General features: G+C 36.6%; 2 protein-coding genes across 4 annotated transcripts; both read right to left on the reverse strand.

Moving 5' to 3' along the window:
• Positions 1–13,812: 13,812 nt before the first annotated feature.
• pdgfra (platelet-derived growth factor receptor, alpha polypeptide) lies at positions 13,813–42,160 on the reverse strand. Of its 3 annotated transcripts, none has more exons than XM_051875287.1 (29): positions 41,957–42,160; positions 39,264–39,342; positions 38,051–38,311; positions 37,713–37,958; positions 36,829–36,953; positions 34,848–35,010; positions 34,506–34,692; positions 33,772–33,887; positions 33,355–33,645; positions 32,943–33,209; positions 31,327–31,457; positions 31,019–31,187; positions 30,706–30,895; positions 30,394–30,509; positions 29,296–29,422; positions 28,893–29,089; positions 27,340–27,434; positions 26,168–26,300; positions 25,719–25,823; positions 24,774–24,884; positions 24,371–24,524; positions 22,439–22,599; positions 21,448–21,566; positions 20,278–20,400; positions 20,017–20,128; positions 19,827–19,926; positions 19,635–19,740; positions 16,598–16,839; positions 13,813–16,136 (listed from the first exon to the last, which is right to left on the reverse strand). In XM_051875287.1, the coding sequence occupies exons 2-29, from the start codon at positions 39,319–39,321 to the stop codon at positions 15,992–15,994; spliced, it is 4,350 nt and encodes a 1,449-aa protein (XP_051731247.1). In that variant the 5' UTR covers positions 39,322–39,342; positions 41,957–42,160; the 3' UTR covers positions 13,813–15,991. The 3 variants fall into 3 exon arrangements, with proteins under 3 accessions (XP_051731247.1, XP_051731246.1, XP_051731245.1); XM_051875286.1 differs by having other exon boundaries at positions 21,448–21,563; positions 36,829–36,956; positions 41,957–42,159; XM_051875285.1 differs by having other exon boundaries at positions 36,829–36,956; positions 41,957–42,159.
• A 7,831-nt stretch (positions 42,161–49,991) lies between these two features.
• gsx2 (GS homeobox 2) lies at positions 49,992–51,930 on the reverse strand. The gene is made up of 2 exons (XM_051875252.1): positions 51,140–51,930; positions 49,992–50,861 (listed from the first exon to the last, which is right to left on the reverse strand). The coding sequence occupies exons 1-2, from the start codon at positions 51,525–51,527 to the stop codon at positions 50,521–50,523; spliced, it is 729 nt and encodes a 242-aa protein (XP_051731212.1). The 5' UTR covers positions 51,528–51,930; the 3' UTR covers positions 49,992–50,520.
• Positions 51,931–72,089: the final 20,159 nt, after the last annotated feature.

Consider the following 72,089-nt stretch of genomic DNA (forward strand, 5'->3'; position numbering starts at 1 on the left):
AAAACTGTCATGGTGATCTTTATGAGAAATGGCGTTCTCTCAACACCATGCTGAGTTTCTTTATCTGGCTTCAGTCAGACAGGGATGTCATTTCAAAACATGTCTACAAGCTACATATGTGTAAATCTCACACGCATTCCTCAAAATGATATGTCTACGCTAAATGTTTTGATGTTGAATTGGCCAAACCTAAAATGAATTAGCAAATCAGATTTTCTCCTTATTTAATTAAGGATGTGAAGAGAATATAAAAAAGCACTTTCCTTCATAATACATCTGAAATATTGTTTCACAGGGTGGAGATTCTATCTGCAACTAAGAAATATAGTTATATCTGGCTAGTGACAGCATGTAGTTTCAGATGAGCAAAACGTATAATTGCTAAAACCAGACTGAAAGTTTTGAAGTTGGAATACGAAGAGAAGCAGTTTTGCTAAGAGAAATAATGAGTTGAAAGGCCTCAAAATATTTTGCAAAGAAGTTAAAAGGCCTCAAAAAGAAGTAAAAGGCCAAAAGGGGGAAACAAATGTCAACAGTTTGAAAAGTGAGAAATAGTTTAAAAAAACTCCAGCTTTGCCTGATTATATCCCACTTTCACTGTATAATATTTCATGGAAAGACAGAACGGATGAAGATCTCAGGGTAAGAACTTGCTCATCTCAGCACAGGAAAATGCTAAAGCACAGGCAGTGAGGCAGCAGCAGCATTATTGCTTGGCTCTGAGCATAGAAAGTACTGAATCTCTAAGCTTTAGATGCCATTCTGTCTAATGCTAAACAATTTAAATTTGATGAAAAATGAATTTGAGCAACATTAACCAGAAAAGTTTTTTGGAGTGCTTTCAATAGGACATTTAGGCCTATAATCTAGATAGTTTTCCTGATGTTGGAGATCAGCCAATACAGAGCAAATATTGTTTAGACAGCAATGTGAAAGATAGAAAAGAATACATATTCTTGATACATTTCAAATATATTGGTCCATACTGACACTATAGCATCATGCAGTTGCTGCAGATCCATGATGCAAATCTCCCATTCCACCACATCCCAAAAGGTGCTCTATTGGATTGAGATCTGGTGACTGTGGAAGCAGTTAGTGAATTCATTATCATGTTCAAGAAACCAGTTTGAGATGATTTGAGCTTTGTGACATGTCATTTGAGCTTTGTGATCATGCTGGAAGTAACCATCAGAAGATGTCATAAATGGATGAACGTGGTCAACAACAATACTCTGGAAGGCAGTGGCGTTTAAACGATTCTCAGTTGGTACTAAGAGGCCCAAAGTGAAATATCGTATTTTTACGAGTACGAGTGCAAGAGCTTGGTATCGAGCCGATACCGATAGTGGCATCGGTATAGGCTCGATACCAAGCTGCACTCGTACTCGTAAAAATACCCCCGATACCAAAGACCGATACCTCACGTGACGTAACTGACAGAATTTCCCGTGCACAGAGACACCAACGGCAGCAGCAGAAACAACGGCAGCCTTAGGAGTGTGGAAATACTTCAAAATTATTGATGACAACCCACACATTGGCGGGATCGGCGGAATCGCGCTGAATGACACAGACCAGAAGCGCGCTCTCTCTCTTTCTTGCGCGCGTTTCCAGTTCTCTCAGACAGCGCGCGATCAGTTCTCCTCGCGCCTGAATGGTCAAATGCACACATAGTTGTCAAAATGTCCATCGTTTGGAGTATCTCACGTAAATACAGTCGGTTATGGCTTAAGTGGACGTAAACATTTGGATGAAAACAGGACGTGTCAGTATCCATGGATTCGGTCTTAAAGGGACCATAGCCTAATTAAATATTTGTCATTTATGTTAATAAAACAACAAAATATGTTAAACGTATACATGGTAAATAAACCTACTGTATCTGAAAAACAAGTTTATTTAATTTGTATCTTTATAGTATTTGTTGTATTGTTTGTAATTTGTTTGTAAATTTATTTTTATATAACAACAATTATATATATTGGTAATTATGCCCTTTGAAGGTTATTTGACACTGTGAAATTTTTGTTCTTTAAGCACATAAAAAATATTATTTTTCATTAGAGTAATAATAAAGAAGCTGTCCTACATTCATTAGTCTCACCGTGTTGTGCTTGGAAAACTGCAACATCACCAAAAAAAAAAAAAAAAGAAAAGAAAAAAAGAGAGAAATTAATAAATGTATAGGCATTGGTATCGGTGAGTACCAGACAAAAAATATCGGTACTTGTACTTGATCCTTAAAAAATGGTATCAGTGCATAGTTCCATGTGTTGTGTGTTCAGAGATGCTCTTCTGCAGACCTCAGTTGTAACGAGTGGTTATTTGTGTTACTGTTGCCTTTCAATCAGCTCAAACCAGTCTGGCCTTTCTCTTCTGACCTCTGGGATCAACAAGGCATTCTCACCCACAGAACTTCCTCACACTGGATATTTTCTCTTTTTCAGTCCATTCTCTGTATGGTTGTGTGTAAAAATCCCAGTAGATCAGCAGTTTCTAAAATACTCAGACCAGCCCATCTGGCACCAACAAGCAGTTAAACAGGCGTAAGTGACCGGTGAGTGTATATTATCGCACAGCTCTAATCTGCGAAATGCGACTATAAGGTGTGAAGATTTTAAGATATTATAAACATTAACATCATGACTGGACTTGACTCGGGCCACCCTTACCGCTTACATGCCATATGATTCAGCTACATCAAAAGAAACTAAAGAGTCACTGTCTCAGTAATATGGTTAACATATATTGACAAAATTCAGACCACAAAAGGCGGTTGGTGGTTGACACACACACCAGAACACACACACACAGGTTTGTTTTGCTATCAAAGTACCAGTGTAATACCCATGTCATTATACAAATTTGTGTCCTCATAAATCACAAAAACGCGTGCACGCACAAACACACACACACACACACACACACACACACACACACACACACACACACACACACACACACACACACACACAGAGAAACAAACAGTCCTACAGTACAGTCCTCCACTAAGACTCAAGGGCTGGCATCCTCTGCCTTCAGCTTCAATCTGTGAGAACTCACATGATATTCATGCACGCAAACACACACATATAAACCATTCAGAATGGGAGGGGCCTCAGGTCAATGTCCCAGAATGCAACAATAAGCAGCAGTGTTTGTGCGGCCCAAGCACAGACTCCAGCTATTGCAAAAAGCCTGACTTCTGTGTTGTACTGAGAATACCTACAAGCTCTCTAAATTAAAAGCCTTTCTCATTTCCCTGAAACCACACAGATGCTAGATGGATGTGAAAGGATTATTTATTGTTGTTTTCTGTGATTACTGTATTTCTTTTACAGTGGATTTACAGGGCATGATTTCACTCCCATGTTCTGCTTGGGGTCTGAGAGACCCCCAAGGCCATTGTCACTGATATTTTATGACTTCTCTGAATGTTATGAGAACTGATTATGAACAAAATGATAACATGCTTCAACTGTCATAATTACCTGATGTTAATATGAAACACAAAACATGAATTTTCTGTCAGATTCTCTGACTGCATACCATGCCAGTTGTTTGTTTTCATTTTGTTTGAAGGGAAAATAATAAATGCTCATTGGTAACACTTTACAATATGGTTCTGTATGGTAACATTTTGGAATGCAAAAGCTATATGAAATTACAGTGAAAAATACTTTTATAGCATTTATTAATCTTATTTAAGGTCAATTCCAAAATATAGTTAGTATATACACATGAACATAAATTATCAATGAGCAATCGGATATATTTTTAAATTAACTTTACTCTAGATTAATAAATGCTCTAAGAAAATTGTTGTTAGTTTATGATAATTAATGCGATAATTTTTGAATAATGCTGATGTTAACGAATTGAACCTTGTTGGACATTGTTATCCATACATCAGTGGGGTCTCTAGGACCCCAAAACATAATAAAGTTAATCTCATTAGAACATTAGGGTTCGCGTAAGCACATCTTTGTGTATGTGTACAATACAGTTCAAAAGTTCGGGGTCAGTAAGGTTTTTGAAGTAAGTCTCTTATGCTCACCAGGGCTGCATTTATTGATGAAAAATACAGTAAACAGTTATATTTTGAAAATCTGTTAACATCTGGTTGTCAGTGAGGGTCAGTTTTGATCCTTGACCTCACACAGTATGTACAGTGCAGAACAAAGGATGGGAAGAAAAGCAGGGAAGTGCTAATAGGACCTTTCCAAGCCAAGTACTTAACTGTTATATGTGCTGATTTGTATTTGCTGTATTTGAATGAAGGCATCTACAAAACAAATGCTGAGAGTAACAATCTCCTTCATTTCATTGTCAGCATTAAAACATGAGAATGATGCTGGTTTGAAAGAAAAAATGTCTCATGGGGCTTTTTCATGGATTATGTGGGAGTTGGCTTAAAGAAGAGACAAGGTTACACAGGGACAATATGTTTGAGTAAAATTGAGAGGGACAGAAAGGGACATAGATAAATAAAAAGAGAAAAATGAGGAAACATGACAAAATTTGATTAAAATCTCTAGGAACTAAACTCTGTTTTGACTTCATAACCTTTGGCCTGACTTTGGCATGAGGAATTCTTGCAATTTACCGCTCTTGCAAAAAGAAAAGGGTTTGTTCTTCACGATGTCACTGTTGATCAGATGTTGACCTCATCAAACGCAGCCAGCTGGTGGTAGACAATTGACCCCTTGACATTAAATATTTGTTGGATAATATGCCTTGACCTTCATAGCTGTCCCACTGGGGAGGTCCACTAGTTTTTCCAGTGTGGAAAGTGTTCTTAACTTGTGAGGACACTTAGAGAAAGGTTAAGATCACTTCTTGTGTAAAATGATTGGCTGGTTTGATGCATTGCCATACATACTGCGCTTTTGGAAATACTGTATTTTTGTAAATAAAAGCTGTTTTATTTACATGAAGTGGGTAGCTTCCTGGGGGTAACATTAACAATGTGCTTTTTCTCTGTAACTCCTTTATTATGATATAAAACAAAGAAAAAAAAAGAAAAAAAAAAAAAAATCCCCAATCTATTTTGAACAAAACCAAAGAAATGATTAACCTGAGTGAACTTGACTGTTGTTTACTGTGTTGTCCAGCTGTCACCATGGCCAAATGTTGTCAATGTATGTATATCACTACATTTTAATCCAAAATACCTTGTGAGATTCAAAAGTGAATTATTTTACTGTCTCCCTGCATGTGTGAGAAAGAGAGAGGATGTTTGTTTCTCAGCTTACACTTTGCCTGTAGCACATATTCACATGATAGAGAAAAGCTTGATCTTTGGTCATAAGACCCAATAGTCCCTTTATTAGTCTCTCTACCTACTTTATTTTTTTTGTTGCTAAATTACAGCACAAAAAGAGAAAACAGCAGGGTATTTGTGTGTAGATAAATATGTTTTGTACTCATTGTATGTGTACATAATGCCTGCCCCCAAGTTGTTTTACTTGTACTTAAGGCAGTTGATTTGTTAACTTAACCAGGATGTCTAAAGCTATAGACCAGATGACAACCTGCTGAAAACAGGACAAACATTTCTTACCTGCCAACACATCATATTGTGGCTGGATTGGTGTTGAAAAAAAAGGTTAATAATATTTACTGAGCAATTATGGATTAATAGTATCAAGCAGCCGTAAAGTATGCTGTGAAAACAAGTCTGACACATAATGGCTCATTTCAGTCATTTACTGGCAAATACCTCCAATAATAAAGTATGAATAAAAAGTATGTATGCCTATGGAAAAGATATGTGAATGATAATGAAATGTAAAATGTAAAAATGTACCGTGGTAACCAGTTTCTGTCAAAATGCCAGTTATTTAGTAGGCTACAGTTATTGTTAATCTGTTATTATCTGTTAACATAATCTGTTAATCTGTTTTATAATAACACTAAGAAAAAAGTAATAAAATATCTCACGGGACATGGTGTAATGGTAATAGCTACTATGTTTTTTGGAAATGTTCAATATAAAAACTAGTTTTTTTAACCTTGGCATTTTTAAAGTAGGCTTGGAGAACCATTTAAATACTAAAATAGACTACATGAATATCCATTCAACCATTTTGTCGTTTTATAGGCCTACAATACTTTTTTTCTGAGGGTTTTTCTGATATTTATAGATAGGCCTACCATGGTAAATTCTTAGGCCTGAAGCATATGCACTCAGATAATACAGAACCAAGGGAAGGGCCATTTTTCCCGCTTAGCTTTTGTCAGTTTTCAATTTGTATTTTGTTGCGGCTGTTATTGTCTGAGTGATAAATCAATCAAGGTATCACTTACAGAAATGGCGTTTTAATCTAGATGCGATACCCTGTTCAAACAACAAGAGCGGTCTGAGCACCGGGCCATGGAGACGGGCTGGTAACGAGAGACGGGCTCCGGGGAGGTTGCGGGGTCCAAAGACGACACAGCACAAAAGCTCGTCCGAACTCTCTCTGAGCGATATTCTCTCGACCGAGCCAAGCGATGAGAGGTGATGAGAGAGCAGCGCTATTAAAGCGGGGATTCAGTTACACCTGAAAGACTGAGAGATTACTAATGTGATTATCCTTCACATGCATCTCCAGCCAAATACATCATAAATCCAATTCTACCCCGCTGCTTTCGCATAAAGCACAACAAACCAATATCTTATTTCACTTCATTGCTCTCCACGGATTGAGTTAAATCGCACACTCTTTGATACGCCTTACGCTTGCACGCCTTGTTCTATTTGAATCGCTTGGTCCAAAATGTTCCTGCTGAGATTGTTTCTTTTATAGTTTTTAATCTTTACATGACAGAACATGCAAATGTCAGCTGAGCTTAGTGCCCAAAAGTACCACTGGCAGGTAAAACGTGAGGTTATGTTTACAAGACCTGTTGAACTCACTTGATCACCCATTCATACAGCCTGTTTAGCTATAGCTACACGTAGCGCAACGCTGGTAAACTAGCTTGTGCTTAATTTTCAGTGATGATGTCATCCTTAGGCAGGTCTGGGCCGGGAAGGCAGGACTATTGATGAACGATGGAGTAATTAGGTGGGAGTATTTCTCTAACTGTCATCAAGAAGATAGATTATACACACACAACCGCAATTGTCTACCCCACATTAATGAGAGGCGCATAGGTGGGGCTAATATGACTCTTTTTGAGTAAAGCTGTTAGGCCTATTTGTTGAAGTATTTTGGGGAAGTTTGACCTATAGCCTAGTTCAGTAGGTTGATTGGCATTCATATCTGTCTTTATTTAAGCGATCTAATCACCTCTTCCACCACATAAGGATAAAAAATACCATGCTTTGGTAAATCGCAATTATAACATAAAATCGCCCCCCTTAAGGACTGTGTCATTTTTTTCTGTGAATCAAAAGTTAAATGTGTCCAGAATAGCTTTAGTGACAATGACATAAATTATAAACCAAGTATGAAAAATGTCCAGAGTTTTCATGTTTTTAGATTTTTAACAAAAATTAAATTTGTACCAAGGGGGAATTTTGCCCCACAGGTGGGGTAAAATGCCTCCGGTCTGACAAAGCAAGTTGCTTTATACATTTACAGCAAAATCAGAGTACAGGCAGTTTTAGCTTTCAAATTAAAAAGAATATAATCAATAATTATGATTTGCAAAATTACAATATCTTATTTAAAAAAATATTGTTAGCTGATGCTAACTGGCTAGCTAACTAGCTACCTGATGCTAACTTGAGGTAATTTTTAATTATAAAGTCCTTTTTTTTTTCAACCACCTAGTTAGATTTGATGTTCAGAACAGAGTAACTACAGTAATTATGATAGTGGGAAGGCGTTTTACCCCACAGACTATGTTGGAACATTTTTTTTTGTCATTCTGAAAATATAATTATATTTTCCTTAAATAACATGTACTCCCTATCTACAGCCCTTACTGTTCTCATATCATATATAACTGTGATGTTCTACAAAACAACAAGCTTTAAAGGGATAGTTCACCCAAAAATGTAAATTCTGTCATCATTTCCTCACCCTTAAGTTGTTCCAAACCTGTAAAAATTTCTTTGTTCTGTTGAACACAAAGGAAGATATTTTGAAGAAAGTTTGTAACCAGGCCGCTTTGGGGCACCATTGACTTCCATAGTAGGAAAAAAAAAAAAAATACTATGGAAGTCAATGGTGCCCCAGAACTGTTCAGTTTCCCACATTCTTTCAAACATCTTCCTTTGTGATCAACAGAACAAAAAAATTTATACAAGTTTGGAACAACCTGAGGGGGAGTAAATGATGACAGAATTTTCATTTTTGGGTGAACTATCCCTTCAAAACACTTTTTTTTCTTACTGCTGAAAATTAGATAATTTACAGTGAAATCCGTTTTCTTTCAGGTACATCACCAGTGGAAGCATCATTGTAAATACTTCTACATCACTCTTGTCAATGTAGTCCATACTTGCAACAAAAATGTATCTTGACTTTATCTAATGGTTATTTTGGGAAAAACAGTAGGGGGGCGTTTTACCCCAAGGGGGCGTTTTCCCCCACTCTGACTTTGTGTCAATTGTTTTTTGTCATAATGTCAAAGTTTTATCTTAATGTGACTCAACTGAAGTCACCTTTATTTATACAGCGCTTTATAGGATACAATACAGAAGATTGTTTCTAGGCAGCTTTACAGTGATAAACAGGAAAATGATTCAATGATGCAAACTTCATCAAATATGAAACCGTAATGCAGTTCGTAAATAGCCTACGGGAACAAGGAGGCGGGAACTGGAGAACGTTCAACACACTTTAATACAAAATAAACAAATACAAAACGAAAGTAAACATAACATAATAAAAACATAACATAAATCCAGGACTGGTCCTCTCTCGTCCTTCACTGTCGTCACTCCTCCCTTTATGCTTCCTGAGCTCCTCCGTGAGAGATATTAGACCGGTGCAGTGCACAGGTGACGCTCCTTAGCAATCACGCCACCGGCCTCACGCCATTCTCTCACGGCTCTCGCCCCGCCCTGCTTGTCACAGAAACAAATTCAAATTCTGTATAGCAACTCTAAAAAGACAATAGTGTCATTATTCAGCTCAAGTCAGTTCAGTGTTGATTCAGTTCAGTGTAAAGTCTGTGTAAAAAACTGTAAAGTTCATCAATTAAGAAACAAGTTCAATTCAGCTATAATCAGCTCTACAGAAGGCAGTATACTTTATCATAATGGTCACACTTATCAAATTGTCATAATTATGATTTACCGAAGCATGATTTTTTTTTTCTTATTAAACTAATCTCCATCTCTTACTGGTTTATTGCTGCACTCTCCCTCTCACATACTATTGCTGTCCTGTTTACATGATCTTTCACTGGCTCTGCTTTTGCATAGAACTGTCAAGTGATACTATGCAGCTTTGCAATTTGCATATGTACATACGCGCACGCACGCACACACACACACACACACACACACACACACACACACACACACACACACACACACACACACACACACACACACACACACACACACACACACAGGTTTGATGGAAGCACCTCCTATTCCCTGGAAGGCAAAAGCAGCATGTTCTTTTCATATTACACCAGATAAAGACTCTGTCCTGCACTTACCCTCAGAAAACCCTCACTCCTGATGTTTCAGAAGATTTTATTGCACATACATAGCACTGGTATTGAAAATAATTTGGCATTTAAGAATGAGTGATTAAAAATAAATAGGCTAACTAAATAAGCAGTGTTGGGGGTAACACATTACAAGTAACTTGAGTTATGTAATCAGATTACTTTTTCAATCTACAACAAAATATCGAAGTTACTTTTTCAAATAAGTAACGCAAGTTACTTTTTCACATTTATTAACTGACAGCTCTCCTGTCCCCATGTTGAGAGAAATAAAGTGCAGAGGCGTTGTGTGTGTAAACATGATGCTAACTGTAGTTAAATGTGAACAGACATTTACTCATTTCACTTGCACAAAAACATTCAGTATTCCTCGAATAAAAACTGTGAAATGCAATCTCAGAATTTTACGCAAACCTGTAAAAATGAACTATATATTAAATTACACAAATATACTTTATGTATTTAATCTCACTTTATGAACCAATGTCTTTGCTGCTGACCTTCAATGATCAAATTCAACCATACTAATAAGCAAAAATTACTTTAGATTAGATTTAGAAATAAGAGTTTTTAACCTCCTTTTCCTGTATCTTATTCTTCTATGATCCAGAATGACAGAATGAAAGGTTTGTTTGAGCTGTGCCCTCTACTGTACAGGTGTAAATATACATTTCCTTCCGCTTTAAGCTTATTCATTTCACTTTTGGTGTGAAAGGGTCTTAACATTTGCCAAAAAATAGACGTTTTTTGTTGTTATTCAAAAACAAACAAGCAAGCCGAGCCCAGGTGAGAAAAAGTAACGCAAAAGTAATGTAACGCATTACTTTTCATAAAAAGTAACTAAGTAATGCAATTAGTTACTTTTTTAGGGAGTGACGCAATATTGTAATGAATTACTTTTAAAAGTAACACTGTAACTAACTAACTAAATAATGCTGCTAAATTATAAAAAAGAACAACTGAAATTAAAGGGTTAGTTCACCCAAAAATGAAAATTCTGTCATTTATTACTCACACTCATGGCATTCCACACCTGTAAGACCTTCGTTCATCTTCGGAACACAAATTAAGATATTTTTGTTGAAATCCGATGGCTCAGTGAGGCCTCCATAGCCAGCAATGACATTTCCTCTCTCAAGATCCGTTAATGTACTAAAAACATATTTAAATCAGTTCATGTGAGTACAGTGGTTCAATATTAATATTATAAAGCGACAAGAATATTTTTGGTGTGCCAAAAAAAAAAAAGAAAAAAAAAAAGACTTATATAGTGATGGCCGATTTCAAAATGCTTCAGGAAGCTTCGGAGCGTTATGAATCAGCGTATCGAATCATGATTCGGATCGTGTGTCAAACCGCCAAACTGCTGAAATCACGTGACTTTGGCGCTCCGAACCGCTGATTCAACACACTGATTCATAACGCTCCGAAGCTTCCTGAAGCAGTATTTTGAAATCGGCCATCACTATATAAGTCGTTCTTTTGTTTTTTTTTGGTGCACCAAAAATATTCTCGTTGCTTTATAATATTAATATTGAACCACTGTACTCACATGAATTGATTTAAATATGTTTTTAGTACATTTGGATCTTGAGAGGAAATGTCATTGCTGGCTATGGAGGCCTCACTGAGCCATTGGATTTCAACAAAAAATATCTTAATATGTGTTCCGAAGATTAACGAAGGTCTTACGGGTGTGGAACGCCATGAGGGTGAGTAATAAATGACATTATTTTCATTTTTGGGTGAACTAACCCTTTAAAAAAAGAACCATGCAAAAGATTTTCTGTACATTTTTTTCCCTTCATGTCTCTCATATTTCATGCGAATATTCTGGATATCGCATTTTTTGCATTTGTTTTTCTTCTGCGAGATCTGGATGTCTGTTCACATAAAATTATTTTGTGACTATACAGTTAATAAAGTCTTACACAGAACAAACTAAATATTTAACTAGCATTAGCTTTCCATTCAGTCTAAAATATGTCTTGTAGCATGAATGGAGCTATGATATTGTAATACTAAAAGTAATGCAGAATGATAACCCAGTACACAAGTCAAAATGTGAGGCAAATGTTAGGATCATAGTTGTAATGTCCTCTTCAGTGCTGAACCAAGCCAACTGATTAGGTCTGAAATCAAAATGGGAATTTTGAACACCCACACAGGGCCCTCCAGAAACTAACGTCATCAGCTATCATTTATGGCGCGTTCTAAAATGTGTGCAAGAGCTTGGTGTGAAGGGCCCTTCACAATGACCTTTACAAGAGTGCAGCCACTGGACACTTTCCACTAGACCTTCAAACACTTCCATAATGCTCCTCACAGGCTATGCACTTGAAATAAAATAATAAAGCAATAAAATATGCTTACATAATAATAACAACATTGTAAACTCTCTAATGTCATCTGCATCTTGGTTGTACATCCATATTTCCTCAGAGACATCCTTTAAAGGGATTTTCCAAAATAGGCTTAGGGATGATTACTTTAAATAATTGTGGCCTTAAATAAACAACGTTTCACAGCACCCATATCACATTTATTAACCTTCTCTCGCTCTCTTCCCTAATCCATATATTTGCATATCCTGTTGTTGTAAAACCAGAAACTCACTCAATGTTTAACTTCGGTATCACAAGGTAAGAAGAAGGCGGTACCTCTAGAATTCCAGCTGTAACAATATTTAAACAAACCAGGCAAAGGACAGACAAAAAGTTCGTTCTCACAATAATACACTCACGCACGCACACTCACAAATGATGTCATTGCGCACTCTAGTGGCTATATGGTCTCACTACAACATCATTCTTCAATAGAACACTACATAATTTACATCATATGTAGGGGAGACTGTCACACACGGGGCTAGTTGTCACACTTTTTACTCCAGTGAATATTTTTCAGAGTAGATTTATTTTATTGATAGTCAATTTCTGTGTAGACACATACCTTGAAATAGTCTAAATTTATTTTATCTTTTTATTAATTTATTTCTATAGCTCTTTATTTTATGAAATATATATTTTTAAATCTTTAAAATTTATATTGCTAAAATAAACTAACAGTTAAAGGGTTAGTTCACCCAAAAATGAAAATAATGTCATTTATTACTCACCCTCATGCCGTTCCACACCTGTAAGACCTTCGTTAATCTTCGGAACACACATTAAGATATTTTTGATTAAATCCGATGGCTCAGTGAGGCCTCCATAGCCAGCAATGACATTTCCTCTCCCAAGATCCATTAATGTACTAAAAACATATTTAAATCAGTTCATGTGAGTACAGTGGTTCAATTTTAATATTATAAAGCGACGAGAATATTTTGGTGCGCCAAAAAAAATAAAAATAAAAAAAAATAACGACTTATATAGTGATGGCCGATTTCAAAACACTGCGTCAGGAAGCTTTGGAGCATAATGAATCAGTATGTCGAATCAGCGGTTCGGAGCGCCAAAGTCACGTGATTTCAGCAGTTTGGGGGTTTGACACGCGATCCGAATCATGATTCGATACGCTGATTCATAACGCTCCGAAGCTTCCGGAAGCAGTGTTTTGAAATCGGCCATCACTATATAAGTCATTATTTAGTTTTTTGGCGCACCAAAAATATTCTCGTCGCTTTATAATATTAATATTGAACCACTGTCTCAATATCAAACCACATGAACTGATTTAAATATGTTTTTAGTACATTAATGGATCTTGAGAGAGGAAATGTCATTGCTGGCTATGGAGGCCTCACTGAGCCATCGGATTTCAACAAAAATATCTTAATTTGTGTTCCGAAGATGAACGAAGGTCTTACGGGTGTAGAACGGCATGAGTAATAAATGACATTATTTTCATTTTTGGGTGAACTAACCCTTTAAACAATTATGCAACACAAAGCTATTTATTGGGAACGACAAAAATTTAAAAAGGTAAAATTAAGTTAAAATGACAGTTTACATGTCATAGTTTACAACATGAGACAACTTGCCCCAACCTTAACTCCATTCTTTAAACAGGGGAGTCATGTCTGAATGTACGCCAGGCTTTATTGTGCTATAGCAATATTCCAGATATTGGAATTTTTGTTTATATGAGATAATCAACCAAATATCTGTCTGGTTGTATACTCTTGCATCATTTGTTTATAATCAGAAATAAAATAAAATTGAAAGATAGAAATGCACAACCACAGAGTCAATTAAATCTCATTTATTGAAATATAAATCTTTTGAATGTACATGGTCATAATGCATATTATAGCAAAAGAATAACATCTGTTAAAGGGAATAACTACCTAGAATTACACATATTGTACCATAAAATATACTTCATACCTCTCCTTTGTTTCCCCTCTTCCTGCACAAGAACATTCACTCTACTGTCTCTTTAAGAATCATTTGCTTTCCTTTTTCAGCACAGACAAATTTTGAACGTCTACACACTCACACACACAAAAAGCAGAATAAAGAAATGCTAGAATAAAAATTCAGAAGAAGAGTTTTAAAAAGTGCAACAGTTTTTTTTTTTTTTTAATATATCTCTCTCTCCTCTCGACGTGCCACAGTAGAGGGTGAAGATGGGGCAGGCAGTGATATGCTGAAGTCCTGTTATACATTGATACACATTTACAACAAACAGTGATGTATAACATCAAAGTAGAAAATCTAAATGACGTGTCTCTAAGATGCTTCAAGACTACAGGATTTGGCTATAGGTGTAAATCTACACTATGATTTTCAATTGCTTTGCTCTTGGGGGGACACACAAATCTTCACAAGCAGCAAACTAGCACTTCTGGCAGGGCATGATTATCTCTATTTCCCTTTGGTTGATATGAAATCCAATTAACAAGAAGGTACAACTTGGAGCAGAACCCGAGAAAACTGAAAATGTAACAACTTGATTTCACTGATTCACAAAGACTTTCCTAATTACTATACTGCAGTACAAGCTTCAAATCTAGGTAAAAGCCCAAAAAGATGATGTGAAACTTCACGAGATAAGCCATTTCATTTGGATAATCTTTTTCAAGAGATTAGCTTTGAATATCAGTAATGCCTCAGACTAACATACTAGTTAAGAAATCAGAAAATTCTTCACTTCAGTTAGGTAAAAACTTTGGCCACACATAAAGATGTCATAAATAGTGTCATATCAGCATCTTATAAAGGTTGATGTCACAAAAATACATGTGACTCGCAGGTCAAAACACAGTTGCCATTTTCTTCATTTAGGACTACATAATTTCCAAGCCCAGTATTCACAAATAATATATCCATACTATCCAAACAGTACAAAAATAAAATTCAAACTGCCACACTTATTGAGACAATGACGATATATGATCAGTTACATTAAACCTATGTCTTATAGGGTTTGTGCTGTTTGGTGTACTGCTCCTCAAATTACTTAAGGTCTTGTAAAACTGTGGGAAAAACAGTCCTGATTCAAAATAGTTGAATGTTGACCCAGTTATGCTGTTTTTTAAAGGTGCAGTGCGTAAATTTTAGCAACATCTAGCAGTGAGGTTGTGAATTGCAATATTGAGAAGCTATGGTGGCCAGCACAGGACAAAGATGTCGTCGTCTGAGACAGCAGAGAGTAGCCAGTCAAGCAAACGTGTTCTGTTTGCCCATTTAGGGCTACTGTAGAAACATGCCGGCGCAAAATGGCGACTTGACATGTAAGGAGACCCGCGGTGTATGTAGATAGAAATGGCTCATTCTAAGGTAATAAAAACATAACGGTTCATTATGTAAGGTCTTTATACACCACTGAAAACATAGTTATGTATATTATATTGCAATTCTGTCAATAGATCCTCCTAAAATGTACACATTGCACTTTTAAATGTTTATAGTGGTTTTTTGTAGCTCAGATGGATTCATTTGAAAGGTAGCAGTTGTGAAACCACCAGGTCACTGATATAATTTTAAATGACATGCTTATATTGCTGATCGGAATGCCCGTCAAAATAAAGATCATATAATTCACTGACACACGCACAAACAAACACAATCACATTACAAACATAAGTGAAATGATATACAGAAACAAATATCTACTCCACTTCCCCTTCTCATTGGTCTTAGCTTCATTAGAGTCACTTAACCACTTACTGAGTCTCATCAAGAGAGCTCATAAAGTCCTGTGGTGCACTGCTCATTCCTCCAGACCTGTAGAGGGCGATGTCTAATCCAAAAACATCAATGACATTCACGCATCAAAGTTATTATTTTTTTTCTTCTGAAGGCTTCAGGAGAGTGTAGTGAGGAAAATATGATGGAAGGACGCAGAGAGAGATCCATGAACTTGTAATGAATCAGAGGAATGTTTGTCTGTAGATGTCTCTCTCTCTCTTTGCATCTTTCTCTTACAGGAAACTGTCCTCCACCAGGTCTCCTGAGTCCAAGCACATCTCGTCCAGCAAGGTGATGTCCTCCAGGGTCTCTCCTTCACGCTTGGTCATGGAGCTGCTAGAGCCTGTCTCTATTGCGCTTTCCTCTGACGTCTGAGAGCTACGGAGAAAAAGAGAGGACAATTCAGTCATTCATATTGTACTGAGTAATGGAATTTTTTTTGATACCATTTATGATATGAGATTGTCAATAGTAATTTTTTTTGTGTCACATGATCTTTCAGATATTCTAATATGCTGATTTGGTTGAAAACTTAATATTATTATGGGAATGGTAATACATTTTTTTTTTTTAGGATTTTTTGATAAATAGAAAATTCAAAACAACAGTATTTATTTGAAATAGAAATCGTTTGTAACATTATAAATGTCTTTACTGTCACTTTTCATCAATTTATTGCATCCTTGTTGAATAAAAGTATTCATTTAATAAAAAAAATAAAATAAAAAAAACTTACTGACCCCAGACTTTTGAACTGTAGTGTATATGTCCAAAATTCGTAAGAATCATCATCCTAACCTAATACCCCAAAGTAGGAATATAATGTGATTGGTGGGTACCTGTGGCGGTTCCTCTTGCTGTAGTCTTCATTTGACAGTGGGTCGAGGTCTGGCAGAGGAATGATGTAACCGCTATCAGAGCTGAGTCTTTGTTCATCAAAGCCGCTCTCGCGGTCCTTCAGTTTGCCCTGGTTCTTGTAGAGCACGCCCATGTACGCATCATCATCGTTGTCAATACACTGCACCCGAGTCACAGCGGGGTGATCGCTCTTCAGGAAGTCATGATTCACGCGTTCATAACACTGCACATCAAGGGAAATATAAATACAATATAAAAAGTTATAAATAAATAATATTCAAATATGTAAAAAAACATTAAAAATATGTAATATATAAAAATAATACAAATAAAATATAAAAATAAAACTGAAAGAGTATTACAGCAATAACAAGTAGAAATATAGCTGCAAGCAGCAATTACGGGGTCAAGCTGAATAAGGGGAGAAAAGGAAATATTTGTGGACATCTGCGATCATGAGGTTAGGATAAAGCTGTTTAAATTACATCAGTTAAAGCACTTATAACATGGTTTATAACTTCTGAGCAGTAGGTGGCGCTATGATGAAACTCTGCATGCACCCTCAAGTCATGCCTGTGATGGCATGTAACAAGTTTCGTGTCAATACATAAAACTTTTGCAAAGATACAGCCACATATCCATTTTTTTTCGTGCTCGCAGTCAAATTTGTTGACGCGGTATAAAAAACTGTTGGGTCTATCAAAAATCTTTTATTAACTTTTTGTCATGAGTATCTGTAGATGCCACATACCAAATTCCGTACAAATTGGACAAATTTTGGCCTTGATGATACCGAGTTTTGTAACGATATGTTCATGCCCAAAATGGCCGACCAAAGAAAACTGGATATTCTTAAGACTTTAGGACAAGACATTCAAAAGTTATAAGCAAAAATAGCCATTTTTCCTATCTCGGCACTAGTAGATGGTGCTGTGACAATACTGTGCATGTACCCCCAAGTCATGCCTGTAATGACATATACCAAGTTTGGTGTCAATTCACCAAATTGTTGTGAAGATACAGCATCAAATCCATTTTTGCGTGCTCGCCATCAAATTCGTTGAGGAAAAACAAACATTTTGTATCAAAAGTTATGAGCATAAACATGAGTGAATCTTTGAACTGTTGGTGGCGCTAGAGGGTTTGAGGTAGAGACTCCAAAATTGCTATGGTAACATTTCAGACTGTCCTCTATCTGTGTGCCAAATTTCATAACTTGTTACCATATGGTTCTATGGGCTGCCATAGACTCATGAGCAGAATAATAATAATAAGAAAACTAATGATTTCAATAGGGGTCTTTGCCCCTTTGAGGCTTGACCCTTCAAAAGGAGCATAGAATAGAAAATAAGTTTTTCGAATAGGATTTATGTGACATAAACATTGTAGTTAATCTCAAATTAAGCCTGCCATGAAGGAAATACTGAAGGAAATGGGGGAGAAATTGAATCATTTCTGGTAGTTGTAAATAGCACTTCAACGCCACCATAAACACGGCTCAACCCCGATGTTCTGCCCCATTTCTGCAAGCGTTCTGTGGTTACTTGAGAGCTTACAGGCCTATTTACGAACCGCATTTCATACCACACCCCTGCCCAAGGTGCTATAATAGGAGCTAGTTATTCCCTGGGCCATGTGACTCTGGGAAGCAGAGTTTTGAAGTTCCACGTGTGGTGTCTGTTTAATAGAGCAATTATGGCTAGCTGGTGGACGCTAACTGTATGCTCCTGGTCATTAGCACTGCTGGGTTTTGCCTTGTTGGGGCGTTAGCCAGCTGGAGCGCTGGTGTGCTCATCTCTGTTAGCGGTCTGGTAGTGTTGCCAATGATGACATAGACATGGCCAAGGCCTCAAAGCCTAGATTGACACTGCATTTAAGCTACAGGAAATGGGAAGCCATTTCCACCATACTTTTATCTGGGCCATTTATTAGGGCATGGTGGTATATTTTACTATAGTTTAGAAAATGTCACTATTTTATTTTTTGAATTATAGTTTTCATTTTCAGGTTAGTTTTATGTAATTTTAATGGTATATAAATAAATAGCATTTATTCCTTTTCTTTCTTTCTTTGAAGATGACTATTGTAAATTGCTATGTAATTTAGTTTTAGGATAGTTTTCATACTTTATAATACTATTAATTATTGTGGTGTCATCAATTTTATATAAACTCTTTTTTTTCTCTCACAATTCTGACATTATAACTAACAATTGTGAGTTTATATCTCACAATTCTGACTTCTTTTCTCAGAATTGTGTCATATAAACTCACAATTGCGAGTTATAATGTCCAATTGTAGGGATAAAAGAGTTTATATAAACCATGCCCTAATAAATGGCCCAGATAAAAGTACGGTGGAAATGGCTTCCCACTTCCTGTGGCTTAAATGCAGTGTGTCAATCTAGGCTTTGAGGCCTTGGCCATGTCTATGTCATCATTAGCAACACTGCCAGACCGCTAACAGAGATGAGCACACCAGCGCTTCAGCTAGTGTGTTTTTTCTCAGAATTGCGAGTTTATATCTCACAATTCTGACTTTATAACTCACAATTATAAAGTCAGAATTGCGTGATAGAAACACAATTCTGAGAAAAAAAGTCACAATTGCGACTCTATATTATGCAATTCTGACTTTATAACTCGCAATTGTGACTTTATATCATGTAATTCTGAGAAAAAAAGTCAGAATTGCGACATTTAAACTTGCAATTACAAGAAAAAAAGTCAGAATTGTGAGATTGCAAAAAAAGTTGCAATTACCTTTTTTATTTTAATTCAGTGGCAGACACAAGCTTCCATAGATACCCCCTTCTTGTCTAATTTGGTGGTTCTTTTTGGCAAAATACATGGATCAGATGTCTTGGAAGAGATTAATTACTACATCAGATATTTTTGTTTTTTGTTATTCAAGTTTTTGTTCATATTTGTTCATTTTTTTCAAAATCATTTTTGAATAAAATTTTGAGAGTGATAAACAGTGAAAACTTGAAATCTAGTGTTCATGTTGCAGGCTTACCCTCTTATATCCTGAGGGCAGCAGAGAGGCCACCGTATCACTCAGGCAGTGGAAAGACGGTCTCTTCTCTGGTTCACTGTTCCAACACTTCATCATAAGCTCATAGCTGCACATCGACAAACAATAGCACATTGGTTAGATATCTGCGCCAACCAGAGTCAAGCGCAGCAAAACAGTCGAGATGGAACGTACACATCACTGGAAGCATGCTCGGGTTTCGCCATCCGGTATCCACTCTTGATCTTGTTGTAGAAGCTGGAATCCACAACCATACCTGGATAAGGCGTCCCTCCTACAGAATAGACAAAAACACATTATATACTGTGCATTTGTAAAGTTTGGAAATAAATTCTAAACAAACTTATGGTTATATTAAACATACCAAGAGAGAATATCTCCCATAATAAGATGCCATAAGACCAGACGTCACTGAGTGTAGTGTAGAGGTTATCAAAAATACTCTCTGGGGCCATCCACTTCACTGGAAGGAAGGTCTGTTGTGTGAGAGACAAAAAGGCAAAGTATTAAAAGACGATTGTTCCAGCTCTTTTTGCCAAAATAGGACATGTTAAAACACTGGAAATATCCATAATCTAAGACGAATAATCAAAAACACCACATTAGGACTAAGACAACCACTCACACTTCCTTTGGAGACGTAGTTGTTATCGTGCATGATGTCTCTGGCCAGCCCAAAGTCACAGATCTTCACTATCTTGCCTTGAGACAGCAGGACATTACGTGCAGCCAAGTCTCTGTGTACACACTGTGAGAAATAAAGGGAAAAACAGAATAAACATGTGAGCGTGTTTGGTACAGAGAGATTCAGTTCAGTTTTAGTGGGTTGTATTATATAGAAAAAATAATTTATTTGAGATGGTCAAACATATTTATTTATCTTTTCCCATTTCTCTCCATCCCATGTAGTCTAACACAGTCTTCTCCAACCTTTTCTTTTGTCATGTACCCTTACAGCCCCATCAAAAGGCTCAAAAATTTGTTTAGCACTATACTACACTGAATTTATATTTTATATAAATTAGTATTATAATTTTTAAACCACAAAAGGATAAACAGACACACCAAGTAGCACATTCATACATGAGCGCCACACAAATATCTATACAAATATTGTAAAATTGCACACATTATATTTTCTTTTTGAAAATTATTGATCAGGATTTCTTTTAATTACAAGCGGTTTTATTTGAACTATTATTTTATTTAACAGTCCTAATATTTTCTAAGTTTACCAAAGAAATATCTAGTTACCTAATATCCTTCTAGAATATTTTTAAGTAACCCCTGGTTGGGAATCAGAGCTTTATCTATCTGTTCATGCTCTATTTCCTTTCCTCAACTCTCTCCCTCAGTCCCACTCTCTGTCTTTCTTCAAGGGTGGTCTAGAAAGTCCACCTTTGTGAGATGAGATTTAGTAAACCCTCTGTTACCAAATTTTAAACAAGAGGTCTAATTAATAGTTGCTATAACATGAAATGATAGCAACATCATGTTCACTGCTGGGCCTCTCTCCTGAGAGGTTTCAGTTTACCAGGGAAGTTCTGCAAACCCTCAATCCTATGTATTTTAACTATACAGCCACAGCGCATTCAGGCGACCATTTTCTCAAATATAGAAACCTGCCATCAAGTCACCTCCTCCGCAAAGACATCCAGAATCACTTTAATGTTATGTCTGAATCAATGTTATGTCTAAACTGCATGTATAAGCAAGATCAAAAGTGTTTTGAAGCAAATGTTTACAGACTAAACTGACAAAGGCAGTTATCCTGCACAAACAGGATTTAACTTACGTTCTTAGAGGCCAAAAACTCCATCCCTCGAGCCACCTGATAGGTGAAACTGAGGAGGTCCACTGTCGTCAGGCCTTCATTGGTGTCATCTGAGAGAAGGTTCTCAACTTCACTGTCTGCTGTTCACACAAACACATTTTGAATTAGAACTGCATGCTTAAAATGATTTTGTGTGTGTAAAATCTGAGGAATGGCAGGATGTATGCATTAAGATGCTACAATTACCATCTGTAATTGCAGAGTGCACAGACTGCAGTGACATGGGTGGACCTCTCTGCTATCACTAGCTAAACATCAGTGTGTGTGTGTGTGTGTGTCCTATAAATACCAGCCAAGCCAAACCAGACCACAACATGCCAAACCAACCAGAGTACGTGCAGTAAACGAGGGATAGACCGAAAAATAAAGTGCCAAAAGAAAAAAAAACAGGAGGATTAAGAATGAGAAAACAGAACAGGAAAAGGAAAGAGGAGGAGATGTGATTTATAGTTAAAGACATAGTTCACCCAAAAATAAATACTCTGTCATTATTTATTCACCCTCATGTTCTTCCAAACCTGTATGACTTTCTTTTTTTCCAGACAACACACAGGGAGAATAGTTTTTCATGCTCTTTTCAATGCAATTTCAATGAACTAGAGCTTCTCAAACTTCTTTAAGTCATACAATAGCTTTGTAAATTTGTATAATTAATAGTCTAAAATTTAAGATGTTTTTCCACTCTTAATCTTGACATGTGCTTTAGCTCTGCTTGGTGAGAGTTCATGATTCGGGAATAAATCATTTATGGATTTAGATCTTTTCAATGAATCAGCTGATCGGACTAATTCAGTACAAACTGTTCCTCACACAAAGCTATCATACTATGATTTCAGAAGGCACTTTTATACTTTTATGATGCTTTTGCATACTTTTTTAAAGTGACTTGAGAGTAAATGATGACTGAATATTAATTTTTGAGTGAACTATTCCTTTAAAACAGTTCTTTTACCATTTAACTGTCTGTGAGAGGGAGGATGGTCGTAGTCTGATCTCTGGATGGGAGAGTATTTTGAAGCTTCACTCATTTCCAGCATGGGGACGTATTGCATGGTGTCTGCCTGCTTCATGTCCATATAATCACCTTTCCCCTCAAAAGACAGGATGACGTAGCTGCACACACACATAAATACAGAAATAATAAGTCAGGGGAGAACATCATGCTGTGTAAGGTCACTCTAGCCAAATGAAAACACTCAGACTGTCTGTATTGTCGGCCATGCTAACGAATGATTAGATCATCTTATAGTAGATCTGATGTGTACTGTAAGTGAATGTGCAGAGATTAGATCACCAATCTTCTCACAGTGGTTTACATCATACCAGTAACCCCCTGAGTGTTCTCTGAAATATGACAAATGTACCACTTTTGTTTTGTTCCAAAACCTTGTGAGTAACTCAATAATGTTGCCTCATAAGATATCTCATTTTGGCCAAATTAAGGCAGCACTTAATATATTCTGCTCATAGCTGAAATTAAATAAAATATAAATATTTTATTAAAAAAACCATAAACTAAAAAACTTTAGTTTTTGAAAATTTGAGATTTTGCCTTGGCAACTTATGTAAATAAAATGAGTTTAAGTTGATGTACTAAAATTTAAAATAAATAAAGATAATATAATACTATAATGACGTTGCCTCAGAGAAATGTTGATTATAAATAAAAAGTGTTATTTCATTTAATACAGAAAAGTGTCAATAAATAGATTATTTTGCCAATATTTGTGTGAGCGATGTATTTTTGTGTATTAGCTTAGCAACATACTAATGCTGTAATTACATGAAGTCTAACTCTATGAAGTTGAGTTTCCTGTGCTATTTTTGTGCCATGCAAGATACCGCCTATTTAGAGCATTCCAAATCTCTAGTTTATATAATAGAGGATGTGCTTTTTGACAGAAAAATGTCAATTTTTTTTTTTTTTTTTTTTTTTTTTTTTTACTTCATCGGAATGGTACAAAACTTGGTAAAGGTTTTGGGACTTGCAATGTGAAAAAAAAAAAAAAAAAAAAAAAAAAAAAAAATCATGGACATGATTCAAAAATCACCTTACAGAGAATGCTTAAACATGACCGCATTGGAAATGAATGGGAAACGAATTTCATCTAGTGGAAATTTTTTGTATTGCACCCCAAACAAAATCTTTCTCAAGATTGATCTCAATTTTTGAGATATCAAGCTCAAAATGTGTTTACATTTATGGCTTTGAATTTTCATGCAGTTTTACAGTAAAACGTCTTTTGGAAAATATATAATTCATATAAAAATTGAAAAAAGTATTTCTGTGCATTTTTTTTATAACATAAAATTCTTTAACTTTTTTTAAGTTCACTTATTTAAACTTCACTTTTCACTTCAGCAATAATCTGCCATGTGTCATCTTTAAAAAGAGACCAAACTTAAGTCTGTGCTCCAAAGCATTCAAGATTTATGACAGTTTAAGTTGGAAATTTCATTTCCAGGTCTATGCTCAAAAAGTGAATAAATAGATTATAACTACTGAATAAATATAATTTAGTACCATAAAATCCCCTAAAAATATAAAATATTAAATAAAAAACATTATCGAATTTAAATATAGTACATTCATTTCATTGAAATAATAATAAAAAAAAATCAGTCATTTTTGACCGCCACACAAAGAGCACCAGATGGTTAAGGATAGCTTCCTATGTAGGCAGTAGGAAGAGGCAGCTCACTCTACCTCTTTACTTGTCTGTTATCTCTCTCCTCTCATAAATAACTTCACTTACCCAATTAGACTGAAATCCTGACACTAGAGCTAAATCAAAAAATCCCTAACATCATGTTTTGACCTAAAAACTACATTTTTATAATGCAGCAAATCACGTCTTTTGTGTGGGTGTGTGTGTTGGCTGACCTCCTGCTACTCTCATCGGCTGGGTTGATGCCAAAGATGTCTAGATCTTTCTTGCCCTTTTCTGTGTGGCGGCTGAGAAAACCATCTCTGTTCTTATGCAGGTAATTTACCAGGTCTCCATAGAAACAATACTCTGTGATAATGTAGATTGGTCCTGAAAAGAGAAGTGGACAAAAAGAAAGAGAAAGAGAAAGAGAAAGAGAAAGAGTGAGAGCAGTGTTAATAAAACTAGTCTAATCTTATCAGAGACTTGTAAAATGTCTAAAAGCAGGAGGTTAAAGTTCTACATTGTACTTAACTCCGCCTGTTAAAATGCCACACAATAAAAACTCACAAACCACGAAGACACCACCCTAGAGACTGCCTGTTTGTCTTTGTTATCTGTGTGTTTGTGCATTTTCACCTGATTTAGTGCACGCTCCCAGAAGATTGACGATGTTTAGGTGAGGGCCCAGGTGGGTCATAATTTTCAGCTCTGACATCAAAGCCTGTTTCTCACTGGAGCGTGCTGTCGCTGAGGAAGCAATCATATTACCAGTTATATTACCATATTGCCAACAAAAATGAGCTTTCAATATCATTAATCATCATAATTCATAGATGAGGTATTGCAGTGATTATCAAATTATCTTCTTGTAAAAAAATACTCTGCCACCAGTGTTGGGGAAAGTTACTTTTAAAAGTAATGCATTACAATATTGCGTTACTCTCTAACAAAAAAGTAACTAATTGCGTTACTTAGTTACTTTTTATGAAAAGTAATGCGTTACGTTACTCTTTCTCACCTGGGCTGGGCTTGGTTGTTTTTTAATAACAACAAAATTTTTTTGGCAAATGTTAAGGCCCTTTCACACCAAATGTGAAATGAATAAGCCTCAGGCTGAAGGAAATGCATATTTACGCCTGTACAGTAGAGGGCGCAGCTCAAACAAACTTTTCAGCTGTGCTGCCTTTCTGAATTAAAGAAGAATTTGATACAGGAGAAGAAAGTTCAACACTCTTATTTCTAAATCTAATCTAAAGTAATTTTTGCTTATTATTATACTACAATAATCATCATGTTCACACAGCGCACACAACACCTCTGCACTTTATTTCTCTCAACATGGGGACAGGAGAGCTGTCAGTCAATAAATGTGAAAAAGTAACTTGCGTTACTTATTTGAAAAAGTAACTTCGATATTTTGTTGTAAATTGAAAAAGTAATTTGTTACTTTACCAGTTACTTGAAAAAGTAATCTGATTACGTAACTCAAGTTACTTGTAATGCGTTACCCCCAACACTGTCTGCCACCAAGCATTTTATATATGCAAATCAGAACTACTAGTTAAACTTCATATAACTCACGTTTAAGCATTTTTACTGCCACTTTCATCACAGGTTGAGAACGACTAAGTCCATAAGCAGTGCCCTCCACCACTTTCCCAAACGCTCCTGAGCCCAGGACACGGCCTGCAACACACACACACACACAAACTTTTAGCTCTTTTGCATAACCAGAGGATGCCACAGAAACATTATCTAGTGTAAGAGAGCATGCAAGCACAAAGCGCTTTCTGTAACTTTCAGTATTACCACAGTGGTTTCCTGTGCAAGACCATTTTAGATGTTTGAGTCAAAAACCTCAAACAGTCACCACACAGATCACCTAAATAGAATCTGTGCAGTAGATGAGCGATGAGGACGGATTACAAAACCACAATCCTATCAAGCACACGACCATAACAAAATGTCACTTAAAGATGGCTGAACCACACAAGATCATGGTGGACTGATTCACTACAACTTTGACTCACCCAGAACAAGGCTATCCCGAGAGAACTCCCAGCGGGAGTCATATGGAAGCTGCATGGGATCGACATATATGTATTCATGACCGTCCGGACTGACCGATTCAATCACACGCCATCTGATCTCGTAGCGTGGTTTCTGTAACACAGGTGCAGAAGGAGAGAGTGATTCTTATATGCTCCGTAACAGTGCTTACAGATGCTGGAGGACAGTTCCACACTCAGGCTGAGAGGTGAGCAGTGTCATTCACACACAAACAAAGTGACATATGTGCAATTTAGAATTTCATTTCACTTAATCTCACCCTCACAGAAGCTAACATGACTGTGTTGATGCATTAGGATAAGGGAAAGTTCACACAAAAATGAAAATTCTGAATATATTTTAAAGAAAATGGGTAACTAAACAGTTGATGGGTTACACTGACTTCCATAGCATGAAAAAAAAAATACTATGGGTAAACAGGTACAAAAAAGTGTGGGGTCAGTAAGATTTTTAATGTTTTTGAAAGTCTCTTACGCTCACCAATGCTGAATTTATTTGATCAAAAATACAGTAAAACAGTAATACTGTAAAATATTATTAAAATGCAAAATAACTTTTCTAATTGAATATATTTTAAAATGTAATTTATTCCTGTGATGGCAAAGCTGAATTTTTAACATCATTACTCCAGATTTCAGTGTCACATGATCCTTCAGAAAACATTCTAATTTGCTGATTTGATTATCAATGTTAAACAGATGTGCTGCTTAATATTTTTGTGTAAACTGTAGAACATATTTTCAGGATTCTTTTCTATTTGATAGATAGAAATTTAAAGGAACAGCATTTATTTGAAATATAGATCTTTTGTAACATTATACATTTTTTTTTCTGTCACTTTTGATCAAATTAATGCATCCTTGATGAATAAAAGTATTAATTTCTTAATTTTTTTTACTGACACCAATCATTTGATTGGTAGTGTAAGTAACAATTGAATAAGCGTTTCAGCGGGTGAGTGACTTAGTGAGTAAATAGTCGAGTAAGTAAGCAAATGGTTGAGTAAATGAGAGTGAATGGTTGAGTCAATGAGTCAGTGTGAATAAATGAGTAAATGAGCAAGTGATAGAGAGAATAAATGAGTGAATGAGTCAATGTGAATGAGTGAGTGAGTGGATGAATGAGTGAGTACCTGTTTCCAGATAATGACCAGCACAATGAGTGAGATGACGACAATGACCAGCAGCACCAGAACAGCAGCAGCCACAGTGAGCTCCGAGTGCGGACCTGAACACACCAGCAGCAATGAAGAAGTGGAGGGTGGAAATATGGAAGGATATGGTACAAAACTGATCTATGACAACACCTTAAGCTAAAGCTAAACTAATGTACCTAATAATGCCATCATAAAAGTATAAACATTTTAAACTGCATCACTCTCATATGCTGTGTTAAAGGGTTAGTTCACCCAAAAATGAAAATTCTGTCATTAATTACTCACCCTCATGTCGTTCCAAACTCGTAAGACCTTCGTTCATCTTCGGAACACAACTTAAGATATTTTTGATGAAATCTCGTCCATAGACAGCAATATAATCATCACTTTCAAGGTCCAGAAAGGTACTAAAGACATCGTTAAAACAGTAGGCATGACTGCAGTGGTTCAACCTTAATTTTATGAAGCAACGAGAATACTTTTTGCACGCAAAAACAAAACAAAAAAAACTTTATTCGACAATCTCTTCTCTTCTGTGTCATTCTCATACTTTGTTTACCTCCAGCGCTTCTAGGTTCTACGTCAGAACGCCGACTCATTATTGGCCGGCTCCTGTGTCAGCATCACACGCATGCGTCATGCTGCTCACATGTGCAGATTTGACCAATACTGAGCCGGCATTTTGACGTAAACACGGAAGCCTTCACTGTGCTTACTGCGTCAACTGCATAAGGATAATGACATTTTTGTTTTGTTTTTGCGCACAAAAAGTATTCTCGTCTCTTCATAAAGTTAAGGTTGAACCACTGCAGTGACGTCAACTGTTTTAATGATGTCTTTAGTACTTTTCTGGCCTTGAAAGTGGTGGTTATATTGCTGTCTATGGACGAGATTTCATCAAAAATATCTTAAGTTGTGTTCCGAAGATGGGTGTGGAACGACATGAGGGTGAGTAATTAATGACAGAATTTTCATTTTTGGGTGAACTAACCCTTTAATCAAGGTGCCCAGTGTGAGCAATTCATTTAACCTGTAACTTAGTGAAGCGAAACCCCTGCCAAAAGAAACTAGTGTAAACACATATGGATTTGTTTCTAAAAGTAGTGGATGGTCCACCTGGGAAATCTATCACAGGAAAATGACATGGAGAGCCTGACAAGACAGGCATGAAATGAGGCTAACAGATGTAAGGACTACTAAAGTACCATTTGCTGAGTTTAAAGCACCATGATGAACAAATAATCACACACAAACACATAAATGCAGAGACGTTTCATTACAATGACTGAAATTTCAACAAACAAAACATAACCTCAGTGCAAATCTACTCCCAGGAATTCACTGTACACCTGTGATTCAAATTAGTTTCAAATCAGCTTGAAACTTTGTTTACACTGTGAACGCATGGCAAACTGTGACACTGAGAGTTTTAGAGAACTTCAGATGAATGGACTGGTTTATAAAATCAACTTTGTGGCTCTTAAAATTACAAAAAGCAGTCTCTAAAGAGACAAGAACAGGCCTCTTACCATTTGACACAAGTTTAACCTCCCGTGAAATGGCACCAATGTCATTCCTGGCCAGACAGCGCACAGCAATCGTGCTCTCAAGATGGTGGAAAATGATGTGACTCTCAATGTAGTTGTCCACATTCATTTGCAATTCCACAGTGATGTCCGTAGAGTTGATCGGAAGTGGAATCCACTGGGAGGAATCATTGGCACAGCTGGTGGAAGAAAGAAAAGTGAGGTCAGCATGATGTCATTATGGTGACTTGACTTTAATCTCCAGGGATGTGACTGTGTCACCTACTTTGGACTGCTTTTATAGAAGAAAAGAAAGAGAAATTATGATTGAATGAAGGAAGACACAAACACCTGTATTTCAATAACTGTAGGGTAACAGAGCAAAACAAGAAGAAAGAATGCTTACTGTTTAATGTTTTTGCAGATATACCAGTCCACGTCAGGGGCGGGGGAGCCGCCAACAGTACACACCACTTCCTGACCTGCAGCAGAGCCATGGTGGATGTCCATCAGGTCCACAATCACAGGGGGAACTGTAAGAGGAGACAGATTTTTACTTCCCCTGGCAACATTTCCACTGGCTCCACCACAATTTTTTTTGCCAACAAAAAAAAAAAATAATATTTTTATTCAGCAAGGATGCATTAAATGAATCAAAAGTGATAGTAAAGACATTTATAACATTATAAAGTATTTATGTTTCAAGTAAATTATGTTCTTTTGAATTTTCTATTTATCAAAGAACCCTGAAAAAAACTGACCTTTTTCATAAAAAACATTATGCAGCTTTTTTCAACATTGATAATAATAATAAATGTTTCTTGAGCAGCAAATCAGCATATTAGAATGATTTCTGAAGGATCATGTGACACTGAAGACTGGAGTAAGTCAGTTTTTTTAAAACAATATAATACAAATAATTTATTACTTCTTTTTTCATTTGAAACAAAATGCATACAGATATTATATACCTTCATGGAAGCTATGACTTCATTGCCATTCATATGCCATTAGTATCCATTTATTATCTTATATATCCTTGAGCTTTATTTTTGAGCCTTGAATTGTGATTAAATGTTTATTTAACGCGAAAATCTCTTGATTTCATCAGTCAATTTCAAAAGCTAAGAAAAACATTTGTTTTTACATAATTAAGTACAATTGAATGTAGAAACTTGAGTAACATTTTGAAACAGTGCGCTTACTTTAACTTGGGGTAATTATTTTCATTGTTTTCTACGCCTCTGTTTTGAACGCAAACAGTACATAAGAAATCCAGCACTTACACACGTACACATAGCTACAGATTGCTTGACAAAGATCCTCCAGTTGACAACAAGAAAAACATAAACAAATGTATGTAAAGAGTGGTGAAGAAAGATATAGAGGTGCACCGAGATAAACCAACAGCAAGCAGAGGCAAAAGCAAACACATGTAAATGTAGGTAAACGAAAAGAGTGACAGAAACAATTTGCAGGTACAGAAAAAAAGAAAAGGTCCCACCTTTAACCTGAAGGTAGAAATTGTAGCTGGTAGTCAGGTTGCCTATTTCTGCCCTGATGGTATAGTTCCCACTGTCCTCCGCTTTAGCCCTGATCAGGGTCAACACACCCTGGTAACTGAACAAACCACACAACAGCTTTAATTTAACAATTTCAAAATAAATGTTGATGTGTTTTTTGTCTGTTTAAGCACAAAAATAGCTTTTAATTATTGAAAATGTTAAAGTACAGCAATTTTAGTCATTGTAAATACAGAACATGTAAGCAGGCCACAGTGCTCAGATGAGGTTGGTGAGGAGGAAGTCGTGGTCACCTGGTCTCGCTGATTTTCAGGAGGCTGGAGCTGATCTCTGCAGCAACGTCTCCCAGGATGGAGCCATCCTTTAACCATGTGACTCTGGGGGCAGGGAAGGACTCTATGTCCACCCTGAACTCTCGCACCTCATCCAGCCTAGCAGTCTCCACCAGACCAATCACTGGATTTAGGTGCACAAACTCATGATCTGCACATAAGGGAAGATTAGGACTGCAAATTAATCACTGTCACTGAAATGATGCCATACACATTGAAAATCGTGTATTTTATAGTGTGTGCCTGTATATGAATGTATATGTGATCTCTGTACCATAGACTGTAATAGTGAGTTGTTTGGTTTGGCTCTCGTTGCTCATAATGTCAGTGATGGAGCAGACGTAGACGCCGCTGTCTTTCGGTGAGGCATTAGACACTGTCAGAGTATAATGGATCTCAAGATCTCGCTTATTCTCCTTTACGGTCTTTACTCCTCGATCCGTCTGAGAGAGAATGACAGAGGCAGAATATAAATGTATTTTTAATTTTTTTATTGCTTTATTTTATCTAGGTTAAACAAGATTTGTGGGAATGTGAAGTATATTTGTTTTGTTTTTTTTATTTTGTAGCTGTTTATCTTACCAGTTTCCCAGGGTATTTCCAGTGGTCCTCCAACATCTCACTGCCTCTGGCCACACAGTCAACAGTGATGGTCTCACCCACCAGCAGAGCCTTCTTCTCTGCTCGTAGCTCGACTCTCAAATCAGGCCCTCCTGTGAGACAATATAATGAATTCAAGTTCAGTTGGTTCAGTGCAAGGCAGGGGAAGAAACAAAATTCATTCATTCAATCATGACAACTCTTGGAATAGTTTTTGCATGTTATTTAATATGGCAATGTATTTGGTCTTGGCAGACTAGGAAGCTACTAGAACTAGAAGGCTACGCTGCTGCTGCTGCAGATCAAGTCTGGAATTGCTACTGCTAATAGATACACAGATACACTGCTGTGAGCATGTAGGATATGCTGCTGCTGCTGCTGCATAAATAGACATACATAAATCCAGTAGCAGATGTAGGCAGGTGGAGCTGGGGAGGTGGAGGGTTTGATTACTCTAATTACTAGGACTAGCTTACAGCAAACAATGAACCAGACTATTTAAATGTTGAACAAGCAATTTCATTGGCTGCAGGATCAGCAGAAGCCAATCATCTTGTGCCATGCGGTAATGATGTGACTGCTTGCATATATATATATATATATATATATATATATATATATATATATATATATATATATATATATACATACAGTCAAACCAAAATGTATTCAGACACCTTGAACTTTTCATTTATTAATACAGTTTATTCACTATAATTAAAAAAAACGGTAATAAAGTATGACAAGATTTTAGGGTTAAACTGTGTCAGAAAAAAATAATCTTAATTATGTCAGATAACACTTAAGCAAAACATGGTCAGGTCAAAGTGTCTGAATAATTTTTGGTTCCAAATTTTTATCAATTTTACTAATAGTCCACTGTATGAAGAATTTTTGGGTATAATATGTCACAGTTTACTTTATTTTGCTATCCTCACTTACATAAATGAACTATAGTGTCCTGCACCCACTAGTAAAAATATACCAAAAAATATCAAAAAATGTCTGAATAATTTTGGGTTTGACTGTATATATAATTCTATATAATATACATAAAACATATGAATTGTGTATATAATTAAATATATATATGTATATATATATATATATATATATATATATATATATATATATATATACAGTAGTGTGCAAAAGGCTTAGGCCACCACCAGCTTTGTTGTTTTAGTAATGTTTTAACGTCCATCCATATTTATTTTTCAGTTTCTTTATTAAAATACAAATGAAATATGTACACAAAATGTAAAAAAAAAAAAAAAAAAAAAAAGTCACTAAATACTTGCCACTTTAGCCTATAAAAGCTGTTTTTTTCTGATTTTTTTTTTCTTTTCTGTTTTTTAATACTGCATACAAATTTACTGTATTTTCTGGTTATATTCTAATAAAGAGACTGAGAAGTAATTATATATAGTCGTTATACCATATATATTGGGTGTTTCTAACCCAATGGCAAATGTTTTAACGATATTTAGAATATTTCGATTTTTTTAAACTGTAAAATAAAACAAAAGCACTGATTAACAATGATTTTTGCACTGAAAGATATCACCTGCCATTCACACAATTAAACGCATTCTCACCTGTCCAGCCGTGAACGATGTACTGTATGCTGTCATGCTCCTGTCCTTTAATGAGGGCCCTGCAGACATATGTCCCAGCGCCGAAGAGGCCAACGAAACCTCTCTTGCTGTCATAGACATTGGGCAGAACCTGACTGGTCTCAATGTGAATCAGAGAGACGCTGGTGCTGGGGTCTGTCACACGGCACGGAATCTCCATTTCATCATGACTCGTCAGCACATGGTTTTCAAAAGGAGCCATGGATGGTACAAACGGCGTTTGTGGATCTGTGTGTATTTTTCAGGGAAGAAATTTAATGTCAGTTTGCCATGTAACTAACATATTATATATACAATTTTTTTCCCCCAACAACATCACTGCAACAATCCAGCTTGTACAATAAGAGGGACAAAAAGACAAATCAGTACCTACCTGGCACATAAATGTAGATGATGGTCTCCTCAGTGTTGTTGCTGAACTCATAGTAGCAGATGTATTCTCCTGTATGAGCTGCTGTCGCATTGCCAATAGTCACAGTGGAGATGAAGAGTCCTTTCTTTTCAGAGTTAGTCTGATCATGAAGATAAACAGGGCTGTGCCAAGCGAGCTCGGCCTGACCTCGACATGTGAGTCGGAAAGTTGAGTGGAGAGACACCTCCATGCTCTCTCTCTGGGGCCACATCACTGGAGCCAGAACTGACTGTGGCAGCACTGGGTTCATGGCTGTACAAAAAAAACACTTTGATCATGACATTAACAATAATCTCATAAATAACAGTGCTTTAGATTTGGGTTTCTAAATCAATGCAGGCACTTCATACAAAGTTCGGCTGTTTTATATAATCATACCTTCAACCAGCAGTTTGAATGAAAATTTTGAAGTCCTGGAGCCAGTCGACGCAACAACCTCATAGATGCCACTGTCCTCCTCTATGGGGTGGCGGAGGACCAGAATATTCTCATACCTTCGTAAGAAAAAGACATACTGTAATCATTACAGTTATTTCAGTGGTATTATGAAACTGGTGACACTTATAGTAATGTTCAGTTTGTTAACAAAGGTTAGTGTATTAGGTATCATGAACTAACAATACTTTTATAGCATTTATTAATCTAACTCAATGTATAATCATTTCTACATATACTAATATACTTATATATATATATATATATATATATATATATATATATTATAACTTATAATAAGTTGCATGAATATTTAAAAATTAAAAAAAAATGCATTTTTTTAACACTTTAATATATTCATTTAGGTTAATTTTCACTTTAATAAATAAAATAGTTTTAATAGTATTTATTTAATTTGATAATTTTTAAAAAAATATATAATAAATACATTTCTACAGTATTTATTTAATAAATATTTATGCTAATTTTTGAATATTAAAAAATAATAATTGTTACAGCATTTATTTATTTATTTAGGTTAATAAAAAGTGTTCCCATAAAACCTTAGTAATATCTTAACAGAAATATATTCATATATTATATGTTTCATAGAAATATTATCAGTAAAAATCAGTTGAAATATTGTCTATTTTGTGAGCAATTTGGTGAAATTCTACCTGAGGCCATTCAGATGAGTGGTTTCGGTGGAGATGTAGCGGTCATCCAGCTGAATGCCATCTTTAAACCACATGACCTTTGGCTCAGGGTCAGCATCAATGTAAATGGTGAACTCTTTTTCCTCCAGAAGAGATGCAACCTCCACTGGCCCAATACCATTAGATATTACTTCCACAAAAGAGCTCTCTATGGAAAGAAAGAAAGAAAGAAAGAAAGAAAGAAAGAAAGAAAGAACATTGATTGATTATCTTCCCCACATCTGTTCATCCCATCTCCGTTTACTGGTTTTAATGGTGAAAGCAGAGGTGTGCAGAATCTAAGTGAGAAAGGGAAGTACATACCATGGACTGTGATCCCCAGGCTGATGGACTTGGTTTGTCCAGTGATTTGGTTGGTTACAGCACACTCATAGCGTCCAGTGTCTGCCACAGAGGCTTTTGGGATTTTGAGGATGTACTGATCCTTGTCTGGGAAAGATAACTTTATTGGAACAGCCTCTCTGGCCTAGTGAGAAAATGAGGAGAGAAAATAAAAAGCAATATTACACACATTGCATGTTTATTATGGATGTTGAATGATGATAGGCATCAGTTGCAGGATTTTTCTCTTTTTTTCTATAATCTATTTTACCTACTCCATTTTTATATCAGCCTTTTCTTTGCAAAGATGTACTTTAGTCTCTGTAACACATATTCTCTTCCAGGACTAGTCTGTATCCATATTTCAGAGCAGCCTGCTGAAGATAAATCAGCTCTACACGAGTCTTTTAAAGGGCTGTAATCAGACAAGCGCAGCAAACTCATCATAAACAATCCCAGCAGAAGCCGACACGGCTCCAGTCCAGACAAGGACTTGGAACCTCTATACATAATTCCACACTGCTTTCAAAAACCAATGCCTCTTATTTTAAAGATAATGCTTCTGACAGACTCATTTAAAACAAACATGGATGGTGAGCTACATGATACATTCACACTTTCAAGCAAACACACAAAAAGCTAATGAAATAACAAACTAACGAATGAACTAACTGGCATTTTTGATTTGGAACTCCCAACCAAATAAACATAAAAATTCCATCCATCCATCCATCCATCCATCCATCTATCTATCTCGAACGAATGAACAAACAAACTGGCATTTTTTGATTTGGAACTCCCAACCAAATAAACATAAAAATTACATCTAACTAACTAACTAAATAAATAAAAACAAAAAAATATTTTGATTTGGAACTCATATTCAACATCAAATACTCCTTGATAACTCCAAATCTTTTGATGTGGAACTTACATTAATCATCAAATACATACAAAAATTACAACTAACTAAGTAACAAACAAAAATACTTTGATTTGGAACTCATATTAACCATCAAATAAACAAAAAACACATAAACTAAAACAAACAAACAAACTAACTAACTAACTGATTTAGAACTCACATTAATCATCATATACATACAAAAATTACAACTAACAAACAAACAAAAATATTTTGATTTGGAACTCATATTAACCATCAAATAAACAAAAAACATAAACTAAAACAAACTAACTAACTAACTAACTAACTAACTGATTTAGAACTCACATTAATCATCATATACATACAAAAATTACAACTAACTAACAAACAAACAAAAATACTTTGATTTGGAACTCATTCACCATCAAATAAACAAAAATTACATCAACTAAAACAAATGAACTAACTGATTTAGAACACATTCATCATGCAAAAATTACAACTAACAAACTAACTAAATCTTTTGATTTGAAATTTGCATTCATAATGAAATACATACAAAAATTACAACTAACTAACTATCAAACAAACAAACAAACACCTTTTGATTCGGAACTCACATTAATCATCCAACACACAAAAATATTAACTAAAACTAACAGTCAGGCATCTTTTATTTTGGAAGAATCCTTCCATAAACATGTTCATGCAACTTTTTCTATGTTTCCACACACATGTGGATTCGCAAGACCGGAAAAAAACACACATCTGTCTTGAACACTCACAGGACGTGCAGGTCATAGGTCAAAGTACACAGTAAATTAGGATCACTTCTTTCCTTTGAGGTTTCTACCTTCACCTTTTTTAAGATGAAAATTTTCATTTCCCTCCTATTGCTACATAAAGAATGAAAGAATACTGCATCAGAATACACCTCTGCATCACACCAGAAGTCTTCTTCAGTTCTGGCGTTTCAGAGAAGCCTGCTTTGCTTTGCTTATATTAGGTAAGTACAAAACAGAGAGGGAAAGAAAGGGAAAGAGAGAGAGAGAAAAAAACAGATAAGGTTCTTGCCTGTTTTTGGGGATGCAGCCACTGCTGGCGGAAAGCCTTCCCAGGAGGGGTCTCGCAGGTGAGATTGACAGCGTCCCCCTCTTTCACATCCTCCATACTGGCTCTTAGTTGTATGCTGAAGCCCTCTTCTTCATTCGCATGCAAGACCAATGCAGAAACACCCAATCACTCTTTCATTCATTTTAATTTATTGCTGTACAAATTCCTTATGCTGTGGCCTTCAACAGCCTCTAAATGTTCTTCTCATGAGTAATGTGCAGTGTATGATGATCCAAAATGAAGCAAGTGTGTGTAAGCTCACGCCAACTCAAAATGTCATCACTCTTCGTCAACAAAAATTTGTCATCTCCCTTGGTACTCATGTAATGTCAAAGCTATGACCTAATGTTTCACTTGTCAAAAATGACCCATTATACCAAATTAAATTTTAATAAAAGATAACACTTTATTCCAACAGTTTACTTTAAACATTCTACTAACTATAAGTAACTTTTCAACTACATGTCAACTACCAGTCATTAGAGTATTAGTAGACTGTCTTCTAACACTTTATTTTGATGGTCTCCAACATACATTCTACTGACTGTAAGTAACTTTACAAGTACATGTAAACTTATTCTACTAACCCTAACCCAAACCTAACAGTCTACTAATATTCTAACTAGATGAATAAAGTTCGTAAACAAACTTTGAAGTTGGCTTGAGAAAGCCTGACCAGAAGTAGTTTTAAAATTTAAAGTTTTAATGTTTTGAAGGCAATACAGTCTATCAGAAGATACTCTAACCCAAACCTAACAGTCTACTAATACTCTACTATCGAAATAAAGTGTAACCTAATAAAATAAACACTCTGAATGTTTAATTATTTGTTGTGCATTAATTACCTTTTGTCACATTATAAACGCTGCTCTGAACTGCTTTGCCATTCACGTTCGTCTCGCAAACGTATTGACCTGGTAGTAACATGCCGAAAAAGCCGATTTTGTGGTCGTAAAACAGAGAAACCTCATCCCCTCTCTGCAGGTCTCTGAGAATCACTTGAGAATTTGGGTTTGTAGCGAGGCAGGGGATAGTTATGCCCAGCTCATCTGTCTCAACAATAGGTTCAGACACGAATGGAACCTCAGGATCTGTGGAACAAAAGGTGGGAGTCCTTTTTACAAATGCATAATGTGCTAATTAGTAATTGTATTATATTCAGTAATTGTGGACAATAATGTACCTGGAACAAAAATGTAGATTTCAGTGTAGTTTTCAGGTTGATCCACACATTCGCAGAAGTAGGAACGTGTGTTTAAGGCTACAACATCAGTGATCACCAAAGTACTGTGATTAAAACCGGAGTGCACTTCACTGTTGAGTGGTAATGGCTCCACCCATCTCACTCTGCTTACTCCGGAGCAAGTGATGATGAACTCTGAATGAGGTGTCAGAATAAATTCCTTTTCGTCTGAATTAATAACCGGCCAAGGTTTTGAAACATCTGCAGGGAAATATTTCATGTATTTAATCAATTATACTGTATATACTTTTAAATAGCAGTGGTACATATTAGTAATATACTGTATATATACACTGCCGTTCAAAAGTTTGGGATCGGTGGGATTTTTACTGTTTTTTAAAAAAAAGTCTCTTATGCTCACCAAGGACGCATTTATTTAATTAAAAATTAAAAAAAAACAAAAAAAACAGTAATATTGTGAAATATTATTGCAATTTAAAATAACTGTTTTCTATTTGAATATATTTTAAAATGTAATTTATTTCTGTGATCAAAGCTGAATTTTCAGCATCATTACTCCAGTCTTCAGTGTCACATGATCCTTCAGAAATCATTCTAATATGCTGATTTGCTGCTCAAGAAACTTTTATTGTTATTATCAATGTTGAAAACAGTTGTGTACATTTTTTGGGGGGATTCTTTGATGAATAGAAAGTTAAAAACAGCATTTATCTGACATAAGAAAGATTTTGTAACATTATACACTACAGTTCAAAAGTTTGGGGTCAGTAATATATATATATATATATAAAGATTCTGTTTCAAATAAATTTTGTTCTTTTAGAACTTTCATCAAAGAATCCTGAAATGCACACGACTGTTTTCAACATTAATAATAATAATAAATGTTTATTAAGCATCAAATCAGCATGTTAGAATGATTTCTGAAGGATCATGTGACACTGAAGACTGGAGTAATGATGCTGAAAATTCAGCTTTGCCATCACAGGAATACATTACATTTTAATATATATTAAATAGAAAACAGTTATTTTAAAATGTAGTACAATAGTACACAATATTAATGCAGCCTTGGTGAACAGAAGAGACGTCTTTCAAAAACATTAAAAACTGATCCCATATATATATATATTATATATATATATATTTTTTTTTTTTTTTAATGAAACAAACTCTTTTTTCTTCCACATACCTGAAAATACCCCTAGTAAGACAATCCCCAAAACGAGATGTGTCTCCAGGAATCCCATGGTCACTTAGATTGTGCTCAGCTGAAAGGGGAGAAAAGATGTTACGATTTTAAACATTTGAAGAAAGCATGAAAATCGAATTAAAATAGACAACGGTTTAAAACGATAAAGAAAAATAAATATTTATACATAAAATAAATTCCAAACACAAGTACAGCCCATTTCTTTGTCAGTTCTGGGTTTGATGTCTTGTGGTTTACCCAGTATAAAAGATTAACCTCTATCCAGTAATGGCTCAGGTAGCCTGAAGAGACCATTGAATCATCCGCAGCAGAAAGTTTTGGAAAGGTTCAGTGCCAAGACATAAAATGTCTTTAAAGAGTCTGGACGCTGTTCAGTCAGTAAACTGACGCCAGACTCTTGGTCGGGGGAGCGCAATGGATTGATCGGTTCAGCTTTGTTTGACCAGCAGGTGGAGACACAGTACACATTTTCCCGAACAGACCACCGCAGAGAGTAGAATCAACAGATACAAGCTTTTTCAATGTTCCAAAAGTTAAGAAAAATTTATATTTACATTAGTACTATTTTAACTTTTTTAAATCCTAAAACATACGGATACAGCCAAATATAAATTAGAACAGCTCATATGGATACATATCAGTATTAAGATAATTGTTCTTACACCGCTTAATCTATGTGATTCTGAGCGGGCATTATGAGGGGTTGACGGTTTCATTTATTTTAAATCTATATATATATTTTTTTTTTATCAGTCTAAATTAATAAGCAATTAAATTTATCCATCTGAATTTACCTTTATATTCAAACTTTTTATGAACTATGAGACTAAAGTGCGTAAATAAGAACTACAGTGCTGCAGAAGCACAGTTTGTTGCATTCCGTCTTTGTTCCTGTGAAGTCTCGTCACTGGTCTTAAACGCTTGCCTTGCCGAGTTTCTAATCAGACATTCCGCGCGCGCGTGTTTTATCTCTGTCTGTCTAATCCCCAGACCCCTGGGTTCCATCAGCGCTTCAGTAGACAGTCAATGTCACTCAATCTGAAGTGGTCAGCTCTGTTATATTGCAAAACTCAATTATCCTATAAAGAAATGCACCACTTCTTTAACTGGTCCTCTTTAAAATTAATAAAAAAAAATAAATAAAATAAAAATCAAGGTAAATAACTGATGAAAGCATGTCCAGTTAGTTTAAATTGTTTGTGAAGAAATGGTACCGCAAGGTCTACTTCAAAGTGATGGGGAAAAAAACTTTTTACAGCCCAGAGAAGACTGAAGCTCAGCCATTTGCTCATGTCAGCCCTCTCAAGCTCATTATCCTTGGTGAATCCGGGGGTGTTGAGTAAGACTGTAATTAGTCGACCCCTTTCTGTGCCGCAGTTTGGGAATTCATTGGATTGCCGTGGGAATCAACTCTGGAATGGCAGACGGGTGCGCTTTTGGTACCGCTCATCTGTCCAGCGGTGTCTGGAGCGCAAGTTTCGGCCAGCACCCCCATCACCAGGCGCCCACACACAGATGCGCAACTGGCTGCCAAACACAACCGATCCGCTGCGCTTGACACTCTCGGGCAACAGCTGAACGAGGGGTGTCATCCAACACACGGTTACTCCACGCGTAAAAGCGATTTCCATGGGAATAAAAGAAAGCGGTCTAAAGATAGCCTGGTGAGATGAAGTCTCTAAGAGCAGTTGTAATCGATGCAGAAAAAAGAAAGAAAAAAAAAGTAATTTTCTTTTATTTCATCCAGTTCCAGCCTGGTTTTAGTCAACGCAACGCAACATGGTCTCCTTGATCCTTGGTAAATACTACCTAAATTGCATTAAGTTAATCCAGATGTGGGAGAAGTTCCCCATTCATGTAGATTCATCATCGACTCGGACTTCAGCGGCAAAGAAGTTTTTCTAAACTCCTCAGTCGTAAATAAATCTCCATCCCGCTGACTAATCCAACGAATGGTATTCCAGTATGGTCATAGGCACCCCATTTAAATTTTGATGGGTAAATCAGGCTCAAAAAATGCTCAAAATCCAGTCTGAAACGTGTTTGCCATTAGATGCCAGTGCTGCGCCTCTCCACGGGCTGAGACACCCCCAGCTGCGCGCCTGTGGCTCCAACTGGGATCCAGAACAACCAGGCTTTGACTTTACGGATGATAATGCGGTTCCATGGGGAAAAAAAGTTTATAATCCTCCTCGAAGATGTCCAGAATCAAAGTGAAAAAATCCGTTTCTTTTTTTTTTCAGAGATGAAACGAAGTCCATTGAAGTCCATTATAATATATATATATATATATATATATATATATATATATATATATATATATATATATATTAAAATCCACTTATTTAAAAGTAAAATAATTTAGTGAGTTCACATAAGGCTAAATTGTGTGTGTGTTTGTGTGTGTGTGTGTGTGTGTGTGTGTTTTTTCATTTTCTTTTTTTTTTTTTTTTTTCATTTTCTTGTTAATGGTCGTCTCAGAAATTGAAGTAAAACCAATTAAATTAAAAACGCAATTGTTAAAAAGGAAATAAATGAACATATTTAATTAGTCTAATCCTGAATAAGTGCAATTGTGCTCAAAGGTTCAAATGGTTTTGAACGTCTGGTGGAAACTTTGCAAGAAAGAAAATACAAAAGAAACTAATTAAACTAATTTAAACATACAATACCTTTTTAATCCCTTTTGGTTGTTCCCTTTGATAAAAGAACAGCCAAAATGAATGGCAAAGCTCTTGTAAAATACTCTAATCAGTCCAAGGGTCCTCAGTTGTAAAGCAGTAGTAATCCTCTCCCTTGTGCTGTGCTCCTCCGTCCTGCTCCACGGCCACTCACACAAATGCGCCTCTGCAAGAGCAACCTGTAATTGATTCAATGTTACAGTCCATCCTTCCCAGAGAACTAATCATCTGGCTCAAAGTAAATAACTCTCAGGAAACGGCCCCTCCCTCTCTCCCGCTGCCCCAGGCGTGCTTTCAAAATAAGAGTCCGTGTTTTCACACTGCAGCTCCGAAGAGGAGTCAGATTACTCCGTGCTCTGCAGTTCTGAAGGAGGTGCATGAAAAGAGGTTGAGCGGGGAAGAAAAGGACCATATGTTTTTTGTAAGTCTAGGGGCCCTTTTGGAATAAAAGGATCTTTTTTGGGGGGACGACAATGAAGTCAAGTGACCCATTAAATGTGTTTTTATAGAGGCTTAGGTAAGAAAGAAATCAAAGAATTGGGAATGCCCAATTACATTCAGTAACTCGATTAACCTTGTCATCACGCTTCATTCTTCATGTTCAACTTTTAGATGATTGCGCTTTTCAGTGGTGCTTGCTGCTGCTGCAGCTATTTTCACTTTCTTTTATGCAAATATCGATTTAAGCTGACTTTCATTTGTGGTCGTTCTGTCATTTCTGCGACTTTCGACTTGCCAGTGTTTATTTAGTCATTTCCAATCTTACGCCAATCAGTATAGCTATTGATAAACTGCGATTAAAGCCTGGGATTCTTAGATAATATAGGCTAGTTTGTGACGAGTGAAGTGTTGTTGTGAAATGGGTCATTCAGCAGAGAAAATCACAAAATTGTGGGTCCATCATAGGCACGTGCTGACGCATGCAAGGGGGCGCTCTAACATAAGAAACAAAGTCAGTCGGTCTCTCTCTCTCATTTATTAGCCTACTTTTTAAGTAAACCGCATCTAAGACATCACTACTCGTGAAATTTGAACTTTATATAGGGCTCATTTGTATTCGATACCTAAAAAGTGTGGAAAATTCCCTCAAAAACAAAAACGCCACCACCTCTTCTTCTCTTGTTTTTCTCCTCCAACGTTTCTTTAAGACATACCAGGTTGCAGATAATGGCTCATTATGAATTAGTACTCTACGTGTCCCTGCACACGGTGGTTCGCAGCTCTCTGTGCAGATGACTGACCCGGTATGCGGTGAGCGAAGCCCCGGGGCAGGCTTGGCCCCCCTCTAGCCCTCTCCATTCTTCCTGCAGCCGGTCCAGAGGAGCCCGCCTTGCAGTTCACCCTCGCAGAGAAACACACATCTCCAGTTGCTCAGCACAATTATTTCCACATGTTCGTGCCGCCCGGCCGCTCAAAAGAACAGAGTCCCTTGTTCTGGAAACAAAAGACTAATCTCTGAGACTAAAACTGAAGTCTTTAGAAATAGCGCGGGATAGCTTGATCGGTGCTTTAGTTCGGAATCGTTTAAATGCACTGAAGTGAGCAAAAGATTGGCAAGGAATACGCGCAATCACGCAGGTCTGTTATTGTTTACTTAAGATGTCTGCATTAGAGGTATTTAAATCAAAGAGCTTAAACAGACATGCCAACTACGCCAAATAGAGATATATGATAATCAAAAGATTCTACAAAGTCTCAAAAAAGTGTCCTGAAAAGTTGCTGTGTAAAACTAAGGCATCTATATATGCACTTTTCAATCAAAATTTTCCAGTTTTCCGACTGCGCTGTGATTTTTATTTAATAATAATGTGTAATGCAAATTGTAAATTTTATTTAAGTTCCTAAACTACAAAACATTGACAACACAACGGGACTTGTTTGTTCTCATTAATAAAAGAGAAAATCCAAGATAACATTAAATATTCCACATTGAGCGATAATGAGACTGTTTATCAGTTTAGAAGAATGTCCAGTATGGGACGAATGCGTGAGCGGGAGGGAGAATCTGTCTCAGCTACGGGACACCAGTAATTCAGTCCACCTCCTCTCAGTATGTCTGACGCCAAGATGAATAAATCGTTTCGTATGCACATATGCATACAGAGAGCAATTTCTGATGTTTCGGCAGAGCTGAGGTTTTAACCTTCATTTTCTGAATGAAGAAAGGAGGTGTGTTGATATTTTAAAAGATATAACCACATGGTGGCGTATATGTCCATCAGTGAGATAGCCCACATCCATCTCTCTCCTGTCGTTAGTTCAAGCCTATTCAGTAAGAGGGAGAGAGCGCGCGAACGAAAGCCCTCTGGGAGTAATAAAATGGAATCAAAGTACAAACCACATCAAAACAAATGGCTTTAACTTTATTAGCACAGCGACTATTTATAAAGAAAGGTTGCAATAACAGCGAAGATTTGAGGTTTGACATTTTTACATTCATACTGTAGGCCTATACATTGTTTACATCTCTCTCTCTCTCTCTCTCTCTGTCTCTCTCTGTGTGTGTGTGTGTGTGTGTGTGTGAGAGAGAGAGAGAGAGAGTGAGTGAGTGAGTGAGAGAGAGAGAGAGAGAGAGAGAGAGAGAGAGAGAGAGAGAGAATGGCAATGTTTCATGGTGTTCAAAGACAAGAGACGGGCAGGAAAAAAGTAGACTAATAACTTCTTAGCACATTGTACTAGCGTTGTCAATTGACTTAACACAAATGAAAATAATTTAGACACAATTCAGATCAATGTCAACTTTTCTTAAGGTAACATAACAAAAACATAACATAAAAAATCATTAACTGTGAATATATATATATATATATATTTAGTAGGCTATTTGTCTGTGAATAAATGTATCTAATATATTTGTTTTGTTTTTTTAATCTTATAAAGAACATATTGTTTTTAAGAAATTCGAGAGAGATTCATTTGATCATTTTATACAAAATGATGAGAAATGGATAATTCGGAACTCGGACCCTTAATCTGTTACTATTTGTTTACTGCGCATTAGTTCAAACAGGTCTCAGATCTCAGTAGTTGGTGCTGATATGGAGTCAGACTCCTTGAATGGTCAGTTGTCACTTGGCTCAGTCTGACGCGCTGTTTTCACACACGCGCTGTCCAGCGTGCTGAAGCTCGCATTTTTTCCCTCTATATCGGCTATATATTTGTGGCGTGTGGCCGAGGCAGAGGCGGTACTGCTCTGCGCGGAGGAAATACTTTATAATGAATAGAAGGCGCAGAAAACCAAGTCAGCATAGGCGCTTAGCCCAGGAGGGTGTAAAATGTTAAAATAAACATTATAGGACACGCTTTTCCGATGGGTTTGGGATGCACAGAGATTTCAAAGCAAAAGTGAAACAATAATTTCACTTTTTGTTCAAATCTGTATGGCAAAATTATATAGGTGATGAAACAACATATAGCCCTATTCTGCAGATATATAATCTGTTACATGTAATAATAACCCTCGTTTTGTCCAGAGTTTCATAAGCTTATGATTTTCTTTCCTAAAAATCTGATCTGCAGTTACTCCAGATCTTCAATCCTGCTGGTTTCAAGGAAGCAAGGCAAGAGCTGCAGAGTGATAGCTGTTGGTCTACAAAGGCCAATCTGCATTAAACTTGGCTTGCATTGTCAACAGGATATTCTGAAGACAAACACCAAAGTTCGTCAAGTTCTGCCCATTGGGGGCGCTATAACCGAAAACCGCTTATAAAGCCCTGGGTATACTTCGTTTTTTTACTCGTTCGCTAGCATACCTGTAGGCCTCCATCATCGCTGTAGCTTGCATGCGTTTTGGGATGTTCTGTTTATGCAGTTTTTCTTTGACTACCTTGTGAATCGACGCCTCAGGGCACGGTTGCCACCTTGTGGATAAACGAATTACTGCAAAAACAATTAAATGCGCATGTGCGACCTGACAAGATTTCAAAATGTGGTTCCAGAGCAGGTGGATGAAATAAACAAAACTGCCAACAGCCAATCAAAATTCAGCAGCCTTTTATTGCACATGGCCATTAGCATTTAGCATAATCTGTCACTAAACACCAACTTCACATCTTTATGCAAAATCTCCTCACAATTCCCTTCCAATAGGCCCCTTTCTTCATGAAGTTAGGTATATATTGATTATTTGGTAAACAGAGATGAAAATCAGAAGTCATATTTTTGACATTGCAGTCTTGTTCTTGACTTACCAAACCTCTGTTTCTTTGCCTTGTCATTTTACTCTTCATCCACTTGCTCTGAAACCACATTTTGAAATCTTGTTCAGTCAGGTTTAGTGTTACAGCCAGAATGCCTTCAAACTCTTTCTCCAGTTCCAGAAGCTGAGGCCTATACTGTTTATTCGGTCTGGCTCCTCTTGTGCTTGTCCTCACAGAAATAATTTCCTAAAATGTAGACGTTCAAAGAATCAAAATACTTGCTTAAAAGACAACATACAATTGATTACGATGATAAGCATTGATATGTTTCTGCATTCATTCAGATTATTTCTCACAGACCCCAAGGCTGCTTTCCAACTTCAATATAATCAACAAATAAAGAACATAAGTCAAGAGAGAGGAAGCAAAGACATTTTATTAATTTATACTCCAAAAATTACATACGTAACTGGCTATGTTTACATGCACACTTTTTCCTTCAATCTGAATAAATTCACTCCGATTGATGAATCCGAACGTAGTGTTTACATGAACGCTAAATAAAGTGATTAGGTTGATACTGTGAACACATAAAGGATTAGTTCACTTTCAAATGTAAATTACCCCAAGCTTTACTCACCCTCAAGCCATTCTAGGTGTATATGACTTTCTTCTTTCTGATGAACACAATCGGAGAAATATTAATAAATATCCTGATATCACATCCATCCATCATAAACGTATCCATAAAAAAATCCATATTTAACAAGTTATGAAGTAAAATGTCTAGCTTCCACCACACCGCCTTCCGTATTCAAGTTGCCAAAAAACAGTTAAGCTTTTTCCGTAAATTGAATAGGGAAGATGTAGGACGTAGCGTAAGCTTTTTGAACTGCAAGAGTTTTACACCTTCTTCCCAAGCTAGCTAGATATTTTACTTCATAATTTGTTAAATATGGATTTTTTTTTTTTTACACAAATTCATCGCTTCACTTCAGAAGGCCTTTATTAACCCCCTGGAGCCGTGTGGAGTACATGTTTATGATGGTTGGATGTGGATGGAGGCACATATTTCAGTTCATACTCGTTGATCCCGCTCACTGCCATTATAAATCTATCCTCTTATACCAGACCCCGATTCCCCTTATTTCCACCTGAATAAGTTGGCCAAAGTAATGAATAATATTTTCTCCTCTAACATTGTGTGACAGATATAGCCTTTAATCATATATTATCTCATTCAAACCTGACCTCTTTTTACAACGGCTATACATTCTAATCCAGCAAAGCCACTAAGCACACTTGATAATATAGTGGGCACGCTCACAGGCGCAACAATGGGACGCCTTAAAGAGGAGCTGACACGTCTCAGAAAGGGCCCATTCTAGAGAGCGCGACAAAAGCGCTCGGGACATATTGTGTGATGACCGAGTTCCCACTAAATTAAGTTACCATGGACAGCACTGATGGGACACGTGTCTAGAATTCGCAGTTCCATCATCTTTGAAACAATCGGTTTTATACTGAAACCCAGAGAAGCCTAAACGATGCCCTCAAGCTCAAACGATGCTGAAAAGCCCGACGAGAGTGTCATATCAACCACGTTTTCAACATTGTACTTTGCAGTTTAAAGAAGTTATTAAAGAAGCGATTTCCGCGATTGAAGACAAAACAGGTTTTGGAGGCATTCATTGCCCGAGTGCCCCACTTCTCTCAAGGCGAAAGCAGCTGCAAGCGCTTAAATGGGGATTCTATTAATTGCTCTTTGTCATGCGTAATTGCCCATTTTGCGACAGAGCGTAATCTTTTAAAAGCTGAGCTGTACTTTGTTTCCATTTATTATTTAGTTTTAAGCATCGGATTCTCAAATATAGGTATGGTAGGCTACTCAACTGCACCACCCATACAAGTGATATTAAATGCCATAACACCAAATGTGCCTCAAATCCCAAATAGCTTAAAACAATTTTATACGACGTAGCTATATAAAACAAACCCAATAACTAATTAAATAAATATATATTTTTAGTTTCAATATCCCAGTTGAATATGAAGCAAAGTGAAAGTGCAAGTTTTCAAAGTCCCAACTCAAAACTTAAATCTGAAATTAGCAAAGTGACGTGTCATGGGGTCAGCCGTGTCACGTCTGAAAAACGAGAGTCAGTCCTGAAACGGCTGAAAACTCTTTTGTCGGGAGGTCTTTCTCTCTCACACCTGCAAGGGGTGAAGTCTAATTCGATTAATAAGAAATTCAATATATATTCATTAGGTGCCTTCCCTCGATAATATATGATCGTGAAGCGAGACGTGAAAGGAGGCCATTTATTCCCCCTCTGAAAGGACCTGCGTGGGACCAAAATTTCACCTGCTTCCCCTCTCAATTAGGAATGTATCCCAAACTCTGACGGAACACGAGTTAAATTAAGCGTTCGCTAATTTCCTATCACCCCTCCTACGTAATCCCTCAATTTTCAGCATGCCCCCTCAATTTGGCCCAAGTTGAAAGGTTCAAATAGTGCCTAATGAAACAGTGACTAAATCGTTTTCTCGCGCGCGGAGGAACCCTGTAGACGTCTCGTGAAAGGCCTTGAGCTCGCCGCCGTCGGGGGTCCGCCGGCTAAATGCGAGTTCCTGGCAGGACAATCTAACCTGTCAAAGCCTTTGGCCAGCTCTGCGTAGCTTTTTTTCCTCGTTCGTATTGAAGGAATTGCTACATAAGCAACCAACGTGGGACAAAAACTGCAATTAAACTCCTTTCGGATTAATTGAACAGGGGGACAACCGTCTCCTGAAAAGCACACACAGAATAGGGTCGACGTATAATTGACTATCACCTGGCTCGTGAGATAGACAGTCTCTGCTATAGGCCTTTTGTGCCCTGTGCACTAGGAGGGAATATATGAGAAGAACAGTGGAAATTAAGTGAAAATATATCTCATATAATGTTTAAATGGTGCTTAAAGACTAAGTGAGCCCGTGCAGTTGAAATGAAAGATCTAAACAAACATCCAAAAAAGTGTCATATTTTTTTTTTTTTAGAAGAACATAAACTATGTAGCCTATATAGGCTTGCAAATGAGTTTCACATATATCAATTTACCTCAGGAGGCTTTTAAACAAAGAGTTTCCCTTGTTCTCTTTGAAAAGTATTCAAGGGGTCAGAAGGCTTGTAGTGTTTTCTTAATAAAACAAATGCGTTTGGCGTCTAGCTAAAACACATTTAAAACTATGTGTCACTTATTTACACGATGACAAATACAAATGCAGATCGTCACGTGTTGCAGTTTGTCTCTCAAAGTTCTATTCATGTCTAATATAAATTTATGAGGTTGAACGAGTGTATTTGGGAATGTATTGTATGGAAATACGGTTCGCATCAAACACGGATCTCTTTTTCTCAACCCAACATTTTCAATGCTGATCGTATTTAAACTTGTCAATTAAATATTAATTAGGCAACCATATAATTAAATATATCCATATAAATATAAATAAATATGCACGTAATATTTGGTAACACTTTATTTTAGGGTCTTTTAACTAGTTGCTTATTAGCATGCATATTACTAGAATATTGGCTATTTATTAGTACTTATTAAGCACATATTAATGCCTTATTCTGCATGACCTTATTCTACATTCTTAATCCTACCCATACCTAAACTTAACAACTACCTTACTAACTATTAATAAGCAGTAAATTAGGAGTTTATTGAGGGAAAAGTCGTAGTTAATAGTTTATATGTGTTCCCTAAAGTGTTACCTAATATTTTTATTTCATTATGTGGCCACATGAAGGTTTAAGCTAATGTTGGTTTTAATTTCTATAATATTTAAACAGGTGTATTGTTCCAATAGGACAAATAATACATTTCAGAACTGATTAGTGTAGTTACAGATGTGATTTATTTAAATAAATACAAATATACACATTTCTTTTTAATAGGCACATAAAATTCAGGTGGAAAAAAAAAAAAAAAAATCACAGCTTCTCAGTAGTCTAGGACAGATTGGATTAACAGTCTGCATATTTACAATATCACACAGGGAGTCTTTTATCTTCTCCATTTGTCTAACATTTATCCTTAAAAGGAACAGGGATGACTGAATGGATTACAGGTGGTCGTTTCAAGAAAGTTTGCACTTAATAAACTGTATAAAAAAAGTTATTGAATTGTATCACTTGCATAACAACTATTATTTCACAATCTGTTGTACAGATAAGACAAATAACTGACTTGAGTGTCAGGGTAAAACAATACTTTGAGAGGAAAGAGGGAAGAAATTGGCAGTAGCTAAATCTCCACACTTTGTGGTTATTTAAAGACGGAAGACAGTGTCCCAAAAAACAGGGTCCGTACTTTTAAATGTGCCATGTAAGGTACCAAACTTAAGTCTGTGATGGTCGTGACGCTCCTAGATCGGTGAAGTCTCCTTTTCCTCTGTGGCTGATACAGGTGATAGGGATTCTTCGTCTTCTGAGCGCGGATAGTGTGAGTGGCTGCCCGAGCATTTGCATACTGCATGCGCGCTCCGTTGCGTACCTTTGCCTTCTTTCTTGTGTTTAACGCGGCGGTTCTGGAACCATATTTTCACCTGTTTCTCTGACAGATTTAAATATGTGGCTATTTCGATCCTGCGTAAGCGGGAGAGGTACATGTTAGATGAGAATTCGCGCTCCAACTCAAGCAGTTGTGTGCTGGTGAAGGCAGTGCGCATCCGTTTGCCGTTCTGTATGTGGCTGTTGTCAGACGCACCTACATGGAAAAAAAGCAAAAAAAATATATTAAAATCACGTCAATGCCTACTAACTTTGCAGAATAATTCAACGAATGCCGTTAACACGCCAGTTTGTTTATATGACATGTAAAATGTGCTAAACTGTAAAGATAGTTCATTAAAAGATTAAGAAAGTAGAAAACAAAAATAAAAGTAACATGCGTAAAGATTTTTGTATTCAACATATTATTTTCCTATATGTCAAACAGTCGAGCGTAGGTAACAGGTGTAGTAGCATGCGCGCGCACTCACTCACCTAGAGACAGGCAGTGATACCTCCGAGGGTCAGTGACGCTGTAGCTTGTGGGCGTGCAGACAGGCGCATGTCCGTGTCCCGGGTGCGCTAACGCGGGGCTCTGTTGGTGTGCTACCCTCTGACAGAAAGCCGCGTCACCGGCGGAGAAGCCCTGTCCCTTCAGCAGTGGGATTGCGCCGCGGGGAGAGTGGATATGCGAGGTTACGCACAGCGGACAGACACAGAAGGTGCCGGTCTTCCGGGACGGGCAAACGGGCGCAGTGACGCTCATCACGCCGGGAGAGTGCATGCCAATGGGGATGAGAAAGTCCTGCCCCGTGTGCTCGCTCAGAGCCGGACGCGCGGGATCCTTGATAATCAAAGAGTCTACGTAGAAAGACCTCGACATGATTGCTCCTGTCTGCGTGAGATGCTGATGGTGTGTCAGTGATACCACACTGATGGCGTTGCTCCAAGGACTTGCGCAGTACACAGTGGTCTTAACACTGTTCTGAAGCCCTCGGGAGCTGGCTTATGTTTGATAGTTCAACAAAAGGGACCCCGGAGAGGGCCGGCCCTATCGTCACCCACGTGCGCTCACGGCCTAGGGGCTTTAGTACCTCTGCTGTCCCGAGACACGTGATGCCCAGGCGAGCCTCCAATCAAATCTTTGCCCATACAGTCTTGTTAGCTCGCAAAGTGGCACAACAGCTCTGGCAAGTACGCCTACTGAGATATCAACAATTATCCTATTATATTCCCGGTCTGATAGATTCATATTTTGATTTTCAAGATGATGTTGAAGAGGCCTACATTTCTCACAAACTTAGATATACATTGTCTGTAGGTATCGAAATGAAAAAGTAACCTTCTCCAGTAGCCTACAACTGGTAAATTACACATCAGTTGTCAAATTATACACATAAATAACAGAAGGGATCATTTGGCCAAACTAAATGCCATATAAGAAGTCAACAATCTTCCCTCATCCATAGTGCTCTAATATGGGTTAAAAATATCTTGAAATACTGTATCCCTATCCTGACCTAACCTTAAACTTAAAAGACAATGCATAATAATAGACGATGTATCGACGTATTTGTTTCTTTACAACAAACAAGAGACTGCACACATTTGCAAAACAGATGAAATGGAACTAATGCATGTCGAATTAAAGTGTGTTCACTGGAGTTATTTTAAATATATTGGTGCTTACTCAGTTGAATTATGTTTCTGCTACACAAAGTATTTGAGTTGTTTAATGAGGAAAATTGAGTTGAAATTACTTAAGGGTGCATGTTGAATTCATGTAAAGGTTATTTGGTCACAAATTAGACAAATTAGATGATTTCAAAGTACTTAGAAGTCTGAAGCAAATAGTTGCCTCAGTTGTTTTTTTTGTTTGTTTGTTTTTTTGAGTAAAACCAAGGTGATATTTTTTACAGTGTTTATTAAATTGTATTTATTTGAGAAATTATAGACACAAAGTTTAACAAATGAAAACAGTGTATAGGCCTATATACCAGTGGTGAATAGTAATGAACTTATGATATAGGCTTAGCCTAGGATATTAATCTAATAAACAAACTGAATCTTCGAATACAATGTAAACCAAATGCAGTTATAATCTTATTGGTTCAAGTCTGTTTGGAAAGATCTCATGCCGGCAATTAAAGATTTATGATTCTCAGTGGAGTCTGGGCATTTGCAATTTGATAGCGATTAGGATTCAATTAGAAAGTGTTTATTGTAGAGGTTTTTGGAGTGGATAAACAGCCAGCTATTTCAGAAATGCGTTAATCCCTCATCTTGTGACAGTAATTAGCAGGTTTGATCTCTCGGCGGGTCAGCAGCGGGTTGAGCTTCCACTTTCATCTGCGCGCGAACGCCTCTTACCTCCAGACACTGCGCTAGGAGGCCAGTGGCGCAAGCGAGCGAGCTTTGACGAGGTTAAGTCTCGCCAAAACGGTAGGTCTGGTATTAATCTACCTTCTACTTCTTCAGGAGAGACTTAACCTCGTCAAATCTTGTCTGAAGATTACAGTGAAAGCAATGCTGTCAATCTATAAGAGCTCTAGCTATGTAGGCTGCAATTATCTCTGCTCACACTCAATTACAGGCCTGACACCTGAGCTTTTCAATAACATGCAAAACACAGTAAAATGAGCTCTCATTCGGGGCGGCTTTTATGGATGTTATGATAGAACCGAAAGTCTACTAATGATGATTGAGGGCAAAGTTCAAGCGCCGTAATGACGATTTCATATCAGCATTTAGCGCTAATATCACCAAGAGGAGATGCTACCGGGTGCTTTGCTTTCATAGGCATTTAATTGCTGAAATCAGCGGCAACTCTTATTCTTAAACGAGGTAAAATATGACTTTAAATGGGCTGAATTGGAGAGGCGAAAAAACAAACACATCTGTCATTCCGGCTGTAATTGATGTAATGGTGGAAACACGGCGTATGAGACATGAGAGAAGAGGAAGAGAGAGACAGAGAGAATGAATGACAAGCCATGCGGAATGATTCGCGGCGCGCGCCCATCATACCGTCCAGTCTTCAATATTATTTTTTTTCTTTCCATAATTCTTCACGATAAAATTTCATTGTCTATTAAGTAATCCCACAAATGAGAGCCTTTATGAGTCTGTAATGAGCTCTAATTGCCACGACTAGCCGGGCCACGTGGAAGGATTTAAGACTTAAGCCGTCGGGTACTGTGCACAGAGTGTTACCTAGCCATTACTTTCATAATTCAAGGGGAAAATTAGCCCATTTAAGGAAAAAATCCTTTGATTCCTTTCATTCTGCTCGGGGTGATAGGAATACATCTTTGTCTGCTTGGGTTAAGACAGAGAGTCTAACAAATGTGCTATTTTCAAAAAGAAACGATTGTGGCTGAATAACGTTAGAATTGCAGATAAAATGTTGTGAAGATTGTAATCAGTATTTTAAAACTTCTTTCATTTGTACTTTATAGCCTAGTGTTAGTTGGGCCTATGAACCCCAAGTTCTGGCTTTATATTGCAGAGTAAAAGAAATGATCAACGTGCTTATACCAATACCCACTGTATTGTCCTCAGATCATTTTTGATCCGTCTTCTGTAAAGGATAAATACCACATCGTGTTTGGTACCAAATCATGTGACATTGTCAAGAACATCTAAGACAATAAAAGCAGAAAAAATAGTTGTTCGTAAAAATACCGCCCTCTCTCTCTCTCTCTCTCTCTCTCTCTCTCTCTCTCTCTCTTTAAAAAAGATTTTGTCCCTTACACATGTTTTCCATTCTATGGCAAAGGCCACCTGAGGTAAAACAACAACAACAACAACAACAACAAAACCCCTAATTTCTCTTAAAAACTATACACTCTAAAGAAAAAAGGTTCTAAACAGTACCAAATTAGGGTTCTTCAGCTTGTAACAATAGCAGAACCCTTTAAATAGAACCTTTTTTATAAGGTTCCATAAAGAACCATGCTTTGAATGTGCTATCAGGACCTTAATAGTATGATAAAGGTGATTAGTAGGAAACCAGTTACAATTTGAAAGTTAAAATTTGTAGACATTTTAATAAAGAAATCATTTACCTGTTGAGAATGTGTTGACAGTCTTTGTAATTGAATGGCTAAGTTCCAGAAAACCAGTAATGATGTGGCTTTGACAGTTACAGATTTGAAAAACAAAAAGGCGGGAAAAAAGAACCCTAAACTCTAACACAAAGGTCCATTTCAGCATGTAAAGGGTTCTTCAGGGTCATGCGGTTCTAAATAGAACTGTTACTATGTGTAATGTACCTTCAAATAACCATCTTTTTTTAGAGTGTACTACACCATACAAACCTGTAAAATTGTTTTGCATAAGAGGGGGTGGATGGATTTTTGGGTCCAAATTATGGAGTTTATTTTGTGAAATACTCATAAACTAATAGCTATAAAAAGTTATATACAGAAGTTGTTATAAAAAAGTGAGATATTGCAAAATGCAAAATCAATTAAATAAACTCGGAAAAAAGCGACTGCTGAACTTGTGTTCCAAAATTATTTAATACTCATTACTCAACGGGTTGTTTTATCAATATTGATTAAAATGTTATTTTCCTATATATTTGGGTTCAATAACGTTAAACCAGACATGTTGTGCCCTAATGAAAAATGCAAGCATTTTAAATAGATTTAAATTCAAGGATCACTTCAATTTCTTAGGACAATTAATGTGCAATTATCGGGAGAAACTGCTTACAAAAAACTGTTGTTATTACCAATTATTTTAATTAATTATATTTACATCAAATATGTGGGTATCTCTATAATGTGATGTATTGAAAATGAACACAGTTGTCAGCGTATACGGTGGCAAAAGCTCTCACCTTCAGTACCGTGCAATATTGCACTATAAGCGGTCCATAACTGCCGTATTGCATAAGTGTCATTAATTTGTGTCAACGCCTCCTCACAAAAGTTGCATTGTGGCGCAAGGGGCCAGCCTGCGGCCCATCCCGACTGATACAGTGGGTGATTCCCCCCATTCCCAGTAACCAAGCAACACACGGTGAATACTGAAAACTGAAAAGAAACACTCGGGTTTTCAATATAGTCTTCAATAGCAAGGGGAAAATGAACAATGATCCCGCAGACAACATAATGCGGCGCAGTGACTTTTCATTGCCAATTATCTCCTTCATCTGAATAGCAGCTGCAGGGCCTGCTCTTCATTTCATCGTTTGGGGGGCTGAGTGGGGGACTTAAATTCAATTGCCTGTGTGTGTCAAAATCTAATTTATGTCTTAATGACGGATACGATTTTTATGAAAAGGAGCCGGAGCCACACACATAGGAATTTCTACAGCAAACTGCAACTGTTGCTTATTCTCAACGTTTTTCTTCACGATTAAATTACAGGATATGTTTATTAAGAGAGTTTATTTTTCAATAAACACACAAAGAATGGGTGAGACTGAAAGAGAAGCCTCGTAAACAACGTGCAGTTAGGAGAGGCCAGAAAAACAAGATAAATGCCGACAGATTCGGTGATGCTGAACTCAACGTTACCCACAGAACCTCCACTAACCTCATTAAAAAAATCCTCTCCCTCATCACCTTATTAGAGCGCACAACTCTTCCTAATAGCCAACAGTTCTTTCCAAACGACTAGACAAACATTCATGACTAAACCACAACAGGCGAGACGCAGGATCAAATAGCCCTTATGCCGATTGCGTTTCGCTTGACATGCTGAAATAAAATCCTGTAAATATGTAAAGGCCTTACTCAAAGGGCCATAGAGAGCTGCGAGACCCAAGACACTCTTTTAAAATATGCAGGCTTGGGATGTCCAGTACTGCAATTTAGCCACAATAGACGTTTACTGGTCCGAGATAAATAGCACCACATTATAATAATCAAATGTTTTTCATGTTTTTCCAATTTAATTCCAATGTAAATGTAAATAAACTAGAATTGGCATCTAAGATATAGATTTATATAGATTTAAGACATAAATTTAACTTTGAGAATGTTATTTTCATCTGTTAAATCGTACAAGCATTAGTTGAAAGTTGAAATTAGTTGAAAGTTGTTTTCTGTTTGTCAGTTAAAGGCATCTGAAAAAATATAGTTATAGGAATTATATGAATAATCAATAAATAAACATTAATATTATCAGAATATTACAAGACATTGCCACAGTCTTTAACATAAGATGTGTTTACTGTTTAATAAATTAAATTACCAATTCACTTTACCTCAAGTCTTTTCATTAGTATTGTTATGAAATCATATTTTTCCTTCTTTTCTGGTCATGTGGAGTTTAAGTTTTTCCTAAGTTGTCTATCACACTAATGCTTTCACACTGAAATTCCATCATAGCTATTATGAGTAAATAATTTATCAGTTATAATATATCTGTATAACGCAAAGTAACACTTTCATTTGGTTTAGTTTTTTTTAAATTAATTCTATAATAATAAGTACATACATATAAAATGCAAAAATAAACAACATTAAAATGTGCAAAAAAGAACAGTGTAAGCTCACAATACATGGAAAGATAGGAAGGCCAGTATTTTTCCTATTGTCAGAAATGAACTACTAGAAAGTTAGCAGAACACATATTCGGCAGACACTGATGTTCATTTGTGTTCTATTATTCTGATGAGGGGTTCCTCTGTTCACTCTCTTGTGAGCAGATGCACAATTTATTGATTGGCTTGAGTGTAAGAATGGTGTTTTTCTGTCAATTACAGTAATGTTTATCATGGCTCATTACCGCACATTGTTACGCACTTTTACACACAAAAACACACACCATTCTTCCAAGATTGCCCTATTACTAGGGAGCACTAGTTGACTTTAATGACTGCCGTCAACCCTTCCCTCTCTCATACACTCTTTCCCCCCATCACTTCCTTTATGGATGAATGGGGCACACATGCTATAAACGAGCTTATGCTGCCATTTTCACATATTATCTGCTGTGTTCTCTTACTGTGTTAGTGATGAAGATGATTTTCAGAGATTAGTTTGAGAGAAGAGGGAATGTCATGATATTGCCATAAATTGAGATCAGGCCATTCAGAGCCTATTTGGTCAAAGTTAGGGGCATCATTTCATTTTGTCAATCTCTGATTGTCATTACTTTCTTTCTTGAGTTATTTTTTGGCACTGTTATAATGTTGTGCCCTCTCTGTATTGCCAACACCACTAAAACCCCCTCAAGCTTCTTTAAATGTGTTTTGGAAAAGTTCTATTCCAGCCACTGACATTCTTGGGACATATTGCAAAATAAGTACTTCAGTGTTTTTAATATTTAATAACACTGTTACATGTAATGTTGGGCAAATCTCAAAAAGAATATCCAACTTCATGTACGTTATAACGCTGTGATGCTCTTGAAATTCTCTTGTAGCATTTAAGACAACTGATTTGTGTGTGAGAGTGTGTGTTCTTGTATATATGGTTTATGAGGACACAAATGTGTATAATAACATGGGTATTACAACGTAAACATGGTTTACGAGGACACTTCCTGTATCCTCGTAAACAAAATGGCTTAAAAAACATACTAAACTGTGTTTTTTTGAAATTCAAAAAATGCAGACAGTTTCCTGTGATGGGTAGGTTTAGGGGTAGCGGTAGTGTAGGGGGATAGAATATACAGTTTGTACAGTATAAAAACCATTACGTTTATGGAGAGTCCCCGTAAACCATTTATACAAGTATGTGTGTGTGTGTCTGCCTGTGTGTGTGTGTGTGTGTGTGTGTGTGTGTGTTTTATTTATTAAGACAAAATGGTATAAAATTTTAATATTGGCCATTTATCAGTTATAGGCCATAACAAACTGCAAACCATAATTATTGGCTTAGTGGTATCAGCCACACTGTAAAACTCAATAAGTTCAGAATACTCAAAACATTTAAGTAGAAAAATCTGCTGCAACTCAATCATATTAAGTTCACCTAAATACATTGAAATTTTGAGTTCAAGCAACTTTTTTCTATTAAGTACAATGAACTTTCATTATTATTTGAGTGAAACAAACTAATTTCATTTAATTAATTTCACTGTTCGGTTTTACAGTGCAGAACTGTAATGTTGGTGCATGCTGAATTTTAAAATATGCAAAGAATAAAGCGCTCAGACCACCATCACACACACAAAAGTTATGTAATCTCTGCAGTTGCTAAATTGATAAATTGACTGACTAAGATATAAGTTTGCCTCTCATATGATTAATAATATTAGGAAACTGGCAACATTTTTACATGTTGGGGAACCTCTTTAACTAAAAAATAAAATTTAACCTAAAATCTCTTTGTACTCTCACTACACCTACAAGATTATGTCAGCAGTGTGATGCTTTACAAGCAGAGTTCTGCTCCGTTTGTACGCCTAATCCAGTTCCCAAGGTTAGCCGGGCCTGTCGTGCGTCAGTGGGTCGTACTGCTTATTGAGTCATTTGAGGTTCTCTGTGTTTACATAAACATCAGCCTACACTAGTAACCTGTGTGTTCTATAGGCGCCCCTTTGAAGCCAGGATAAGTAGTTCTGGAATGAATTGAGCTGCAGGATAATGTGCCAAATCTATGGTAAGTTACTGAAGTGCTTGTGTTTTTAGCATGGTGTGCTTAATACAGACATAATTACTCTAGAGCTGCATACAGACATATTAATGCCACCTAGATTAGAGATCTTATCCTCAGAGCTGTTGGTTTCATTCATTTGATGCATTCTTGTTCCTGATTTTCCAAAACACATGGTTACATAAGGTTCACAAAGAGGAATAGATGCAAATGTTGGAGATTGTTAGATATCAAAGCAACTTGTATAACTCTAATGGAGCCTATTGAACAACAGAGGCATAACTGTATGTATGGCAGTTGGATGATTCACCTGACTTAACTTGATAATGTCAAAGAAAAAGTTTGGTTTGGAATTTTCCTTCACTTTAAATAGACTTAATATTAAAGAAATATTGTGAGTTCAATACAAGTTAAGCTCAGTCGAATTTGTGGCATTATGTTGATAACATCAAAAAATAATTCCAGCTCGTCCTTTGTTTTCTTTTAAAAAAGAAGCAAATATTTAGGTTGCAGTCAGGCATTTACAATGGAAGTAAATGGGGTAAATCCATAAACGTTAAATACTCACTGTTTCGGTAGTATACCCACAAGACAAACAATTAACTTACTAACATTTTCTGTGTTATATATCATTTTACAACTTTGTTGACATAACGCAAAGCCATAAACCCTAAATCGATGATGAAAATGATGAGATAAGCCATACAGCTAAAATAATATAGCCTACTTTTAAAGTATATTATATAGGCTAATGTAGTTTTAAAGTCTTGCTTCATTTAGTATATGCGGATCCACCCATGAATATGCATATTAGTCCCCGCCTCCACTTTATCACACCTGCTCAGAATACCTAAACCACTCGGTCAACTCTAGTAAAAGCTGCACAATGACATGTGGAAATATTGGTTTAAATTCAGCCATATATGTTTGAACCAGAAACTGATTCAGAAGAAGAGGAAGAGTGAATTATAGCCTACAGGGCTGTCTACAAGTCAATGTATCAGAATAGTTTTGTGTTTATGTCTCTACAACGTCAGACACATAATGGTAATTGATATGATTTGGCTTGACTACTTTATCAAACAGCTAATAATGTATTGCTAATGTTACACAAACCATGTTCCCGTTCATCATCTCATCCAAACACTTTGAACATCATAGAAAGTCAGTGGAGAAAGGCATATCGTTCAACATAACATTGTAATATACATGATATAGGCTACATAATTCATCCAATATTAATATTGCTATATGTACCTGATTTTTCCTGTCCCTTCTTGTGCTCACTATGGAAAAGCAACACTCCACATGTTGACTGATTACATGTTTGTGACGGTAGGAAACGAGCGCTTTCAAACCTTGTTCTTTGGTACGCTTCAGTTTTAAAATCCCCCTGTGGTAAAAATCAAGTTTTTAATGTTGTTTATATGTCTATGTCGTGTTTTAAATATGCTTTAAGACAAACCATGTGCAAATTCATAATTGCTGAGTATTTTCTATTTAAAACTGCAGTGATCTAAAGACAGTCTCAAAAACACGTTTTTTGCAAATTACCCTGTAACCAATCACATCAACGTGCTGGCAGGCTTTAGCATATCATTAACTATAACTGCTCTGAAGCAGGAGAGTCTCAAGAAGCTAGGTTATCCTGGTATATTTTTCTGTTGATATAAATAATCGGGTAGATTTAGCAATATAGCAGGTGTATGATGTATATTACGATGTTATGATGAACTATGCCTTTCTCCACTGACGTTAGGTGTTCAAAGCGTTTCTAAGGATACTTATTGTTAGAAGACAGCTGTCGCGAACGGGAACATGATTTGTGTAACTTTAGCAACACATTATTAGTTTGATAATGTAGTCAAGCCAAATGCTAATCATATTAATTACCGTTATGTGCTTGGCGTTGTAAAGAGCGATACCATTGTGCAGCGTTTACCTCACTAAGTTGACAGAGTGGATCTCTGAGCTTGTGCGAATAAGTGGAGGCGGGGCTAATTAGCATATTCATAGATCCACTTAGAATAATTGAAGCAAGGGCGTAGAGTTACATTCAAGCTATTTTAAGACATGAAAAAATTTGTTTTAAATGTGTCATTTTGGTGATTAAAGATGAGTTTTAAGGGATAAAATTATTGACCACAGGGGGACTTTAAGGATAAAATACTCAGAAATGGTGTTGACTGATGAATTTGCACATGGTTTGCTTTAAAGTACATTAAAAACACCACATAGACATAAACAACTTTAAAAACTTGATTTCCACCACAGTGGGTCTTTAAAAGAAGGAATATGGAATGTGCTTTTATAAAATTCACTTTTCAAATCATCCAAAATTGGTCTCATTTACTTTGTAACTGCATCACCGTAAACCCTTTGCCTTTTTTTTAATCATTTTTTCCCCCGAGGTAATCAATCGAGGTTATGACACTATAACTCAAAATTTTTACTTGCGAGTTGATTGAGCTGAACTTGAATTAACCCATAATATTTTTGTAAAGTGGGCATGAAAATTCACCTATTTATTTTCTAAATGCATGTTATATTTCTTTTTGTGAATAATTCATAAATGCATGTTTTTTTTAGCATTTTAATTTTTAGTCAAAATGTCATTACTCGATCTTCCAGCGAAATGACAGACTTCTCTCTGGTGACATATGCCAGACTTGTCCAATCATCTAGTCCATTTAAACCACACCCCTTTCTGTTCTCTTGTTCATCTGACTCCAACTAATCAACAAAAAAATCTGTCGTTACTTCCATTACATTGTGACTTTAAAGATTCAATGTACAGGATTTACAAATGGCCATATTTTGATTAGATGTTCCTCATTCCAGTGTTAAATGGTTTACTTTTAACTTCCCTATAAGGCAAAAACCACCATTAATCTTTTGATCGAAGTATAAACTGTTAGCTATGCACATATTGCCAAAAGACTAATATTTAGAAAACACTTTCATCTCCCACTCAGTCCTTTTCCACTGCAACATTCACCCACACTATACACCAATGCACGCAACCACACTCTACAAGTATCCATTCAAGCCACGCTAAAATCGCAAGAAAATCTAGCACTAAACAATCTGAATACTAGCTATTATAAAAGTTGTGATTGTTGTGGCGGCCCAATTAATTTGTGTAGAGAAAAGCACTCTACAGTCTGGGGTGCACTTGACAAAGCTGTATGAAAAAAGGACTAATTGAATTATCACAACTCTTTTAGGTCTCAAATACAAGCTTGAGGATAAGGAAGCCTTTTAATGCTGTATGGAAAGCTTCCAGCACTGTTTCAGCCACCTTGGGATAAGGTGTTTTCCCTGTGTCTCACTAATTGTGGCAGTTTTGTGCTTCCTTGTGTCATAAATAGCCCAGAGGACCTTAATGTTGTGCATGTACAGAGAGGAGTGGGCAGATCTGAAAGGGCTGTGCTGTGCCCCTCTCTCTCGCACTCTGTCCTGTTTAACTAGAGCTGAAGAGACTTTCAAGTGTGGCTACGTCTTTGTGTTGCCTTAGTCCATTTGTGTCTGTCTGTGTGCGTGTGTGAGTGTTTTGGGGGTAGGGGGATGAAATTTGTATGCAAGCAACAGAGTTGGAGTCCCCCTCATTCCCACTAGAATTTGTATCCCTTCACCTGCTCGTCGCAGCGACTCTAGTTCAAGTCAAGACTGATGTGGATGCATGTGTGAGGTCTTCACAGCACCTGCCTAAGTCTTCTCCTTCTCTATCCCTTCCTCTCTATCTCTTTCATTTAGCTAAGGTCACTACCTGATTCCTCTGTCTCTGCTGTTTGTCTACTGAAATATTTACAGTTTCGTCCTCTGCAAGAGTGGTGTGTGTTAGATTATGCGTGAATCAATTTTTGCGAGAATAGAATGAGTATAGAATTTCATTAGAATAGAACATTTAGAAAATACATTAAAATACATTTTAACATACATATACGATGCATGTTATATATATATATATATATATATATATATATATATATATATATATATATATATATATATATTAGAATTACTATAATAAATAAATAAATACATAAACAAATATTTTCTAAATGTGTTTCTAAAAAAGTACAAGAAACATTTCAGGAGACAAACAAATAGCCAGAAACAGCAATATCATGTAATAATAATAATAATAATAATAATAATAATAATAATAAGGGTATAAATGATAACTAATAATGAAATAGGATATAACTTGCATATCATTATTATAAATAAATAAATAAATACATTTCTATGAATAAAAAAACTTTCTTAATGTGGAAGTACAAGAGACTTACACAAGCTTTGAATATGTCAGGAGACAGAAAAAAAGTCAGAAACAGCAAAATCAGGTAATAATAATACTAATAACATTTTCTTGTTTTTATTTTTAAGACTGGCTATTTATTTCTGTAATTTATTACACTGTAAAAAGTTATTTTCATGATTTTGTTATCATAACATTTTTTCTTTTGTCAAATCAACTTAGATAATTAATGTAGTTCAGATAACATAATATTTTGAGTTTCTGTTGATTAAACCAATCACCTTCATTGTATTAACTCAACTTTTTCATTTCAATGAACTTTTTCATTGAACAATGAAAAATTTTAAGGCAACCAGGTAACTTACTTTTTTTAAATTTAAACCAACATTTATTTTTTTACAGTGTAGAAATATTACGTGGAGAGACTTAAATAGTATCTGCTTTGACGCAGGGAATAAAAAATAATTTACTTCTGACTGTTTGTCTCGACTATGTGTGAAGTATTCATGGAAAAAAGCCAAATAAAATAGAAATTTAGAAAAAGAGAGCCTCAGGACCACCTTGACCTTTGACCTTTGGCTTCTGACTTATGGCCCTCAGTGTTGTGTTAACTATCCTGATGACAGGAGTGGCTGAAAAGCAGAGGGAACTTTAACAGATTTATCCTGAGAGAGAGAAAATCACATAGTGAGGAGATATTTTTCACCCAATGACAAGTGGATGGAAGAACGGGAGTGAAATATGGATAAATGATATCTCAGACAGGGAGAAAGAAAGAGAGAGTGACAATGGAAGATGGAAATGGGGATATAAAATTTGAAAGACAGACACACAGAAAAAGACTACAAATGCTGGGACGGGACACAGAAGGAAAATGCAGAAAGAAGACAAACTTTCAAAGTCAGCTAGCCTGGTTAAAGCCAACGAGTGTCTATCCGGCCCAATACACAGGCATTCAAAGGGGTCAACCCCATTGAGCCTCTAAAACGCTGTCATGATAATCCATGGCAAAGACTCAGCCAGCCTTTTAAACAACCCTGGAATTTTTTACGCTATCTCCACCCTTTTCTTTCCACCCTCCCGCCCCACGTCCATCCTCAAATCTCTCTACCCCAGTATTCACAAAGTCATTAATGAGACATTCAAGGCTTTTTGAATCGTCCAGAGACATTGTGTGTCAAAGAGCGAGAGACAGAGCGAGAGAGCGCGTCAAAGAATGGAAAAGGGGTGTAGAGAGGGAGAGCAAATAGTGGAGAGGGCCCAAATGTACTCCCAGCTGAAAGCAGTTAGATCATGTTCTTTTCATGGTCCGATTAGAATCAAATCGATCCCTCAGCACCACCACCCCCTCCAACCACACGCACACACACAGACACACACTTCTCTAAGCAACTCCGAAGAGCTCTTCCAACAAGTACAAGCTGCAGCCAGACGTCCACCTGAATGGTAATCAAGTCGCCCCGCTGAAATGTGTTCGTAAATGGGACATGGGTTGGAAAGACAGATACAAAAAGACTCAGAGAGTTGTGAAGTGTTGGATGTCTTTACTTGATTGTGTCCAAAATTCCATATCTGCAGTCAGCAAATGGTCTGAAAATGACTGTTAAAGTTTTGTTTAGGGGTGCACAATATATCGATACCATATCAATTATTGGTTAATGTTTGAGTTTTTTTTACGATTATATTGGGAATTGTTTGGTTATCGGTCATTACATTAAAAAAAAATCTAATATCAGTTCACTCCTAGATTTATTACAAGTCTTAATGACTTTTTCACTATATTTTTTAATTAGTTAAACTTATAAGTTCATCCAAGCGCTTACACAATTGTCAGCTATACTTTAGCTTAACAAATGCCCCTGTTTTGCAAGAAAACTAGTTAAATGTCGGAATAGACACAATGGAGCACCGAAGCCTAGAGATCTAAAAGCATGAAGTTGTATTGTTTGGTTGGTATTGCCTACAGGGTGATTTGTTCGAGTGGGCATTTTAGAAATGTATTGGAAAGATTTCGTGCACGAGTGTTTTTGTATCGTGGAAATTTCGTGTGCAAGTGGCATTGTGGTGGAGATATTTAGTCGGTTAGTAACGTGCCTGGGGTCTTTTTAATGAATAAGGTAGAATTGTGCGAGGGGTATTTAGTGTCATAGTACCAAGTGCTATTAGTCTCACTCAACCAATAGATGACACTAACATTCTCTTAGCAGCTGCAGACACTTCAGCGAGAGCATCTAGAGAGGGAGCATTCACGGAGGTACGCAGGCCGTTGATGAAGTTTGTATGGGGCGTAAGAGGACGGGACACTGCCGATTTGTGACGGTGGGTTTTTTCTGCAAGTGTTGTTGGTACATGGGGAGGGTTCATGAGGATAGTTTGTAGTGCCGATGACCTTTGTCTCTCATTTCCACACTTGCAGCTGGGCCAGTGTCGGGCACCCCTGCGCTTCATTCTTGTTTAATGAAATATTCCAGGTTCGATACAAGTTAAGCTTTAGCGACAGCATTTGTGGCATACTGTTGATTACCACAAAAATTACTTTCCATGTGTACCTCATTTTCTTTAAAAATGCAAAAATTTGGGTTACAGTGAGGTATTTACTATGAATATGAGAAAACAGTATAGTCACAAGATGTAAATAATGTCTGTTAAAATGATTTTGGTATGAAAATAAAATCTTACTAAAAACTTTCACTCTGTGTAAAGTTATATTCAACTTTACAACTTTGTTGCTATGAAAACAGAAGACTATAAACCCTAAAACAACTGTACACTAATAAAAAACTATAGGATTTATTTAAAAAAAAAAAAAAAAAAGCTAGGATTTAATTTTCACACAGAAATTGCTAGCAAATTTCACAAATAATTGCACATAAACGGCAAGAAACAAACTGACATTTTGAAGTAAAAAGATTGAAACAGCATTTTCTTGTAAAACATACTCCAATAATCCTGCATGAGGATGATAACTATAACTATAAAGTTTTAATAACCGTTCTAATTCTATGAGAATAGGGGAATCCACACCACAACCATAACAATAACAGCACGGTTGGAATCATCTTCAGACCGATTTTTTTCCCAGCTGATGAATGATAAAAAGAGTCTAGCGTTTAAAGCGGTCGACAAAATAACTGCTCATAATAAACAGAATGTTGACGTGCTTTGGTGCTGACACTAATATAGTTATCGTTATAGTTATCGTCAGTGTTGGGGAAAGTTACTTTTAAAAGTGACGCATTACAATATTGTGTTACTCCCAAAAAAGTAACTAACTGCGTTACTTAGTTACTTTTTATGAAAAGTAATATGTTACATTACTTTTGCATCACTTTTTCTCACCTTGCTTGTTTGTTTTTTTAATAACAAAAAAAAAAAAAAAAAAAACTATTTTTGGCAAATGTTAAGGCCCTTTCACACCTAAAATGAAGCCTGAAGGAAATGTATATTTACACCTGTACAGTAGAGGGCGCAGCTCAAACAAACCTTTCAGCTGTGCTGCCATTTTGGATTTAAGAAGAATAAGATACAGGAGAAGGAAGTTCAACACTCTTATTTCTAAATCTAATCTAAAGTAATTTTTGCTTATTAGTATGGTTGAATTGGATCATTTAAGGTCAGCAGCAGAGACAGTGAGATTAAATACATAAAGTATATTTTTGCAATTTAATATATTTAATTATTACAGGTTTGCATAAAATTCTGAGATTGTATTTCACTGTTTTTATTCATTTTGAAGAATACTAAATGTTTTTGTGCAAATGAGATGCATGTTCACATGTAGTCTAGAACTACAATAACCATCATGTTTACACAGACAGTGCACACAACACCTCTGCACTTTACTTCTCTCAGCATGGTGACAGGAGAGCTGTCAGTCAATAAATGTGAAAAAAAAGTAGTTTGCGTTGCTTATTTGAAAAAGTAACTTAGATATTTTGTTGTAAATTGAAAAAGTAATCTGATTACGTAACTCAAGTTACTTGTAATGCGTTACCCCCAACACTGGTTATCTTTATGGTTATTGTTCTAGATGTGAACGACTCTTTAAACAGAAAAATAAATGTAGGATTTTATAAAATTATATGCTTCACATTTTTGCTTTTAAATCCTCCAAAAAATGGCCCCACTCACTTCCATAGTCAGCCCTTCATTTTTGTTAATCTTTAAAAAAACAAGGGACAAGCTTTTTGTGTTTGTGTGTGTGTCAATTGAGCCTAACTTGTTTTGAACCCAGATTATTCGTTTAAATCCAACTTCAGCTTTTCATGGTGCTAAAATAGCTAAAAAGGTGGCAAATATCATTGGTGGGTTGATCTCTTTGGTTACTGTTTAACTGCTAGGCAGCTGCTCTGTAAGTGAGTGGGTGGGACCACCCTGCGGTCTGTTACATTGACACCTCTCTCTCCATCTCTCCAGTTTTCCCCTTTTCACCTTACGCTCTTGCATTCATTCACGCTGCAGCTGCATCACCCGAGCACTTTCTCTCAGCCGAACCCTCTCTCTCTCTGTCTGTATTTGTCTCATCCAGTCCAGAAGATGGATGGAAGAGGCTCTAAAACAGGCCAACAATAGTCGCTAGCGCAAGGTGAGCTCTTGCAGCTGTGCTAACTGGCTAGAATGAACGTCACAGTATGGCAACAGTATGCTTTTGTTCTGGCTCCCAGCCTGAAAAGGGCTATGGGGGGGTTTGCATGGCGCACTAGCGCTGGGTCATTTTTCTCTCGGTGTGCCAGTACTACCCTTCTGCCCCTTCCTCGCTCCCTCCACAGCTGTGTGTGTGCACTAGCGTTAGAGGGAGGAAATGTGAGGGCATGGGGATGATGGAATACGTGCGTGCGGCGGGCGGTTGGGGCCTGTTTTGGGCGCGTTTTCCCCGCCGGCCTATTAGAGGCTTGTTTATTGGCCTTGTGATGCCATTGTCCTGCGTGTTCAGGGGCGGCCACACTGCGTAATTGGCCGATTGGCCACGCTCTGCAGCGGCGGAGGTGATTTATAATGTGGCCTGAATGGGGCTGACTTCATAACGTCACAGACTAACGCTGAATAAACGCCAGAGAAACATTAATGAAAGGATGAAACGTCCACCGAGTCCTTTGTGTCGGTGTGAAATCGGCGATTGGGACAAAGAGAGTCGCTGGAGTCCCTTCTTTCTCCCTCAGTTTCTATTTTTCTCCACTTCTGCCTCTTTATTAATCTCTCTTTCTCTCCTTTTCTTCACTGTTTATCTACATCAGTCGTTCTCTTTTCTCCCTCTTTTACGCCTTGTCTCTCTCTCGCTGTTTTTCCATCTCTCTCTGTCTTAGCTAACCTCTGGCCCTTTTCTCTCTCCCTTTTTCTCTCCTTTCGCCTTTGTACTGTCTTTGTTAATGCCTCTGTAGATGAAGTTGTCGGCTCTCACTTATTCTCTCTTTCTCATTCAGTCTCCCTTGTTTTATCTTAATCTTTCAGTCTTTAGATAGGCCTTCTTAGCACCAGATTCCTTCGACAAGAGTGACGCCAGGAAATCTTCACCTGAACGCCGCCACTTTTTCCATTAACCGGATTTTGTTGCCCAACTTTTATCTACAAACATACACAAATAGGTTTATAAAGCTTCATATTCTCAATGCAGTCTATAACACACCAACCTGTACGCTTATCGTGCAAATTTATTTTTCATTTTGTTTAACTTCAGCTTGGCAGCGAGCATGGGAACACATTTTGCTACAGTAATTTAATGCAGCCTAGAAAATAATGGGCCGAACACTCCAGAAACACTCAGCTGGAAAATATGTGTTTTTCCCTTTTAAAAATATGATTCTAGTTCGACATTTTAGTTCGCATGATTCCACTTCATCAATCAATGACATGTTACTTCGTCATTTAATAACATGATTCAAGCGATTGAAGTGAAATAATATCATCAAATTAATCTTCACTTATGGACATTAGATCTCGGATCTGATCTGTGCAGATGCAGTGAAATAGAAAGAATCCAGCACGTTTCTTGATGAAGTTGCCTGAACTGGCTCATTACAGCCGAGGGTCAGCTGTGGGAATGTGTGTGGGCAGTTATAAAGCTAATGGCTTGCAGGGGGCAGGTTTTAATGACCTTCTAATTAAGTCTAACCCTCCCACCATTGACCAGATCATGTAGTGGAGGTTAAAGGTCATTTACATAGAGACTGGTAACCAGTGTCCACCACCGAACTAATTGAATTGGGAATACCTATTTGCAGAATATATCCTTCCTTTTTTTCCCCACAGAGTACTTATATATTTTTTATCAATCCCCAACCAAAATAATGGATCTGTCTTCTGTCTTTTACTCTCTGCCTTGTCCATTAGTGAGGGACATGAAGGCTGGTATCATGGCTTGAGCGTTTTTAAAATAAAATTTAGTAAGACATTTGCTGAACTGAACTTCCTGACTTATTATAACTGATATAGTACCCAGAATGATTCCTAAAAATTCCTAATATTCAAAAAAAAAAAAAAAAAAAAAAATTATTCTTTTGCTTTTAAGTGCATGCATTGAACAAAATGATCAGTGTACATACATATATATATATATATATATATATATATATATATATATATATACATACAGTCAAACCAAAAATTATTCAGACACTAGATATATTTTTTTATATTTTTTTTTACTAGTGGGTGCAGTACACTATAGTTCATTTATGTAAGTGAGGATAGCAAAATAAAGTAAACTGTGACATATACCCAAAAATTATTCATACAGTGGACTACCAGTAAAACTGATACAAATTTGGGACCAAAAATTATTCAGACACTTTGACCTGACCATGTTTTGCTTAAGTGTTATCTGACATAATTAAGATTATTTTTTTCTGACACAGTTTAACTCATATTTTATTACCATTTTTCTTTACTGTATTAATGAATTAAATGTTCAAGGTGTCTGAATACATTTTGGTTTGACTGTATATATATATATATATATATATAATTTTAATATTAAACATTATTATAAGGAAGAATATTATATATATAGAATATATAAAATATATAGAAAAAAATATTATGTATATAATATAATAAAGTTTCATACTGAAAAGTTAACAGTAAGAAAAAAAAAATGTTTTATATTAATAATACTTTATATTTTTTAGACCCAACAACAACAACAAAAAAAAGATCAGTTTTTCATGACTTTCACTGTTCCCTTGGGAGAGAGTTTCAGGAGTCTATCCTGTCCTCCCAGCCTCCACTCCTCCCCCCTACCCCCTAATGTGAGGGTGTTAATATAGTCGCTTTTCCCCTGGTGTTAAATAGGAACAGTTTCTCTTGTGTTAATTCTCCATTTTGTCGCTGTCTGTGTGCAAGACCTCTGAGTGTTCAGTCTCTTATTCTGCACTAAACGCTCAGCTACCCCCTCCCCTTTCTCTTTCCCCCTTTTCCCCTTTCTTTTCACTTTCCCCTCTCCTTTCGTGAGGCCATCTAGATTATGTTGCTAAGGAGATTTTTTTTCGCCCTCTCTCTTTTTGCTTTTTTTCCACTGTTTTCCATTGATTTGGTGTTAATGCATTTTCAATGCCCCTCGGTGTGTGCTGGGGGAGTGGGGGGCACTGCGAGTGCAGTCTTCACACTCACTAGAGGAATTTTACTCTGAAGGGGTCGATGGAGGGGGGGACTACCCAAAGAGAGCCACTCAAGTGAAAAATTAGGTGATTTTTACCAAGCATGGGAGCTGGCTCACCGAGACGCACACACACGCTCACTCACACAAACCGAGTAGCACGGTGACCACCCACTCCTCTTGTATTTTCTATCCTCTCTTCAGAAAACACTCACAGGTGGACTTGCATGAGCTGCTATTCTCCTCGCTCGTGCCAGTAACACTGTATGTGGAAATACCCATCACTCTTCAGGAGATCTGTCAGCTCCACTTACAGCCCTGAAAATGGAAGGAAAGAAAATAACACATTAAAATAATAATAAAAAAGTTCATTAACACTTGATTCCAGGAGTATCCTGAACCTTTTCTTTTTTTTGAGTGATCACCGGAGACAGACACTTTTCCCTATGATTGTAAGGCATAGTCTAGAGGTATTATTTTCATGTATTATGTAAGGAGACCTGAGTTGATATGCTGATATTTAAAATACTAATAATTAAAATAATAAATATCTCATTAAATTCTAACACTCGTTCGTGGTCTTGCATTAACAAATATTTTGTAAAAACTGCATGATTGTGCATGAATGACACAAATGTCATATTTTGGATTCAAAGCAGCAAATTTCATGACAAATTTACAGCATCTATTTATCTACAATAAATCTGGAATTTCTTGAAGGAAAAAATGTTTATTATTTTGCTTTGTTATTTTATTTTATTTTTTTGAAAGTTTGAAAAATCCACTTGGGTCAAACATTCGAGGGGCCACATCCTCAGTTTGAATGGGCGTGACATTTCTTCTTGAATCTGATTGGTCATTCGCTGTATTCTCAGAATTCAGTGATTGACCAATCAGAATCAAGCAGACAAATTTGTGGTAAAATATTTATATATAATGGCTATTAAACTGTATAACTGACTATTGTCCTAGGAAACCGATCACCTGTGTTGCTGTGCTAGTTTCAGGTCTTGTATAATTCTGCAGGCTTTT

The sequence above is a fragment of the Ctenopharyngodon idella genome, chromosome 20 (assembly GCF_019924925.1).
Source record: "Ctenopharyngodon idella isolate HZGC_01 chromosome 20, HZGC01, whole genome shotgun sequence".
Classification (NCBI taxonomy): Eukaryota; Metazoa; Chordata; class Actinopteri; order Cypriniformes; family Xenocyprididae; genus Ctenopharyngodon; species Ctenopharyngodon idella.

Excerpts from the sequence above, each read along its gene's own strand:
- pdgfra (XM_051875285.1), bottom strand. The coding sequence starts at position 39,321 with ATGGGATTCCTGGAGACACATCTCGTTTTGGGGATTGTCTTACTAGGG. Across the intron at positions 33,888-34,505 it reads ACTCATCTGAATGGCCTCAG|GTATGAGAATATTCTGGTCC; the intron begins GTAGAATTTCAC and ends TTTCTTACGAAG. Across the intron at positions 31,188-31,326 it reads GGAAATACCCTGGGAAACTG|ACGGATCGAGGAGTAAAGAC; the intron begins GTAAGATAAACA and ends ATTCTCTCTCAG.
- gsx2 (XM_051875252.1), bottom strand. The coding sequence starts at position 51,527 with ATGTCGAGGTCTTTCTACGTAGACTCTTTGATTATCAAGGATCCCGCG. Across the intron at positions 50,862-51,139 it reads GTATCACTGCCTGTCTCTAG|GTGCGTCTGACAACAGCCAC; the intron begins GTGAGTGAGTGC and ends TTTTCCATGTAG.